Raw genomic sequence first — 71,928 nt, 5'->3', positions numbered from 1 at the left:
AGAAGGGTCGGAAAGCACTAAAATCATTCCTAAAGAAAGGAGAAAGATAAAAAATTGCTTGCCATAAGCAAAGGATGTAATTTTGTTCATTTTTTGCACAAATTCATCACTTACAAAGTGATTTCATTACAAAAACAAACAATATACTTATAAATTCAGAGGACTATTTACTCGGGGGCTTCCCCACAAAGTTATTTCATTACAGTCTCTGCTTAGCTCTACTACAAGTACTACTGCAGTCGCCGTGCCACGCTCTCCATCGGTGACGCCCGAGACATGTACACGGGCCAGCTTGTCTACTGCGGTCGCCATGCCACGCTCTCCATCGGTGACACCCGGGGCGTGTACATGGGCCAGCTCATCTACTGCGGTCGCCGTGCCACGCTCTCCATCGGCGACATCCCGATATCCCGCCGCTTCGTAGGATCCTTGAAGGCGCCGCCATCTGCGATGCCTCCGCCAGGGCGTCTAGGGACTACGCCATCATCCCCAGCCATAACCCTAACAACGGCGTATGGGCAGGAAACGCCTCCCGCCAAAGGAGGAGCACAGCGGATGACGGCGTAGTCGACGACGTAGGACGCCTCCCAGCGTCCCTTCTCCTTTGGCAGCAGCGACTCCTCAGCAAGGGCGGCATACACCATCTCATCTACGTTGGATGATCTCCGGCTCGACATCACGCTCCAGATTCATGAGTGGATTTGTGAGTTTTCTCTCTCTCTAGCATTACTATTCCTCACTCAGGAACCGCCGCGACGCACGGATGCATTCGGCGGAAAGGAAGAAGAAGGAGAGAGAGCGGCTCAGAGGCAGAAGATGAGGTGGGATGAGAACTCCCCTCCCCCTCCCTATTTAAAGAAGAGCCACTGCAGCTAAGGAAAGGTGAAAGGTTGGACGAAAAACCCTCTCCCTTCTCCTCTTTAAATCCAAAATCAATGTTGATTGATACCTGAGGGGATGCGCCGAAACTGACGGGACGCGCCCCGGTCAACGAGGCATCCTCCCCAGTCAAACTGAACACTGCCTGGGTATGGCCCACCACTGACCTGCTCCGGCCGTGGCAATTAAGGCGCCCACATAGGCAGACAACCCTTCGCCTCCCCATGTAGGACCATGGGACGATCCGACGGCACGACCTTTTTGGATCTCCTGGGCTGACCATTCGGCCCAGAAGAGACGACAAACGAACGTCCAAAGAAAGATAAGCATCTCAGCTTTCTTACTTTATGCATTAAAATTCATTCTCGATCTTCCGACCCCGTCAAACGGTGGGGACACGAACATCACTCGGGGGCTGCCGAGGATGACTACCAGTCTAGACATCCTCTTCACCCGACCCCTCCGTACGCTTGAAACCAAGAGTGCGGAATACGGGCATAGAACTTTGAGTAAAACTGGACAAACTAGCAGACCCTACGCCTCGGTAGCTATGGTGTTTCTGTTCACCAGAAAAATCATACTCAACGCCCCTCGCATCTCCAGCTTCGACGTCTGCCTTCTCAAGAAGGGTTCGGAGGGGTCCGCCTACAAAATCTCCCCCAAAGGAGAAGCTGTCAGGTTGCCCAAGTTAATTAAACGACTCGGATCACCACCAAGATACGAAAAACAAAGAATAGCAATTCTTATGCAGGTTACTCCAACCTCATCGTGAACATCAAGGTCCGAACCTAGCACGAACACATTTGGTAGGAGCTTTTCGTCACTCATACCGCCACAGTAACGTTACCGACCCCGCCTTCATTTTGATTATATTATACATATGCAAAACATCCCAACGCTTCGTGTTGCATCACGAAACGGCCGTCGCCTCATTCGATATAGGCGACCACAGGCCGAGGTTCGAAGGTCGGTCCGCGAAGGGCTCGAGGCCGCCTCATGCCAAACAGAGACAGGGAGAAATAACCAAGACAAGCCCCAGCGGCCCTGCCCGACTCCGCTTAGAAGCGGACAGGGATGTCTCGACCTTTTCTCGTTCGATTCTAACCCCGAGCCAAACCCACAGAATCTCCATCGAGGAGAGGCCGTCGGGCCGCCAGAGCCTATCGAATGGCTCGGGCATCTGCCGGGAGGCGGGTTAAGAAGTTGTGGAGTGCCACCAGAGGGCTCTGCTGACCCCATCAGCAAATGATGGACCCGGATTCCACATGAACGTACCCGTTAGTGAGCTCGTTGAGCGCGATACTCAAGCCATCGAGGCAAGTGTCGTTCACTCAGCCCCTCCGATTGCGAAAACCGAGGACGGGGTAACATGCAAATAACGGCCAACCCCTATCAGACCCTAACAAGGCTCGGGGGCTCGAGCCAATCAATACAGGGACACAGGTTCGAAGGCCCCACCTTGCCGAGCCCATAGAATCCCCAGTTGGGGATTTCTATTGGAAGACTGGGCGGGGAATATTGCGATGTCATCCATGGGCTTCGTCGACCCTGTCACCAAAGCCACAGTTCCGATCTCCAGTAACCCCTGACCCCAGCAAATGTAGGGGGTTGGACCTTACTCGGGGGCTGGTTAAGGTACGGCTACCTCCTTTCTTTCTTTTGAAACAATCTCCTCGCATCATGACCAGCAGCATAATTCAGGGGAACAGATTGGTCCAGACTCGAAAAATACCAACACTTGTCCACATATTACATATAAGTTGTTCTCAAAATTGTTCGACTAATTACTCCCGCAGAGGGAGAACCATCTCTTTCAGATTGTCTGCCAGGTTTTTCGCAAGGGGAGCAACCATCTCCTCCATTTCCTCTAGCTCTTCATCCTCATAGGTGGGCAGGAAGCCTTTGCTCATCACCTTCAGGTTGATTTCCTTCTCATAATGAGCATGGGCGACAGTGAAGGCCTGGGTGATCTCGGCGTGAAAGGCACTCTCCTCAAGCTGGCCCACCAGAGCCGTGATACCTACGACACGAGCCACGAGCGGGCTGGTCTCCACCAGCTCCATCACGTTCAGGGCATTAAGGACAACCCCGACCGCAGCTTGCAGAAGATCGTGCTCATCGCTCTCAACCTGAAGGGCCCTTCGTGCATGGGCAGCCTCTTTTTCCAGCTTGATGGAGACATTTTCAGCGCTCAACCTTCGGTTCACCGCGTCACCGAGCTCCACCCGGAGAGAGCGGACCACCTCGACGTCCTCGTCCACCTTCTGCTGGAGAGCCATGGCCCTACTCTCGGCCTTCTGCCGGAGGTCCCGCTCCATCTCCAGCTCCTTTAGGACTTCGCCAGCCTTCTCATTAGCCGCGGCATTCCTCTGCAGCAGCTCGTCTCGCTCCTTTTGGAGCTTGGCGATCTCCTCCCCATCCAGCTTGGACCTCGCCGACAAATCCTCGAACATCTCGTGGGCCTCCTCCGCGTCTTGACATGCCTAGGCCTCTCACTCCTAGGCGGTAGCAAGCTGTGCGGCCATGTCTGCTCGTAGCCGGGCCTCCTCGGAGAGGCGATCCCGCTCCGCCTTCTGCTCACGGAGGAAGCGGGATTTCTTCCAGCTACAAGCAACAAGAACCTGAAGAGGAAGAAGACTGGAATCAGAAATGTGAAAACACAAAAACATATGGAGAAAGAAGAAAATCAGGCAAGTACCTGGGTAGTAGGAACGACAATTTCACGTAGGCCTCCTCTGGCCTGGTCCAGGGCCTCCAGCATGGTCGAAATTCCAATGTCAAGACCCTCCCGCTCCATGCTCTCAGAATGATCATCGAGTGAGAACAGAGCTGACGTCGGGTCATGGGCGGCCATCCACTGAAGCGGCGGCTCCCCTCGCGCGGGGAAGCGGCTTCCACCCGACAAAGGGGCCAGGGGCGGCTCCCTCCTAACCCTGTGCGGCACCACCGCTGCACTCAAGGACCCTCCAGCTGGACCCTCCTCCCTCTGGGTCGCTTCGAGCTCCATGGGCGGATCCACCTGGGCCCCTGGTGGCGTGGATTGCACTACGCCCTCGAGCGCCACCACGACTGCGCTCGGCTGATCCTAACTTGGCGCGGTCACGACCACCTCCACCGGAGGTATGTGGCCCTCGGCCGGCTGTTCCACATCCGCCATAGAGGAGGCCGCCCACTCAGTAACCTCTACGGGCAAAGGAGCCACCACGGACGTCGTCGGGTCGGCCAACGTGGCCCCGACATCGGCATCACTCCCACTCGAAACAGGGGTGACACCAGGCGACACCGTCTGTCCCACTTGAATGGCGAGACTCTTCTTCAGCGCCAGCCCCAGGGGGTGACCCATCCGCAAGAACCTGCACAAAGGTATTAATCATTAGACCAAAATACAAATGAAAAAAGGATGAAAACAGGGGAATCAGCAGCTCACGTTGACGTCCTCGGCTGGTAGAAGCGTTTTGAGGACAGATCCCCAGATCCCTGCCCTGACTCATCTGGGCGGGACCATTTCGAGCCTACTCCCTGCTCTGGGGCAGGGAGGCTTACCTCGGAGGGCACGGCTCCAGACCCTCTTCCCTCCATCGTCTCATGGGGCATGGCACCAGAGCCGCTCCCCTCCATCGTCTCATGGGGCACGGCACCAGAGCCACTCCCCTCCATCGTCTCATGGAGCGCGGCACCAGAGCCGCTCCCCTCCATCGTCTCACGGGGCGTGGCGCCAGAGCCACTCCCCTCCCCCGTCGCTTCGGGGTCAGCAGCGGCAGGCCCGCTTTCCTCCACCCACCAGTCCTCGACTAGCACGCCGTGCGAAGCGGCGGACTCACCGGCCTCCACCGACCTCATCGATTCACTTCCCTCTGCATGGAAGGGGAAGGGTCCCTGCACGGATGGGTGGCCACTCGTCAGCGTGTCCTCATCCTCCAGGATGTCCCAATCCACGCCAACGGCTACCTCATCGTCATCATCATCATCGTCGTCTTCATCCTCACTGCTCACGTCCTCCCCCCGATCCCATGCCTCCTGCTTCAATCGTTTCGCCTTCTTCATCTCCTCCCTTGCTTTCCTGTCCCGCTCGGCCGCGAGTCGATTCACCACCTCCATGGCCTTGTCCTTCGGCAGCGGAACCGGACTATCCTTGAAGACTAGCCCCCTCGGCTGATCCCATTGTCACAAAAGCAAGTATTAAAAAAGGGAGATTCAGGAGAAAGAAAAGAGCACGGGAGAAGAGGGCTTACGAATTCAAAGAACCTAGGCTCCGGCCGCATTGGGGGATGTCCGGGCACTGGATACACGATGTCGAGGACCCGGCCGGTGGAATCCTTTGTCGGCTCCGTCGCCTCCTTGATGCGCTGCGCCACTTCCGAGTAAGGGAGCGCCTCGTCAACGAGCACCGTCCCTTCAAACGACATCCCGGGCATCATCCGATGCAGGGGAAGCACGTGCGCCATCAGTGGCGCCACCCTCCTCACATGGTAGGCACCGATAATCCCCGTCCCCTTTACACCCTGATCCTTCAGGGCTTGGAAGGCAGAAAGAAGGTCGGAGATGTGTTTCTTGTCTTTGGACTGGACGCCCTAGCTCCATGACTCTAGAGCATCCACAATAAGGCGTCCAGTGTACCTCGGTAGGGTGGCACTCACATCATCCCTAACATAAAACCACTACAAATGCCATCCCTTGTTGGATGTCGCCAGACGCATGTATGGGTAACCCCTCGATCGGGTATGGCGTAGATGGATGCTGGCACATCCCATCGGCACGATCATATCTTTTCCCCCAATCTTCCTCTTTGATAAACTAATGTTAAAGAAATATCGCCATAGATCAAAATGGGGATCGATCCCCAGGAAACCCTCACACAGGGCAACAAACGCTGCCATGTGTTGAATCCCATTGGGAGTTAGATGCTGCAGCTCCACCTCGTAATAATCCAGCAACCCCTGAAGAAATCTATGCGTAGGTACCGCGAATCCCCGCTCATGAAAGATGGCGAAAGAGACAACATACCCTTCGGGTAGCACTGGCTCACCCTCGTCGCCAGGTAGCAGCCACTCCTAGACGGCGGACAGTGGGCGGAGAAGGCCACGGCGGACGAGGCCCTCTAGACGCCGTGAGGTGATGTTAGATCTGCCCCACAACTCCATTAAAGCAATAGGGGAGGAGGGCAGGCGCGAGCTTGATGGCGGCTGCAACACGAACGCAAGCTGGTCGGTGGTGGCGATACAGGTGCAGGAGGCTAGGGCGATTGGCGGCGGATGTTTTCAGAACACAAAGGTAGGGGAGTGAAATACAGAACCTTAGGGGCGAACCCCGTGGTTTTATAGGGGGCGACGGACGCGAGAAGGGCAACCATCCACCTCGATCTCCGGGCCTGCCACGCGTGCCACCACGTCACATCGCGGGACACGTGCCCACAGTCCCTATCCTCTCACCCCAAAAATCTTGGTGGACGGTTCGCCTTCCCCAGGCAAATTCGGACTCTCTACCCACCTAGGAAACACAAGCCACGAAGGCCTTTTCTTTTCTCTTTGGCCCCCCCTAGGGCCCAGAAGCTCGGTGGCCGGCCCAACTAAGGAAGGATCCGCGAATGATCTGAAATCAAGGGCAGAAGCACCAGTTAGGTCAGCCCTGAATCAGTTCCCAGCGAACGGGATGCCACGACCCACTCGGAAAAACATCCAATTGATGAAAAACTAAGTCCTTCAGCCTTACCCGCGAAGGGACCGATACAACCCCCTGGGCGACTCTACTCGAATCACCCGGGGGCTCGAGGGCTACACCCATCGGGTGCGCTCGCGCGCACCCTCTGGCAAAGTAACTTCGACGAAGTCAAAAAACACCCTCCAGGCGGTTCTACTCGAATCACCTAGAGGCTCGGGGGCTACTGTTGGGGACCTAATACCGGGGTACCCCAGAAGGTGGAACCAATAACCACCGAACGTAAAAAAAACTTCTGGACGCATAAGGACATTGTTTCATCCCTTGTTCGAGTGACAGGAGTTTGGTTCTGCCTCGCCCGATGCCTTTGTGAGATAACTCTGCCTTGCCCGAGGGCTCAAGGTTAATCTCCATCTCGCCCGATGCCATTGGGATAGGCTCGGTCTCGCCCGAGGGCCAAGGGATAAACTCCGTCTCACCCGACGCCTTGAGGGCGGGCTCGATCTCGCCCGAGGGCTGAGGGATAGATTCCGCCTCGCCCGACCCCGGAGGGGCGAGGTCGATCTCGCCCGAGAGATAGGAATTGGTCTCCGTTTCGCCCGACGGCAGGGAACGAGTCTCACCCTGCTCCATATCTAAAGATTGGATTCATCTTACCTAACAAACTTCTCCCCATTCCCTCAAGATGATAAGTACAGGGCAAGACAAGACGTGCGGGTCAACCATGGCTCCAAGGACCATACCCTACGCCCTGGTAGGAAAAGTACTGCTAGGGGATGACAGGACAGGTGCTTTAGACCCTTCCGGGCGCCACAGAGCCCGAAAGGTTGTACAGGTGCGTGCTCCTCGCCCTGTAGAGTTGTAGGCACCGCCTTCAGCCCTGGGACATGGAACCCGACAAAGATATACGACAACCGCTACACTCCAGAAAAGGATTTGCTATCTCCACGAACAATGGATTTTTCGTCACCACGCTATGGACCCAAGGGAGCGGCGCTCGCTTCCCGACCCCTCAGGTCCGCCAAGTCAGAAGGCCTTGACCACGGCATTACGCCGTATTCTGGCCCCTCATCTCTCCGACGAAGACTCACAAGAACCAGAAGGCGTGCGGAGCAAGGCTAGGAGAGGCTAATAAGTCAAAACCACTATACTACAGCCCATACCCTGCGTAAAGGCAACGTTCTGTGATCAACCTGACATTCTACAGAGACATCGATAGTATTGTAGGCACTTATCTTCCTTCGCACTCATCAGAATGAAGGAGGAGGATTGGGTAGACGTGAGCCACAAGACTAAGTAGAGTATACATCCAAAAACCTCGCCCTTGTAAAAGCCACCCCCTTCCTCTATAAAAGGGGATGCGCTTCCTCCATCAGAGGGACGGACGCTGAAGACCGAACATTACGATACACAGATACACATAGTCAAGTGGCTTCGAACCTCTTGACCTCCCTTCAGCCCTTCCATCAGAGACTGGGGACCAGTCCCTCTCTCGATCGTTTGTACCCCTTACTACAAACCGTTCACGGTGCTAATAACACGAGCAGCAACAAACTGGACGTAGAGACTTTAGGCCCGAACTAGTATAAATCTTGTGTCCTTTAGCACACCATCCGAGCCTAACGCGCATTACTATAAATTTACTTATCGGTGCTTGTACGAAACACCGACAGATAGTGACAACGAGAAGGTGGCCGTAATTGTTATCAACTCTTCATCATCTTCATCGCCACCATCGCCATCATCCTCTACACACCTATGCCTTATGGCCAAGGGTGATCGCAAGGTATCAAACAATGATGATAGTAGTGATGATGAGCATGCTAGTAATGATGATAGCGATAGTGATGATGATGAATATGAGTCACCTACTTATGATGATCTTGCTAGATTGCTTAAACAATACACTAAGATCATTATAAAGACTAGAGCTAAGAATGAAAAGCTAGAGGCTAAAAATGATGCACTTTTAGCAAAATGTGATATAGCCGAAAAGGCTAGTGTTGAGCTTAGAGAAGCTAATGATGCTATATCATCCAAACTCAAGGAGCTCAAATCTTCTAAGAAAGAGCTTAAAGATAAACATGATAAACTTGAGAGGACACATAATGAGCTCATCACTAGCCACAACAAGCTAAGAGAAGAATACACCACTCTTAAGGTTAATCATGATACTCTTGTTATTACTCAAGAATTCTTATCCAATGAGCCACATGATGCTACTAACGATGTTGTTAAGATTGATATAGCTACATCATGTGATGACTTGATTATTGAGAGCATTGGGCAAAGTTCTAGTAGCAAGGGCAAGCAAGTGGTTGAGGTCGATGATTATGATGAGTTTGTCAAGCTCAAGAGTGACAATGAAAAGCTCAAAAAAGATCTTGAAGAACTCAAAACCACCAAGTCTATTGTGCTAGAAACTATTGTTCTTGATGATGGTTTGATCCTTGAGAATGAGAAGCTCAAAGATGAGAGTTCGTGCTTGTTACTCTTGGTGATCGCCATCACCTAGATGGCTTGGTGGTGATTGGAAGCTTGGTGATCACCCGGCGGAGCTTGTGGGTGACCCAACTCAAGTTATGAGCAGTTGTGGGTGATTCACCGCGATGGAGTGTCGAAGAATCAATCCATAGAGAGCACTTGATCCTTATGTGGATCAAGGGGGAGCTACACCCTTGCGCGGGTGCTCCAACGAGGACTAGTGGGGAGTAGCGACTCTCTGATACCTCGGCAAAACATCACCGCGTTCCTTCTTCTCTATTTACTTTGAGCATTTACCTTGAGCAATTCAATTCATGTCTTTACATTCTTAGAATTGCCATGCTAGAGTAGGATTGGAACTTAGGTTGCAAGTCTTTTATGTGGTAGAACAATTAGAAACACTTTCTAGGCACAAGGGGTTAATTGGGCTAACTATAGGATTTAATTATTGCAAAGAAATTTAGAATTAGCCCAATTCACCCTCCCTCTTGGGCATCTTGATCCTTTCAAGGAGGTTCATAGGTTCAGGAGATATACAGTAAACACTGACCTAACAGAAGGCGAACAAGAATTTACCTACATATGTGTAAAATTTAGCAAAGATAGGATACTCTGCTCTCATATCCTAAAAATAGTCATTGAAAAGGAAATCAGCACAATTCCAAACAAATACTTCTTAGACAGGTGGAGAAAAAAGGATATGAAGGTACATGTTCAAAGACAAGAAGAACAAACAGTTGCAACAAGCTCATTATTGAGATTCAACATATTATCCAGGAGATCAACAATACTCAATTCAAAAGGATCAAAAAATGAGAAAGCCATGGAATACCTTATGGCAAAATTCGATAAGATGGAAATCAATTTAGATAGAATGTTATCTTCTCAACAAATAGGTGAAACACAAAATGACCAGCAACAAAATGAAGAAGGAGAAATTATAGCAGCATAAGCTGGAGATCCACAGACTAAAATAGATGATCCAGAAATAATTCAGAGAAAGGGAAGGCCACCTAAACCTATCAGAATGAAGACACATATAGAAGAAATAAAGAAGAAACTAGTGGCAGCAGAAAGAAGAAAAGAAGAAAACAAATGACACAGACAATGCAGGTATAAAATTTCAGGACATACAAATAGAATTTAAGTACATACAAATAGAATTTGAATCCAAATGCAAAAATTCTTATTTATGTGAACTAATAATATTTTGTAGGCTCTCTAGTGAAGCCAAAAAGAAAGAAGAGGAAGGAAACATTAAATGGTAGCATTGATCCTAAAGCCACAACACACTAAGGATACGGTGATCAAAGACATGCAGCAATTCATGATGATCAGTAGATAGAAGCAAAATTTAAGTAGCCAATATATTTATGTAATTTAAGTAATGAGTAGGATGTTACAAACATTAAATTAAATTATGCCTAGATCTAAAATTACATATGCTAAGAACTACAATTGCAGTGCCCAATATCTGCAATTTACATTATCGGTGATTGCAATTGTGTAACCGAATTTTATATTTGTCTTGTTTTCATTAGCAGCAGGTAATAATAGTAATAGAGCACTTTCAACTTCTGTAGATAGCTAATACTACCAGTTTCCTCCCACTTACCTACCACACCATATAGACTTACAGAATATAAAAACATGCCTGCAATCTAGGACCAGGACAGTAGTAGCCTAACCAACACACGAGAGAATATTTCAAGGTGAATTTCTATAAAGAAACCAATAAGCATGGATTTCAAGTGCCATTTTTTGGACTCACAGGACAGCAAGAGCCTGCATGAGGCCAATCACTTTTGGAATTTTGCCAATCAATTTATTTCCTTACAGTGACCTGTAAAACAACAATGCAAAGATCAAATGGAAGGACTGCATGGTACATATATATGAGGACATAAGTCTGCTGAAGTATAGAAGATTTGAAGACATCAGGAAAACTTACAGTGTAGCTACTTGAAGGTAACCTATGTTGTAAGGTATTTCTCCAGAGATTTGGTTGTATGAAATATCCCTACAAGCCAAATACAAAGGAAAATTCGCATCATAGCATCCTAAACTAAGGAGATCCAAAACATACAGAATCTCAAAGCTAGTGCAGTTTCTTATACCATCCGAAATTGTTCCTGTGAGATTGTTCCCCCTTACATCACTGCATATATGGAAGGCAAATCCCTATTACCAAGACAACATAATAAGTGGCAAATGTGAGCAAGCGAATTAGTTGCACAGTGCTAAACTCAAATGAACCATCAAATGATCAACAACTAAAAATCAATGAAACCCCAAATGATCTTAATTACAGCATGGCTCACATGGACATGGAAGAGAACTGAAAAAAACACACCCAAACTAAATAAACAATCACACCTTAAAATCACACTCACACTAACAGAGAGAGAGAACAAATACTCCTACTCCTACAGTCACAGATAGGCAACGACAAGCGGAATGTCAACATCTCCCATAGCATACATGAAAGGAATGTAGACAAATATGTGTAGAGTTTGACAGGAATCAACCAAACATGCTCCCCTAGATATTGCACAAAATAGAACTTGTTCCTTACACTCAAGAATATATGCAATTCTGAGAAAAATTAAGGAATTCAAAAGCAGAGGCACCTAGTATTTCTAGCAGTCTCTACAGCAGAACATGGTCTAGCTACTGATTGTCCTTTACTGGTGGCACTCCACAAAAGGAACCTCAAAACAGAGCTCTTCAAGGTTACACTTCCTAGTAAGGAACCCATGCTACATAGGTGATCAGGGAGTCCATAAGCATCTTAGACAAAATCAGCAACATGATTTTATAAACCTTTGCTACATAGGTGATCCAACAAGAGATGTCATGGCACAAACCACATGAACAAAAGCAAAGATGCCACACTGCCATAGACAGAAGCAACATGTGAACTCACCGACATGCCCTCATCTCCAATTCCTGCTAGAGTTAGCACCAGGCCTACAATATACCATAATACAAAAGGCTATGTCATGAACTCATGATGGTGTAATATCATTACATCAAGCAAACCTAACTAATTGTGTTAGATGGTAAAGAAGAAGGTTTTAGAAACAATACCTAGAAGGCCCCCTGTAGTTTCTTGAGTGCAATACCTCACAAAAGAGACAACAACAACAATTTGACACAAATCACAATAATTTGATTTCAAGAAGAGTTAGCACAAATCACAACAAAACACAATTTTTTTGCTAGATGTGTTAGCACAAATAAGAGGTGTGGGCAGGCACAAATCAGAATAAATAGATTTTAAGATGTGTTAGCACAAATCACAAGAGACAATTTTTTTCTATGAAAGGACAAGGACAAATAAGAGACATGTGTTAACACAAATCACAAATAACATATTTCAAGATGTGTTAGCACAAATCATATGAGACAATTTTTTCTATGAAAGGACAAGGATAAATAAGAGGTTTGTGTTGACACAAATCACAATTAACAAAGTTCAAGATATGTTAGCACAAATCACAAAACATAATTTTTTTCAATGAAAGGACAAGGACAAATAAGAGGTGTATGTTGGCACAAATCATAACTAACAAAGCTCAAGATGTGTTAGCAGAAAACATAAGAAATATTTTTTTCTATGAAAGAACAAGGAAAAAAGCTTGGTGTGGGCCGGCACAAATAAAAATAAACAGAGATCATTGCTCTTAGAGATGGAAATAGAAGCTACTACAGCATGGCATCTCCACTTTAGAGAGAACTAGAGAGGCATCAGATTAGAACAATCAAAAGGCAAACAAATAGTGCTACATAGGCTTCCACTTTGTGAACTTAGATTTAACAAGGAAATGATGTAACACTAAATAACTCTTATTGAACCAGCAACGGTTAAAAAGATTGGTTTAACAACATCCCTTACATGTTCCAAGGGTTCCTAAGGCAGGCAGGCACCAAGTGCTGCAACAAAGCCACCCAACATAGTTGTGGCATGTTGGCATTACAACCACCCAAGCATAACTACAGTAGCGATGCTTAAAACACTAAGATTTAACATCCTACTACCAGGTTAAGACTTCCTGATGCGAGGTAGGCACCAAGTGCCACAACAAGTTCATGGAGCGTTTACCACCACCAACACAACTACCAAGGTTCAGACCTAACCATCCACCAGAAAATAAAACCACGGCACATTCCATTGCTCAACAGAAGAACATCGAGCTACTCACTTTCTCATGCAGATGGAACAGCTCCTGGACGGGGACGCTGCCCGCCAAAGTGTGCCCACTATGGCTAGAGGATGTCTCCGACATCTCATCAAACTTTACAAAACTAGCCAACCTGAGTAGCAGCGAGATGTGCATAGTAGATGCAAGCAACTGCAGGCCAAAAACGAGGGCATGATGCCTTTTCATGTCTAGGAATCTCCATAGCCACACAAGTAAATAAAAGAGTTGAGACACCAATGAACGAAAAAATCAAAGAAAGAAGTAAGTGAAGTAGCAAAGGTGTTGAGAAACATCAATTTGGATTGCATGACAACTTACTAATCCCAAATTGTCATTACTCACTATATAGCATGAGTGCAGAGACAAACAAATAAAGTTGTAAAAAAATCATAATGCTAGTAGTTCGATTGTCTTGTAGTACCCTCTAAACTTGAAACTAGCACAGACAACATCATTACATCAGGTCCTCCCATTCCTACCAACTCCTACAAGCCACAAAAGATTATATAATTGCTTGTGAAAAGTTAAGATGTATTCCCACAAGCCACAAAAGATTATAGTAAGCTTATTACTAAATGAAAGAAACATCTTAGCAGCAGGTGGAAACAACTAAGATGTATTCTAGAAATCCTATATGTGTACGCCATCAGAGTGGCTTTCATCTAGAAAAAGATTCCAGAGGAGGGAGTAGAGTTATAATGGCTTATATGATATGTCCCTTTGACTACAACCATAATTCACAGCTGTTCTCAGTTCTCTCTAACAGATATCCAAATTATAAGATGTTGTGGCATTTCTAGATTAAAATCAGGCTATGACAGGTGACGCATGCACTACTCTATACAACATGCTCATAAAAAGCAATCAGGTTGGTGCAATGTCATACTACCTTCATTGCTTTTAGTCAACTTTCTTCCATGGTCTTGAACCTTTTAAATGGTACAGTAAGAATGTCATCTTTCTACAAAAGAAAAACACACAACAACTACCCATAAGCTACAAATCGTATGCGCTTATAGATTTTAATCAATGACTGTCGTTGCTCTGGATAGCAATGGCATCCTTGAGCTGTAGGATCTTGGACTCTAGTGTTGTGACTCGCTCAAGGACCTCCAGAGTACTCACAAAATGCACAAATCTGCATAGAGTTGACACAAGAATGACCCAAAAGGCATTAGGCAATGCCTAAAGTAACTGTACTACAACAGTATAGATATGTAAAACGCTAACCTCTCCAAACTGCCTCTCGTAAACCATGGCACATTGAACCCTCCCTTGGTAATTTGATCCTGGGTGACCTTCAAGTGAGCCAGGAACAGTTTCAACAAACCAGATGCAAACTTCTCCTTCCGGCCATTCGCTATCAGAAGCAAATCAAACCTAAAAAGCAAAAAGAGTACCAGTACAATTTGAGAAAGCACCATGAGAGTATGCAAGACCCTCAAGACTGATCGGGAATTTGACATCAAAAGACCCAACAATGTTATGAACCTTAAAGTCCTAAAGCGCAGAAATAACAAAAGTTCAATGACATTTATCCCAGAATTGAAGCACACAAGTGTTAAGAATGGAATACATACATACCTTGAATTTTGCAATAAACCAAGATTCTAGATGATGCAAGCATACTGCAAACACCAAAATAGTTATTATGCAGACACCCCTCAGCAGATTTAAGAATATTTAAATGAAGAGAAAAGAACACAAAATTACCTACCTAGCTGCAAGTTTACATTGTTGTTCACTTTTTGCTCCAGTACAGACCTGATAATTCATAGCAGGTGTTTCTTTATATCAGTGCACAATTAGGTAAATGATGACTTCTCAGGCAGAAGCTCATTAGGAATACAGTCAAGCAAAAGGATAACTGAAAAGTAACCTTTAAGTACCTATGAGGTGTTCACACTAAATTCAACAGCTATAACAACTAAAACATAAATAGCTACCAATAATCTCATCGTCTTGTGGTACAGAGTCAGAGACATAATATAACTACTTAAAAAGAACATGCACAACATCATAGAGGTAATGCAGGTAAGATCACTCACCGGATCAGACCGTCATCTTTACAAGAACAAGAGGGACCTCCACAACCCTCAAGCTTGTCATTGTCTTTGCTATCAAAGGTTACTGCACTGACACATAGAGGACAAAAAAGACACACTAATAGAGAAACCAAGTTTGGAATGCATGGAAAAGAATTGTGTAATTTCAAGCCAGTAAAAGACATAAACTTAGTCTAATGGTAAACAAACAGCTAACATCAAGCATCCAAACAAACCATGCATCTTGTTGCAGATACAAATAGTACCAAATATTATCATTCACTTTAGTTTAGCCTCTTGACTGTAGATTAATATTTACAACCACTTTAGCACCAACTGTTCGTATCAATGTAGCTGCTTCTTTACAAAGTATCATGCACTCATAGCATGAACCTACACCCTACATGACAGGAACCTAAACACAAGATCTAAACACAACACATAGGTCATGCTCTCTTGTAGTACTTTTTGTAGACCTGAGAAAAAAATATTAGAAACAACTATCAATTGAGTACATGATGGAACAATACACAAAGTGACATTGCAACTAGTACTACCTCAGCATCATATTTCATCACTTTAGATCGACCATCATCAGAACTATTGTGTTCATTGAAAATCATGTCATTGACGTACTTGATATGAAGATGCCCAATATCAGCTTCAGAAAACTTGTCCATCAAATAGACATTTAGCTCCCAAAGCTCTAGATTCTTCATCGCAAAGATACCACTATCATTGCTAAAGCTAAAACAAGATATGAGAAAGACAAGACAAAATATTATAAGCACCACACAAAATGATATGATCTAAAAAAACTGTACACTGCCTACTTCTCAGTCTGTTGAGGTACATCTGCATAGATAACTTCATATCCATGGAACCCAAAGTCAATTTGAACAACTTCACTCCAGACTGTGGTCAAGTTTGGTATCTAAAAGCAGGTAGAGGAAATAATTAGAGTGCAGATATATATTTTTTTCTTATTTGAACAAAATTTCACATTACATTCAAACAAAATGATGTGAATCCATGTGCTGCTGCTACTTACAAATTCATCATGGACAGCTTTATGGAAATGTGAGTCTACTCCAAAATGTAGAGTACAGGAATCCAAGATTACGATCAATCTTTGAGTGATATACACAACAACCACATACCACCGATCATGGAAGAGAATTGGAAAATAAAGCTGATAAAATAACACAAAATGAAAAAATAGGTATTATTAGCACAACTGTGATGCACACAACATATGTGCTAAAGCTTAGAAAATTAAAAGGATGTGTTACTCACATATTGGCTATATGCTAATGACCTTGCACGACCAGCACCCTTAAAGCATTTCACTGCATTATCATATAGCTCCTTCTCCTTGCTATCATTAGGGTCACGATTTCTAATAAAATAGTCCTACAAAAATAGATTGGTCAATATTATTTTATTTCATATAGTTACCACATGTAATTGAGAAAAAAAGAGAAACAAATGACACTTACACCAACTTTAGAGAAGAAATAATGCTTGTAAGAATTCTTAGGGTGTTTCCTATGGAATAACAATCTGCACAAAGCATTCACTACAAAGTAATGGACCTTTCCTTGAGGCTTAAGAGAACTTACAAGTGCACTTAATTTCACAACCACTTGCCCATAATCGATTACTACAAGACTGAAACAAATGAAAACATTTCATAATTACTTGATTCAAGTGTACTCAAGAGTGGTGAAAACGCTAAGGACGTTGTAAACATTGAAAACTTACTTGGAATGTTTAGTTTCTGCCATCTTCAAAACAACCTCATATATGTTAGTTTCAAGTCTGGAGACTGTTATCTTCGAATGAGGCATCATATAAGGGCTCAACTGTATTTGCTTGGGATCACTGTCCTCCTAGGACGATGAACAACCAACTTTGCACTAGAAGAGTACCAAGGACCTTGGTTTGAAATGGAGTCAGAGTCGTCTGATAAACCATTGCTTCCCATACTTTTTGTAGAAACATAAGTCCCACCTCGATGGGATCGAAGAGGTGTAGGTGCCTACAAAATCAAGAAAAAAACATAAAGTTGTTTGAAAATCAAAAACTAAAAATTAACATAATAGGGTTCAAACTATTTCATTCTATTCTCCAAATACATAACAAACAAGCACACAAACAAACATGGTTGAGAGGTATAAAGAAGGGGACAACAGAAATGCTTCTATTGCCTTTATTGTCAATATATACAGCACTAGTACCGCTAAGGTACACTAGAGTATGTATACTACTACAACAACTTGTACTAGCTATTACATGACCGAGAGCAGCCCCAACTACTAACAATTGTCCTTCCACTACAATGGCTGCACCAAAAGCAAAATCAGTAGGTTATCTCACAAGACAATTGTTCCAAATTGATAAAACTAGAAATGCCATTTTACAATGTCAATGTGTACTCTAGAAGGGCTGATTGTAGCTAGAGGAATAGGAGCAATTGATTCTTCAGGAGTCTCAGTAAAAGGTAAAGACTCCATTCGCACAAGGTCCTAATCAAGAAATACTACGATATTAGTTACATAAAAGAGATCACAAGATATGTCACAATACAAAATTGATCCAATCTAATAAACAAGCTTACAATTTCAACATTGTCATTTCTCTCGGTCTCAATAGTTTCATGATTGCTCACGCTACCACTTGGACCAAATGGATTAGAACTCATCCGATCAATAAAAGTCCAATTTTCTGGTCCAGGGCTAAATCAGAAGTAGAAGCTGCTCTCAGATTGAACCTATCAAAAAGTGAAAATAAATCAGGTGCTATAGTACAGTGAATAAGACAAACATATTACAATCACAATTTTACAAAAAGTACAAGTTACAATCATATTACCACAGAATTTACTTTTTTATGCATGTCATTGGATACAACACGTTAAATCCTAGATATCACTCGATCAATAGGACAAGCTGTACTAGCACCTGATAATGGACCAACAGGACACCACAGTTTAGGGTCTTCAACATAATTTCCCAAATCATCCTCATATTCAAACATTCTAAAAGATGGAATGCTAGGACTATTAAAGTAAGGAGCCTTATTCTTTATATAAGGTTTATCAACAGCTGCTTTCCCTGGTTGATAAAAAAGAAAATGGTAAAGAAGATTGAAAATTATAGGTGACAACAACAGATATTGCACATGTCAAATACCATAATTACTTTATTTCAATTATGCAATTTACTGCAAATAAAAGTGCAATTTACTGCTAACCGTTAAGATCCGGAGCAGGAGCTGTATTTTCATCCAATTCAATTTCTTTTGAACTGTAGGGGATACTTTTTTATCTAAAACATGAGGAATGGCACTTGAAGCAGCTTGGGCATTATTCACTCCACAAAGACCATGACCACTAAGATAACCAATAGGATTCTTTGGACTAGGCACTTCTCCTATTTGTCCTACACAGAGACCATGCTCAAACATGTGCCTAGTTCATATATCATAGATTTGTTAAGCATTTTTTCATCAGCAGAACAAACCTAGGGCCTTCTCAACCGTACTCATTGAGGGGATAGCAGCAGCTGCACTAGTTGCTTCGCCATCCTGAACCATAGGAATCGAGGGGGAGCAGCACCTCCACTAGTTGTTTTGCCTTCCTGAACAATGGAAAACAGATGTAACAAGTCTAGCCAGTAGGATATTTCCTTTACTTGATCACTACCTTAGTACTGTCTAGCAAGATAAGACACAAGAGAAGACCAGAGCACACTATCACATGGATAAGCATTCAGCTTCTAGTGTCATCCATCAAAAATAAAAACAACATTGACAAACACATACTCACTTTTAGATGAAGCTTCTGACGTTTACTTGCACCTTTAGAAGTTTACACTAGGACTTCCTCAACAATTACAGGATTGTCCGCCGTACCTCCAATTCCAGCATTATCAACATTTGTGCGACTGAGGGGGATTTGCAAAGCCTTGTAGAGAGTCTTCGTTGAGTCATAGAGCCTACACTGTCGAGACTTGAAGATTGGGATGCTTTGTTTTTCCTCTTGCTATTCCTTGTACCTGAAGCTACACCTAAAAATATACAAATATATATATATATGAGCAAGAGATACAAAAGTTAACTGAATGCTGAAACAATGTTACAAAACACTTCATCTACCTAGAGCTGGTGAGTCATTGGAAGGAAGAATTTCAGTTGACTGGGATGATGCATTTTTTCCTCTTTCGATTTGTTGCACCTGATTCTACACAAGAAAAATATGCATAAAGAGTATGAACAAGATATACAAAAGTTAATTCAATACTAAAACAAATGAAACAGAACACTTTATCTACCATGAGCAGATGAGTTAGTCGAAGAAGAATCTCAGTTGGCTGAGAAGAAGCACAATACTCAGTACTAGAAGCATTGTATAAGCCATCTGATTCCATTTTCTTAGTCATAGAAGCTTCTTCCTTGGGATGGACATCTTCCACAATGCCATCTATACCAGTAGCAGCATCAACTTCTTTCACAGCTGGAGAAGGCAGTGGGGCTTCATCTTTAGCAGGCACAGCATCAACACCTCCATCATCAGCATTATCATGTGATGGAGAAGCCTCTCTGGCATTAGAATTCTGAGCCTCAGCAGGTGGGTCGGTCGCATGACAATAACGCTCATGCATGTACTTGAACATTTTGGCAACAAGTGTGTCGGGACTCCTATAGCTAAGGCTTGTCAAGTGGTTTTTGAAAAGCTCACACATAGCATCTTTGTCCTGTAATGTCAAGTTAATAGTACCATATGAATCATATATTTTTCAATATAGAAGAATACTCATAAACATACTGGACAAGGCACCTACCTCTATATGGATGAAATCACAATGTTTATCCAGAGTATTCCTAAAGGAATCACGAGCATCTGCCGGTAGGTATGCTTCTGCATAGCAAGTGTCCTCAATGGATTTCACCTACACAAAATGCATTCAAGTCAGCTAGTGACCTCAAAAACAACAAGACATGTATGTGTCATGTAATACAACAAGAGATCTGAAAAACACTGAAATCATCACATAGTTTGGCGGTGATATAACAGACAACACTTACCGGGCGCTTTCCGTACTTCTCACCAGACACACGATCATAAGAAGCATATTTGTTAATCATCGAGCCCTTCCAACAGAGGATCCTTGGCAGATTTGGGGGGAGCTCATTACATTTTCCAAAGTTGACAAAATCAAGATAATAAGCCTAAAAAAATTACAAAAGACATCACTAAAATTGGGTACATATCCAAGACAAACAACAGAATACAGAGAAGAAAGGAGCAACACATAAACACTTACAGCAACAAAGTATTTGCAGCCACCAGTAGTGCTTCTATTCTTCTTTCTGTAGTTTGAAATCGAAGCAAACAGCCAATCAAACACAAACTTGGACCAATCCCATTCTTTCACCTTAGATACATCAATCAAAGCACCAAGGTACTACGGGCTAGGAAGAGTACTAGAGTTTGCACACAGAAAAGTGGACAAAGCAACAACCATAAAGTACCGAAACACATCATCATCTGACAAAGTGTCACCTAACAACTTCTCGCCAAAGGTCTTGATAAGGGGCAGAGAAGCCTCATCGATTTCAGAAAGAAACTTGGTCTTTGCAGAGTCATTATGATTTTCCCTAATGTCTTCACCACCTATTGGAAGGCCTAAGAAAAGATGAACTGCCTCTGCAGAAAATGGGATCACTTTCCCTCCAACAACTATGTCACAGCAATTCAAATTAACTTGATCTGCTATCCACTACACAAAGCCTCTAGGTGCAGAACAAACATCATACTCCAGCAAGATACCTAAACCCTGATCCCGAATAATCTTCTTCTTACGCTCATCCAATTTGACAATTATCTCTCCAAAATACTTACTATTGAACCTAGAGGATGCTCTCTCTGATGTACTTGCAGCAGCATTTGATTTCCCTTTACCCCTGCCTCTGACAGTTCTGTTAATCTGAAAACTGATGCAAAAAAATAATATAAAAATTCTAGTTAAGCTACTGAATTCAGTAAACATTGTGACAAACAAAAAAAACAAGATTAGTTAGGTACTGAATTTACCTTTCCAAAACATGTCCGGACACCAGACAGTCTTGATTTCCCTTTGTTGTCAACAAACTTAGCAAACTAAAAGAAAAAAACAAATAAATGGCTTGCATCACACTACAAAAAATAGGGTGTAAATATATTATAATTCTTTCAACTGTTATGGCTTAAAGAGAACATACTCCAGATAAGGCTTCCTGCACATGCTTGAAAGTCTTTCGCATCTTAGCAGTATCAATATCATCATCTGTGGGATTTCGATCCTAAAAAAGGCAACAACATATATCATATTATTATAATACACAAGTGCACAAACAAAACAAAATCAAGTGAACTTTGTACCTCGCCAATATTCATAGAATCAGAGTTGTTGTTTTCTTCAAAGTTCATAGCAAAGTCATCCTCACTCTCACCATTTCCAGACTCAGCATCAGAAAGAAACTCATCATCATCCATGGCTACATAACATAATAAAAAAATTTGGTTAATGTCCTCATTGCTAGCTGCAGCCAATATAAGAAGAAGCAAAATAATTAGCTCGAAAAGTAATTGGACGCTTACAGAACAAATAAAAAATAACTGAGAGCCTTCCTAAAAAATAACCTGAAACTCCAAACAACTCAATGACATGAATTTTAGGACAAAAAATGAACTAAGATCACTGGAATAACTGGAGCCAAATATATTATATATCATAGTTCAATATAATAATTACAAGCCAGCAATAGCTAGTATTCATAAAAAACCAATACTTATAATATCAACTAACCAAACTACAACTCAACACCATCACCATCGTTTATACTAGGATGCCTATATCGACACAGAGGGCATGACTTATCGCTACCAAGCCACTCAAAAATGCATATCTTGTGGAGACATGCATACAAGGCAGCACCCTCAGTGTCTCCATGGTAGCCTCTAAAGCATCTTCATCATCGTCCTCTTTTCTGATATCTAAGACACCCAAGCAGATAGCACAGACATCGTCGTCTTTCAAAGGCAACTCTACTAAAATAGGTTCCCTTTCAACGCGAGGAGCTGATGATTGAATAACAGGGGGACATGAAGAGCTCCGCATGCGCCTGTCCATCTAAACTCAAACGATCAAAGATGAAAATATTAAAGCAATGTGTTTCACTGGGAACTACAAGCAATGTACAATTTGCTAAAATAAAATAGCAGATCACAAATTTCTCATTTTTCATTGGCATGTCACTAATGATAAAAGAGTAAATAACTACTTGTAGAAATTCATTGAAGAATTATATTTCTAAGAATTACTGGTCGATATCCAAATAATGATAGTTCAGTTGAGATATCCCTCAAGCAGAGAATACTGGAATGTATAAAACTACCACACAGAATCATGTGTGCAAGGCAGGCACCAGACGGGGAGCGAGTACAGACAAAACAGAAACATCTCCATCTCTTTTTCTTGCACCAACAACACACTAGAACCAATTCGTTCTAGTTAAAATGTTTTCAGCATGCAATATAGAAAAAAATGGAAAAGTTCAAGTGGACTATGAAATACACTTAGCAATATCAAACTCAGGGCGGATCGATCAATGCATTTTAGACTCCACAAATCATATCTTATATCAATGCAACAACTCAAGGAACTAAACCACCATATATAATTAAACACACAAGTCCGCATCCTAGCCCTGTCAAAACCAGATAACAGAGGAACTAGAGCACTAGCCTCCACAAGCAATAATCTGTTTTGAATTATATGATTTGAGCAAACTGAATTGTCTGTTGTGGTTCCTTTAAAATCACAAACAAAAAAACACTGAATCTATGAGAAAACTGAAATTGAACATTAACAATACATCACCATTGCTTGAAAATGGCATATCATACAATTATGAAGTACTGAAATAACAAGCGCTGAAAAAATAGGGACTCTTCAATAAATGTATCAAGGATACTTATCCATACACATAGAAATTCTAAAAAAAACTAAATAAAGAAGAACAAGACTGAAATGAAATACATGCACAAAGGGCCATGCGTGCAATGCAGGCACCCGACGGAAAGCAAGTAGAGAACATAGTTATGGCCAATGCATGAGCAACAATTTACTTTTGATTGCACAAGTCTTAATGTCTTATAATATGTTGTCCTATTCTTTCCTTTGATGAATTGTCACACTAACAAACTTTTGTAGGTTAGGGAAACCTAAGAAATGCCAAAGAATCTCCCCTCTGCAAGCGCTTACTACATCCAGTAATTGTTCTTTGCCTGGGTTAAGTTGATATGATGCTAATAGGTCATCTCACAGCTGGCACAAAGAACATAATTCAAAAGGTGCCAGATAAAACAGATCGACGACTAGCTAGCTCAGCCCTACCAAAGTAGATTGTCGTGTCCAGTCCATCAAAAAACGTCGTCCTGTCTTCACTCTTCAGAGAGAGACCAGAGAGTCCATACAGTACAGCAACCAAACACCAACCATGGCTAATCATCACTAACTCAGCCCATGACACACAAGACAAGTTACAGCCAGCATGAGCAGACAAATTAAGAGGAATAATCATTTTTCTACAGTTGTACTGTAATTCAATAGGTGGCTAGTCCTACCCTAAGACTTGACCCCGGCCCTCACAGAGAACATCTTGCTGTCTCCTCCCCTATAACCTTTCGTTTTTCGACAAATCCCCACTACCTGTCCTCAATCAACCACAAATACCCCATCAAATACTAGAACAATCCATCAAACCAAACCCTAATTAACAAGGACTAACAGAACACCACCCCATTTACAAAAAAAAATTCACCAAAAATCTAAACCACCATTCAGAACAAAAATTCAAAAACTAAAGATGAACCACAGTTGTAAAAGACTAACACAATAGATCAGCAAATCTAAACCACCATTGAGACTAATAAAGGGAAGCCAAGTATATAGGAGGAAAAGTTGTTTATAAATATATAGAGACTAAATTAACATTTTAGGAAAAAAAACAACACAATAATTTTTCATTCTTCACTTTCCTACTTGCTAATTAATATATACTAGCTCTCGAGAGGCTATGCGTCATCTTGGAATCTTGTTTTATAAGTAGAAAATCATACAGAGAGATAGACATGGCTATTGCAAGTTTCTAATTTACTGTCAACAAGTAATTGATCGGATGCTCTTGAAAGCCAAGAGAGTTTATCAGAATGGCAGTGCAAACCCACTCGCTTCACATATATCACCTTATATCAATGCCACTCCTAGTCCTAGACTTGTGTAATCTCTTCACAACTGCGATATGAAATGTGTTCTAAGAACAGTAATGTGACAACCTGACACCCCAACCATATAAAGAACAAATTTGACAATCCAACACATCTCCATTTCAACATGAACAAAACAAATACCCCATCAAATACTAGAACAATCCATCAAACCAAACCCTAATTAACAAGACTAACAGAACGCCACCCCATTTGCAAAAAAAAATCACTAAAAATCGCTCCAGTAAAATACAACACAAACCCTAGACACATTCGAACCTCACCCACACAAATCTCCATCCATGTGCGTGCCCTCACCATATGGATCCACGAAATCTACGCCTCATTAAGAAATCGGATCGAGTACACACATGAGCAAAAGAGCAGCAAACAAGAAGGAGTTGTAGCGGGCAGACCTTGCGCGGATGGACCCGGACCCGTGCGGCGCCGACGAGCCAGACGACCACCGGCGCGGCGTCCCTAGCTGCCCCTCAGCGGCGACACGGGCAGCTGCCGCGGCTCAACGCCGGTGCTTTGCGCGAGGAGGTGGAGGAGGAGGCCCCTGGATCTTGACGACAAAATCTACCCCGCACACGCTGCTCCCCTGCCGCTGCAGCGCCAACGCCACCGCAGCCGGTGCTCCACGCGTGGTGGGAGGCTGCCAGGGAGCCGGAGGAGACAGAGGAGCTGCAAATTTGGGAGAGTGGGAGGTAAAGAAATCGCCGGTCAGAGCGGAGCGTCGCCTGGAAGAATCCGAACCGAAATGGAAGAGGGGACGGACGCCACAAAATCAGCCCAAAAAATCAAACTGTAGCTCCGACATACAGGATCCACATGTTAGAGAAACAAAACAACCATGTGCTACACATGTGTTATATAGCATTCCTGATAGCTGACGCGTGAGTGACGGGTACGTGTACCCCGATTCTATTTTTACTCTGCACAGCTGTATAAGAATGCCAAACTTAATACTTGGCAGCTATCGTATTGAGAAACCCGAACGCAGCGAAACAACAAACAGCTACTCTTCCGGTAGTCCAACGTCCCAACAAGGATACACCAAGATTCTTTCTGTCCAATGGGTAACGCATAAAAATCACCACGGCCAGTCGGCACCGACCATACCGTGACTTGAAACAGCCAAGCAACGATAAAATGCACCAATTCCATTGGATGCGACAAAGCAAATCAGGGTTAAAAACTAGACGGCCGTAGGCATAGGGCTCAAGAAAATAAAAGACCATCAAAGCCTGTACGGCTGTACCCGTGAGTGAAGACAGCAACATTGAAATACGATAATGTCATAAGTTCGGTATCAAGAACCAGAACATCCATACAAGACCAGGGTCTTAGCTACTTAATCCTCGATAGTAGTTGCACAAAATATTGGTTGGTAGGGAAAATTGCAAAGGCGCCCAAGCACTCAAGTCTCCAGGAAATTCTAAGCCTAATTGGAAAGTTTAGAACACCCGGTACACCTTTCCCATAGTGCTCTTCAGGTACAGGCATCTCACCTGCAAACACACACAACATCATTAATGAGGTGGTTAATCATATATTAGTGCATAAGCATGAATTTTATACAGCTGTGAGGAACATTCAGAAGCATACATTCTGCCAATTCTTTTTCAAGAGTGACACGAGGAAGTTGACGCTCATTTGCACATTCTGGAAGATTTGCTTCTCCTCCATACCGCAGTTGCCAACAGCAACACCCATGCAAAGCACCTTCTTTAGCTGGAACTTAACTGTAGCCTTGGTCTCGTTAACCTTGGACTCAAGGGATTCCTGATGTGTCACCAAGGTAGGGAATTTTCCTGCAGTAAAACACAGTTTGAAAGATGAGTACAGATCCTTAATGCAGAAGTTTAAGGAAATCAACTTATAGTATCATTTTATGCTATACACAGCCAACATTGCAGCTCACAAGTTATTATAAAAACAATGGCCTTCAAGATGAGATTATTAAATCAAGAACAAAAAACTAACTCATCAGAACTGTTGGTTGCTCCCATGAACAAGATAAATGACTAGGTCTACAAACAACGTATAGACATGGAATTGTGATGATCACCATGCTTTATACAACCCAAGACCACTGTGGCCTATTCCAAACTAGCATACCCTGTAATTGACAACTATCCTCACAAGATTACGCTCCACAAGAATAATAATAGTGTGCACCCTCCTCACAAGATACACTAATATATGAGCACAGTTTGATTAACAAAGGTGAAAAAATATATTATTAAGAAATCTTGGGGAAATAGGGATCATGACTCTAGAAACATTTTTGCCGCCAATTTAACACAAATAAATGCACAGAGGTTAAACTCAATCAAAAAACTAGTAACATAACAAAAGACTATATAGACCCAACAGACAGAAAAGGAAGAGGTCCTTGCCTGCCTTGTTAAGACCAGGACCAAGAAGACGAGGAATTTGCTTAATGATAGCCTCAGACGCAAGGAAAGCATGGTACTTCTTTGCCAGCTTCTTGACTAGCTTCTTGTTTTTGTTCATCTTCTTGAGGGCTTCCACATCCATACTGTCTAGACCTATTCTCTCTGCCTACATACAGCATAGTACCAACATTAGAACAGATATATCAGAACAAAGCCAAACAAGGCGTTACGAATGAACTTGTCTGAAAGGACACTTGTCTGGTTCTATTCAGCAGTTCAAAACTTGTTGATGTCATGGAGTGTTATACTATAAGCCTTACATAGCAAATTGTGCTATGCTGAATATCAAGCGTTTTAACAGCACAGGATAACATTGCAAATAAGCAGAAAGGCAAGGAACTAATGTCGATTCATTTGCTAAATAGTTTGATCATATACAACAGCCCCTCACTCAAGAACTTTGTTAAGCCAATATTTCGCTAGATGATGGAAGCATAACATACCTCCTCAACGTGCTGAGCATCACCAAGCATGCAAACCTTCATCTTAGGGCGAGGGATGTGAGGCAGCTTAACAGAACCACTGAAACGCTTGTCCTTTTGAGGGTCATAGTTCTTGAGACCAATCTGCAGCTCAATGGTTTCAACAAACTTGCGCTGCTTCTCACGGGAATCATTGGTAATCGAGGCAATCGCCTCCCTCAGAGCATCACTCTGCAGCTTACTGAAACAAGGAAAGATGAAACAATTAATTGCATGATGCATTAAGGCCCTTGGGTATTTTTACGAACAATACTGTCTAACATGTGCATAGCAAAGTGTCTTAGATTTACATATATCTTTTGACATGACATTTGTTAAGAAACCAATTCCAGGGAACACAGATGATTGGACAAGGTTAAACCAAACGGAACAGGAAAGAACTAGCTACCTAACAGAAGTATATTACAAAACTGTACCTGCAGAATATAATAGTCTAATCTAATGCAGCAAGCAATGGGCTAATAAGACAGAAAAATCCCTGAAAACTCCAACTACTATGATAAACAAGTTAGATATTCCCCCAATCCCCACATTTACATAAGTACAGCTAAAGGAACCAACCAGCACTAAGAGAATTGCTGGCATGCTAATTTCCAGACATCATATTAAGTTACACAAAAGACCCAGCAGACTAATTTCAATCTGCCAAATTCTACAACATAGTAAAATGTACAGAATCTGATCCGCTGCCTATGGTGACATTCAAATCTTGGGGCAGGTCAATGAAACAAACTAATAATGAAAATGGGAATGGAAAATATACCATCAAACATCTATATATATCTACACATAGCTGGTAAACAACATAATACATTAGAGGCTCACATAGTCAATCAAGAAACGGTAACTACTATGAAGAGCTAGCCATATCGGCAACTATAAAATACAACGAGTGCATCACGTTACAGAGATATTCAAATGTTCAACAGATAAAGCAACACACATCCACAGTGAAACAGAAGAGAAGTGTAGTGGTACCTCATGTCACCGCGGCCGGAAGTGCGAGCAACGTTCCTGCAAAGAGACGAGCAAGAGTACAGGGTGAGAATAAAGGAACAACTGCAATGGTGTGGTCACTTGGCATGGGTGTGTACACATGTACATCCGATATATTTTTTTTTTCAAAACAATCGAAGTTAATACGCATAATATTGTATTCACTTGAATTTAGATCAGATCGGAATACAAGGTTTTGCCCAAATTGGATTGTTCATAAATGACAAAAATGGTACAATATATTGCGGATACAAGATACGAACTAGATATACAGTTTGATTACGCATCAACTCTGCTTAAACACCTTGTCATCAGTTCAAAAGAACATGCCAATACAATACCAGATATGCATCTAGACCATTGCTGACCATGCGCATGAAACAAATTCGCATCTAGAACATGTTGCCATTTGCACCAAACAGACCTTGAGATCTCCTGGTTCCACTACTACAGAATTCAAATCCTGATTCCAATACTACAGAATTGAAATCTTGTGAATTACGGCGGGAAGTTGGGGCTCACCTTCGGTCTGTGGTCGGGAGAGGATAGCGGGCGACAGAGCGAGCGGCGGCGGCGTCCGGCTGGGAGCGTGGCCGACTGCCGCTGGGAGTTAAATACCTTGGGGCTAGGGTTATACCGTGGGCTGGGCCGGCTGTGGATCTTTCGTGGTAACGAAGAGCTTCTGAGCTTGTGAGCCCGTCATAGACACGCGTTCGGTTAAGCTCTGAACCATGAAATTGCTAGGCCCAATCCGCTCCTCCCAGCGGCCCACGGCTCGTCAGCCGTTTTTTTTTCTTTTACTAGAAAATATGCCCATGCGCTGCAACATAGAAAAAAAAATCATTCGACTGGTTGCTTGTTGCACAGCTACAGTGGACGCAACAGCTCAATTTGTATAGGTGAGTTGATGCTGTGAGTGGTTGCTGCAACAATTACAAATGAACCGGTCGGTTAATGGAAACAATGTTAAATATTTATTTATGTATTATTCTTTTTATAAAATTTAAAAGCTATACTTTATTGTATGATGATCATTGTATCCATATAATATAAGTTAATATTGGCAATAATATGACAATGTTGTATTAATTCTGTATTGAATTAAATTACAACCTAGATAGGATTTTTTTTCTCCCGTGGTGGGGCACTAAACTATTTACTCGAAAATGTATCCAAACTTTAGTACTATCCATGTGTTGGTAGAGTTTGATATCAAAGTTCAATGATTTATTTTGAGAATCCATAAAATATATAATTTTAATATCATATTAAAGTCGGCATTGATTTGTCGTCATCGTGTCTCGGTTTTCACGTGTTAGCACTTGTCGAGAGTTACACTGATATACGCGGATAACCTAAAGATTTGCACTGGTACGCAGATAGCTTGGAGAAACATTTATTTTGATTAGATTGAATGAAAATTTGCTTAAGATTTCAGTTTACGATTTAATTGGTTGGACCATTGACTGATTCATATTATAGTAATAATTTATATCTAATTAAAACCAACAATTTAGTAATAGAAAATATTTATTTATTAAGAGTCAGAGTTTCAAACGTAATACTGTATTTATTTTTTTACCTTTATTTTTATATAAGAAAAACATAGTTCTTTATTAGAAAAAAAACAAAATAAAATCACAGAAAGAGGCAATCACGGACACCACCGTGCACGAGCGGGGCAGCACACCCAGGATGAGACACCCGGACGGATTATACGGAACATGCACGAGCCGGAGAAGGGGAAAAAAAAGGAGAGATTGAAACGGAGAAAAAAAAGGACACGGATAGAGCACTGGTAATGTGGACAGAACACGGATTATGTTGGATGAAAATTAAAGTTGGCAGAAATTTTATATCTTTAGTATTATTAGGTATTAGGTATTGGGTATTAGGTATAGATACCCGTGGGTGTGCGTCGGGCGCAGCGCCTCCTCTCCTCGCCGCGACACTGCCGTGGTCGCGATTCAGCGCCGTGCCCGAGGCTCCTCCCTCCCCTCAGGAATCAGGAGTCAGCGCCGCATCTCCGGTTGCGGAGACTTGCGCTGCCACCTCTCCGCCCTCTTCCCGGCCTTCAGCTGGTGCCTCCACGCCGGCGCGTCGGCGACGCGGGTCCTTCGAAGAAGACGGTTTGTTCTCGGATCGGGCATCAGCCGTAGTCGAGGGACACAGATCATTCGGACGCGGGTTCTTGTGTGAAGTTGATCTCGGGTGCCGCCACGACGAACCGGCTTGTGGATCCGGCGAAAGCGCGCAGCCAACCCCCGGTCCTGCCGGTGTCACTGGCCTCATCGTCTTCGTATTGCCATTGCGACGAAGGTTGGCTCCTTCTTTCTCGCCCCCACCTCTCTTATCTATCGCGTTTGAAATTGCACGCCATCTTCGAATTGAAGAACTATATGTTGAATTATCTAGATTCAATCTTCCTGTGATCCCTTTCTGGGGTCCAACCGAAGAACTGCGTAATATAGTTTTCAGTGCTACGTCTAAGCGAGCTGACCTTGATCTAGATTTGGTCGAGAGGGATTTTCTTGCTGGGAAATCGCTCAATGATGGCCAACTATGCTTTTGCTCGTGTCGGTTAGTTAAAAATTGCTTGGGTGGATCATATGGCTACTGAACAGTTCGGTATCCTCGTAGCTGGGCCTGAACATTGACATAGTCTCTAGAGACTAGAGACTGATGTTACTCAATAGGAGTAATTGACGGTACTTGCTAATTATCATTGCCATTTTGCAGGGAACGAAGGCGATGAGGTCTTGAACTTTTATTGATATATACGGATATGAAAATGCATGCAACTCCATGCTAGAAGTCTCTTGGTTGTGTTGGAGAAAAATTCTTCGTTAGCTTTTAGTTGATAGTGTTGAGTGCCAAAATGGAGCTTCTCCCTGTTGAAGTCGTTGGCAACATTCTTTCCCGTCTTGGTGTTGCACGTGATGTCATGGTTGCCTCTGCGGTATGCTGCAAGTGGCGAGATGCATGCAGGAGGCACCTCTGTTCGCTGTCCTTCAACTCCGATGACTTTCCACGGGACATGACTACACGTCAGTTGGAGATTGTCATCACACAAACTATATTTCAGACTATGGGACTGCAATGCCTTTCGATTCATATTGATAACACTCATGAGTTCTCTGCAGCACCAGTGATTGCATGGCTCATGTATACCAGGGAGACACTCCGGAGCTTGTCTTACAATGTCAGGACAATACCCAATGTAAACATTCTTGAAAAGTGTGGTAGGCAGAAGCTCGAGGTGCTAGATTTGGATCATAACACCATCACAGGTGTTGAACCAAGCTATCAGAGGTTCACTTGTCTGAAATCCCTTTCCCTGAGGCATGTCAGCATTTCGGCCTTGGATTTGAGCCTTTTAGTTGCTGCTTGCCCAAGAATAGAGTCATTAGCACTTGATGTCCTTGAGGTTGTCACTTCAGACTCACAATCTACGATGGAGCTCACAAGCCATACATTGAAAAATCTCTTTGCAAAATCGGTAGGTGTAGATAAGATCATACTTGATGCAGATAATTTGGAAGTTCTGCACCTGGATGCTTTAAATCTTGATCTGTTTGAGCTTAACGGGAAAGGAACACTAAAGCATCTTAAGATCGATGATGTCAGTGTTACTCATTTGGATATTGGGGACAATACTGATCATTTGGAGGCAGTAGACGTGAGCAACTTCACAATAGTGTGGCCAAAATTCTATAGCATGATATCCAGAGCATCTAATTTGCGTATGCTACGATTTTGGGGTGTTGTGTTTGATGACGAGGATGAGATTGTGGATTCAGAAACTATAGCTGTTTCATTTCCTCTTCTTAGGCATCTTTCATTGAGTTATGAATTACGAGATGGGTTACTTCACTACAGCCTTCAGGGATCATCACCACTGGAGAATGTCTCAGTTCTGGAACTTGGTTGGACAGTAATAAGTGAGCACTTTGGACCCTGGGTGTTTGGTATGATTGGAAGGTGTCCAAATCTCAAGAAACTTGTTATTCATGGTGTTCTTTCTGAGGCAAAAACGCGAGAGGAGCGCCAGATGTTAGCAAGCTTTACCTCATTCATAGTCTGCCTCATGAGGAAGTATGTGCATGTCGATGTACAATTTGAGTATGAGTGACATCTAATAGGTTTTCTGGGCATCTTGCCATTGTTCAGTTGAAGCCGTGCCACCAGGTAACCTTTTGCTTCTTGTGGCTTCAAAATATTTTATTCAGCATGGTCTTATTACAGTTTTCTGTTCTCTGTGTCACTGGCTTTTTATAAATGGTTTGTTTTGGGTCTAATGTCTGTCCTGTGAAAGTGTTACTTTGTTTGCAAAATCCTTAGCACCAAAGCAAAATTTACAAAACAACCTATTCAGTTCCAGGTGTTTAGGATTTTGGTGCAACTTAATAATGGAACAATAGTAGCCAGCAAGCGATTAAGCAATTTTAGGAAAGGATCCCAATACTGTAATTGACTGTTTTTTTCTTCATGATTTTGCTTAACAGCTTAGCTGTACCATTTATATTGGAATAGGCAGGAGTTCCTGCCGACAACAATGGCGGCAGTGGGCTGGGGTCAAGCCCCGACTGCTCTGCGCTTAGGGTGAACAAGAGTTGGGAGAAATAGATTGATCTATTACTTGCATTTTCCATATTACATCAAGGGCTTTATATATAGGCCGGACTACAATTGCCCCTTGCACAAGTTATCAAACTTACTAAACTTAACTAATCCAATCTATTGAAAATATTTGCTATCCAATCGAATATTTGAACTAAATCTAAACCTTCCTATTCTGTCGCCTAAATGTGCGCTTGGAAGGACAAGGCATGATGACCTTGATCATACATCTTCTTGGTCTTGACCTGAGCTTGTTCCAATTAAAAGCTGACATCTTCCAGGAACTCTGCACACTCTGCCAAGGTTTGTGGTGCCACGGCGGCTTCATGAATATTCGCCGCCTTGTTGGAAGGGCAGGCCTGGTGCAGTGGTGAGAGTTGTCTCACTGAGTCACCAGGTCGCGGGTTCGAAGCAGCCTCTCCGCAGATTTTGCGGGGGGGGGAGGCTTGCCTCGGTTTTTCCCTTCTCCAGACCCCACTCATGTGGGAGCCTCCGGCACTGGGTCTGCCCTTTTTTTTGTAGGAGTGGAGCGAGGCAAGAGGGGTGTCGTGGCCATATAACAGCTTGGGCAGGGTTTCCTTGAGCGCTACGTGGAAGGACATGTTGTAGATGTACTCGGTCTCGAGGCTGATCGCCGGTCATGCACCAGCGGTACATCACGATCTTGTTGACCACCTCCGTCTAGCCGTCAGACTAGGGATGTAAAGCCGGTCTCATGCATAGCTTGGAGCCCGACGCCTGGAACCGGGCTTGCCAAAATGCAAAAGTGAAAACCGGACTGCGATCGTAGATGGAGGTCGGAACGCTGTGAAGGCGGAAGATCTCGGCGAAGAATATGCGCACCACTGATTCAGTGGAGTAGGGGTGACTCATAGGATGAAGTGGGGGTACATGGATAGGTGATCAACCACCGTCAAACTTGAGGGCTTGAGGCTGATGTCGCTCTATATGGTAGTGAGCAATGGTGAGGAATGGATCAATCTAGCCGGGGCCAAGGTCTCTGTCTTGTTAGTCTTGGACGATGCGACGCTCTTGTGGAACATTGAAATTGCGGTGGAGGCGTTGTATTGTACCCCGTCATGGGCGTCGTCATGCGCTGCCGCCAAGATCACCGGAAGGTGAGTGCAGCCAACCAAACATAACGAGGCCATCCACCAGGGCCCAAGGTGCGCCACGAGTTCTAGCCATGATGTATTCGTGCAAGGCCTACAATTCTGGGTCTGTTGTGGTCACCTGCTTGTATGCTACGAGGAGGTTGAATGACTGTGTCGAGACGGCAAGGCAGGTAGCAGCAGTGTCGTCGGCTCATCGCTCCTGGATAGTGTGTCTGCCACCGTGTTCAAGCATCCTTTCTTATATTCATTATTCAACAACATAGTCAGCCCAGGAGCTTACATTGACTCCATGTATCTTTTGTGATGACATGATGACATGTTCCCGATCTTGCAAATTTATAGTGGCTGAAAGACTGCTCCCCCCCCCCACACACACACACAAGCTCTTGCAGTCGTTATTACAGTCTGCTTGTCAATTTTGCATGACATATCGCAGCACCTAGAATAAAAAGTCCATGACAGTTTTGGGCTTCTGTCATTACCTTTACTAGTTTCACAATATGTCAATTATTTGGCTGCTTATATGTTGTCATTTTATATGAAATGTGGTAGTATACATTGAGTCAGTGATAGAGCTATAATACAAGTTTTGTTGTATTCACAGGTCTAAGGTCTATTAATACAGTTGAGTCTTGTTAGCGTCTATCGGCACAGCCTTAAGAGCAATAATACTATGCTTCACTGCCCTTCGTATAACTTTCCTTTTCATTTTATGCATTTGGCAGATTTGCTTCTGTTTCTACATCATGAGGACTGGTGTTGTAAATGTCAGCTCCGGTGCATGTCAGATCTGCATTGTTAAAGAAAGTTCGTGCTGACCTCTTCACAAATGTCTGCATGGCATATGCATTACAGTAGAGGCTGCAGAACGGAATGCTCTCCTTTTCTGGAACAAAATCCTCCCCTTTCTACATTATATCAACTGGAATGGATTGCTTATGTTGAGATTTATTGCCCCATGCCACATGATGTCAAAACCTTTTAATCTATTCGTGAGACTAATTTTGAATCAAAATTCTTTCAAATACTGTAAAGTATTTTATTTAGAAAAAAGTGTAAATTGACAACTTCATGCTCGCAGTAAAGTGTATGGTTGATTCCCATGGGAAATTCGGCATTCACCATTGCCACTTTTTACCTTGACATTCCACTCCAAGGGATTCCATGCTAAATTGACAGCATCACTGCCTAATCCTAGTTATCCAAGATAGGGTTTGTTATGAAATCTAGGATCAGTGTTTGTGCAGTTATTCTATTTGAACTTTCGTTTTACAGTTGTTTATAACAGAACATGTTCCATGGCGGGTCATATCGAATTTATGGGTCCGCTCTGGCCTGCCAATAGATGCTCCTTACTATTGATGCAGGTTCACTTGCTATTCACGAATTTTCATTTAACAAGTTACAACATTAGATGAATGCTGGATTTGTTTGGGTTGGGTTGGGTTGACAAAATCTCTGTTGCACCATTATGTTTCTGATTTGTTTGGGTAGAATCAGTTCTACTATCATTCTGCATGGACTGCTTAAGTTCTGTTCCACCCTGATGTGTTCTCCATTGCTAAACTAATCCGTTGGCTGCTATTATGAGAATCTCATGTTAATCGTCCTATTGAAATATGATCCCCCCTCCCCTGTTGACCTGTCACCTGTTCAATAAAATATGATGGGACAACTCACAGTGTTGATCTGAAAGTTCAAACTGTTGACTTTCTCTGTGGCAGTTGCTTTGCTATACAAGTTTAGAGGTTGAGAATTTCGTAGTGGCATTGGCATCAGCCAGTAACACACTAGCACAAAATCTTTCTTTTCACTCTCAAAGTCTAGTGGGTGAAAAAAAGAGAGGATGCAAGCCGTGGAAGCATTTGGATTAATCCATATTCCGGCCACTGAGCGTGAAATTCCAACTGGCAAGTCATGTCAAAACAAAAAAGGTTCCAGGGAAATTTAGGAGACAAAGAACGAGATGTAAGTGGTGCAATCCAAGACTATGATGTCGCTGCGAACTGCGATGCCATATATATAATAACTGAAAATTACCATGTCTCGTTTTCGCTCTTGTAATTTGCCATTGTTGGACGGCACGCACGCGGCAGAGAACGATTCGCCAGAACTTCATGTCCATCTCCCCTCTGCTTGCGTGTAGCTCACTTGCTGATTCCCCAATGTTCTCTGCCCAATAAAAAACTGGAGACGAGACTGTACAGAGCAGGCCTATTCTTGCCAAAAGAATTGCAAAATCTACCGAATCTCTGAACAACGAATTAGACTGGCGACCTTCTACTGGCACTGGCTGGGGTAATACTGTACAGTATAGTATTGTTCAATGATTCACTGAAGAGTCTGGCATTCGGCACATGAACAGGTAAGCCTTTTCTAGCTTTAGCCTTGACCGAACCCGGTTGAACAAAGACTTGCTAGGGAGAGAAACAGGTGATAAAGAGACTACTGCTAGTAGTGAGAGAAACCAAAAAGAATTTTCCAGAGAAAAATGAGCTTGCTTTGGCTTTTGCGGCTCATGGATTATTAAGCAATTTGGTGAAGTGACCTGAGGAGTTGGCCAGCGATTATAAATGCAACTTCTTTTGGAGTAGTTTATGATGCGCTTTTTTTTAGCATTAGTTTATGATGCGCTTGAGGCCCTACTTAGGCAAAGGATTAGGTACTAATGACCAGTCAGCAGCTTGGCCACAACTCACACAAATGTGTTTAGTGTGATCCCTATCTGCATTTTATCCACGATAACCTCAGGATTCAGGAGTGGGGGAAAGGGGGAATGGCAGCCAAGAGACCAGAGTGAGGGCTTCTCCAAGAATTAATTTCTCTGATGAGGAAATACCGTTTTTAATATTTGGTGCATGACAATGCACTGATGTTGACCCATGCAGACAGGGATAATCCCAAACAAACCCATTTCCAAGCACCTACTAGAATTATGTATGTTCCATACCCCCCTAGGATTTTATATTTTCACACTGTAGGTTGTATCCATATCATATTTTTCTGGTGCTTTGGTTAGGGTTGCTTCAGACTAAACAAAGCTATAGTTGCTTGTGGCAATTATAGATGCATGCATGTATTATGGAGTGAGGGCATAGAGTTTGACGAATCTAATCAACTCCCCTGTCTCTCCTAGTCCTAGCTACGCTTCCTCCCTCTCTGATCCGCTCTTCTTTAACATGCATGATAGGAGAAGAGGACATGGATGGAAGTGTAGAACAACTTCTCAAGCTCAGCCCCATTCTTTTTAAGGCCCTGTTTAGTTCCACCAAATTCTCAACTTTGATACTATGCAAAAAGAAAATTTACCGTCACATTAAACTTGCGGTACATGCATGGAATACTAAATATTGACGAAATCAAAAACTAATTGCACAGTTTGATTGTACTTTGCGAGACGAACGTTTTGAGCCTAATTAGTCAACGATTGGATAATTATTACCAAATAAAAATAAAACGACACTGTAGGTACAGTGTAGCTGCAGTGTTTCGGGCTACGCCAACTCGGTGCAACTAAACGTGGCCTAAGCTTGTGTTCCTTTCTCCCTCTATTCTCTTTTCTTTTCCCCTCTTTCTTCCCTGCCTATCTTCTCTCTATTCAATGCTCCTTTTGTTGAGTACTTGCCGTCTCAGAGGCGAGGGGCCAGAGGGCGGCCAATGAGAGGTGAAAGGTGGTTACAAGGAGTGGAGTAGGAGACAGAAATGCTGACAGAAAAGCCCTACCACACCCCTCTCTCTGTGCATCTCTCTCCCTCCCTCCCTCTGCATCGCGCCCCCCCCCCCCCCCCCCCCCCCCCCCCCCCCCCCCCAGCTAGCTGTTTACAAGCCTGAAAAAAGAGACGGCAGGACGTGTTCAAAAGGACAAGATCTTCTTTGCAGTACAGTGGATGAAACTCCAAGGCTGATTCAATTCGCCAGTGCTTCAAACAAGGGAAAGCAGTGTGTGAGAGGAGAGCTGAGAAGAGAAACAAACAAAGAGGAGGGCTCTCCTCTCTTCTGTGCTTGCATGCTTTTGCTAGAAGGATGGTATGCACGCAGCATCTATCTCCTTTCTCTTGCTCTCTGACAGTCTGCCTCCCTTCTTTTCTTTTATATTTGTCCATCGCCACCGCTCACAACTCTTCCTGCTGGTTTCTTGTTGGTCGTAGAGCTAGCAGTGGCCATGGTGCAAGGCGAGGAGAGTTCTTGGAGGATGGAGAGGGCAGCTCTGCCACTCAACCAGGCGCTCGCGTATGGAGTTCAAGCCCACGTCGCCGCCACCGCACCGCCTTCCTGCTTCCTGTACGGCTGTACTGCCTCTCAGCATCTCTCTCTCTTCCCTCAACTTGTTACTTCGCGGTTTGTTTTTGATGCCTCTGTCAGTCGTCTTCTACTTCGCCTCACCCAACCCAATTCCAAGAGGCCGCCGGCCGCATGCAAGACCACCAGAGCTCTGCCGCTGCCTGCAACTGCAACCTTTTCCGCGTCGCAAGACTCGCAACTAGCTCGCTCCGCTCCCAGCACTTGCCGCGTTTTCAAATGCTTGAGTGCGCAACATCTTTAAAGTTTTTTTCGCCCTCCTTTTATCCGTCTTTATAACAGACCGATTCCACAAGCTTATGCCGTGCCACTTTGGTTGGATTACACCTCTGCCCACGCACCAAAATTTTTCTTAATGCTCGAGGCCTGAATTCCTGCGAGTGCGAGTGATTTGTTTGGGCACCGAGATCGATCGGCACCATCTTTTGGCCTTGTCATCCTTATCTGCTGTGCTGCCTGCCCCAGCCACATCCACAGCTACAACTACAAGCCTCGCTCGTACTTTAGGCAGTCTCGGCCTTTCCATTCTTGAAAAGTTTTTATCTGCTACTAGCTTCGCCTTCGCCTCGCCTGTAGCGGGCTAGAGCTTAGGGGGCCGGGCGGGCGATGACTGATGGGTTCTGTGTGCGCTAACTGCTTGGGCAGGGACTTCCAGCCTGCGGCGGCAGCCGCTGCCTACTTCGGGTTCGGGGAGTTGGAGGAGGCCCTCATCCATGGCGGAGCCGGCGCGGCCAACGCCGGCGGCGTCGATCCCGGCGTGATCATCAAGAACGACGTCGCGCAGGCAAAGTGTAAGCTTTTTTTTTTTCTTCATCTTCGTTCTGTCTCCGGAGTCCGGACCTGGGCTCTACTTGCCAAAAAGGCGCGTTCGCTTCTTGCTCGGCTGCGCACGGGCACAGCGCCGCACAGGGCAAGACATGCCTCGCCTTTTGTGTTCCTGCCGGTTTGCATTCCTATGCAAACAGTGTGCATATGCAGCAGCTGCACCTGCATATAGTGGTGCGATGCCCCGATGCCGATGCCACAATCATGGAAATGTCTCGTTTACTTCTCCTCGCCTACTGTTTGCATTCCTCTAGCCTTAGCTCCTCTCCTCTCTCTCTCTCTTTCTTTCTCTCTGTGCAAGCTCATGGAGGAGGATGGAGAGAGGGAGAGGAGAGAGAGATGCATGAACAGGGAAGGAATCGACACTCGGGCCATGTTTAGATTGCAAAAAATTGCAACCTGATGAATAGTAGCGCTTTCGTCTTATTTGGTAAATATTGTCTAATCGTGGACCAACTAAGCTTAAAAGATTCATCTCGTGATTTCCAACTAAACTGTGCAATTAGTTTTTTTTTTATCTACATTTAATGCTTCATGCAAGCGGCTAAAAATTGATGTGATGGAGAGAGAGTGAAAAAACTTGGAATTTGGAGATGATCTAAACAAGGCCTCGGTAAGGCCCTCGTGTTAATTCTCTTTGTATGCATGCATGCAGCAGCGGCAGCGGCAGGATATCTCGCGGGCGCTGGCAGGCCCCCCACGCTGGAGATCTTCCCTTCGTGGCCAACGAGGCATCAACAGCAGCTACACAGTGTAAAGGCCCCGCCTCCTCCTCCCGATCTCACATGATCACTGTGATTCATGCATGCTGCATGCATGCACGCATTGATTCACTCATCGCCTCGCTTGTCTCTCGTCGTCTCCTCTGGGCTCTGGCTCGTCATCGTCGCTGAACCCAAGAAAAGATGTGGCTGTTTCTTTGGCGATTCGCTCTCTGTATGTGGTCTGCACCTGCAGGCTGCAGCCAGCAGCCACGAGGAGGCGAGGCGAGGCGAGCCGAGCCAGGGGTGGTAAAAGAGGATGAAGACGAGAGGCAGAGAGCGAGCGATGCCCGTTAAGGGCGCGTTTAGTTCCGAAATTTTTTGGTTTTTGGCTACGGTAGCACTTTCGTTTGTATTTAGCAAAAATTATCCAATTATGGACTATTTATGCTTAAAAGATTCGTCTCGTCAATTACAGGCAAATTATGCAATTAGTTATTCTTTTTACCTACATTTAATGCTCCATGCATGTGCCGCAAGATTTGATGTGACGGGAAATCTTGAAAATTTTTGGTTTTTAGGTGGATCTAAACAGGGCCTAATTGTTGGCTGCCGATCGGTTTTTTTATATTACCGCAGCAGCACTAGCTAGCAGCAGACATGGCATAATAATAAATCCTTTTACCCGACGCTCACTGTTGCTGTGTAATTGCTGAACAGGGGAATTCGCAGTCAGTAGGGAGCACCACTGACTCGAGCTCAGCTCAGAACACTACAATGTCTCAGATGGAGCTGGTGTCCCCAGCCTCCTCTGCGCCGCGGCAGGAGGTCATGATGGTGACCACTGATGATTACAGCTACAAGCCAGGCCTCGCCGCTGCGCCCGCTGCTGCCGCCCCGCCGAGCTTTCAGCAGCACCACCCGCTCCCGCTGCAGCTGCACGGAGACGGAGGGGGAGACCATGACAAGGTACGTAGTACTACTGCGTCCTCTGCCAGACTTGCCCTGGACGGCTGGCCCTGGCCTGCCGCACCAGTGTGTCCAGTGCACCGCACCACAGCGCAGCGCCACACCTTCATCTTTTCCTGGCACAGCATGCACCCGTCCGTAGTACTAGCATCCCCTCCTACAGTCCTACTAGGTAGAGTAGACGGCTAGTTCCAGTGCACCAGCTCCATCCAACAAACAGCCGCCGAGAGAGAAGAGCTCCATCCAAAACGACTCACCAGTCTCTTCAGAATATTGCTGTCGAATCGTTGAAAAACTCGCGGTACGCACTGTGGTACGAAACATGCTGTTCTTTCATGTCACACACACCAACGCCGGCCGAGGCGATGCACGTACGGCAAAGCCAGCACTGTGGTGTACGGTACCCCCCACCCCAGCAACCACTCTGCTGCAGCTTACCTCATGGCCATAGTATTTTACAGTATAGTTGAGGGTCACTGGGCCAGGCCTGCCTCTAAACACAACGGCATTCCACTCCATGCATGCGTGTTCCTTGCGCGGGAGATGTCATGTGGCCTCTGAATAGAAAGCCAGCCATGTCCATGATTGCTTGATGCTTGGGGGAAATTAACCAGGCAGTCCTGGATGATTGGACTAGTGACAGCTGGTCAATCCTACGGAGAGGACGCTAAACGATGGACAGGGTCATCCCTAACCTCCCTTTTGTCTCTCCCTGCTGGGTGGATGGATAGCAAAACCCCATCCATCTTATCCCCCTGCACTGCACCTTGCCGCAACAGAGCCGTGGCTGCCAACAGCGGCTGTCCGGCTCACTGAGCTTTCGGGGACAGCTACAGCGAACAGGCCGAGTATTTGTGTTTGGATTTTGGAGGAAGATGGACAGTGGCAGTGCTGCTGCATCAATCGACGATATAGATGATGGACGACAGGAGCTTTGGCTCCAACGTGCACCGGCTTGTTTCTTTCTGTGCCGGCCCTGTAGTTGCCTTTACTTGGATGGCGAGATGGTGTGCACTGTGTTGACGTGTAGGAGAAGAGAACGGATAGGGGTACTACTATACCAGTACACGCATGCTCTAACTCCGCTGGCTTTTTCGTGGTGTCCTTTGCGTAGAGGAAGCATGGATCCACAAGAAAAGATGGCAGGTTGGTAGATGCCAAGGTAGGATATATAGCTCTCTGCCCTTTGCATGCATGGCCACTCCATCACTTTGCATGGACCTGCATCTATCTGTTTCGTTTTGCTGCCACTCACCATTGATGAGAGTATTTGAGTTGAATCGCTGTGAATCCTTGCTTGCAGACGGAACGGCGGCTGGCGCAGAACAGAGAGGCTGCGAGGAAGAGCAGACTGAGGAAGAAGGTGCATGACTAGAATCACTGCCAGTGCCACCCATGAACTCATCAGTGATTTTGTTTTGTTTCAATCAATCAGCAAAAAAGAACGCATGCATTCATGGTCCTGGGATTGCTGAGAGTAATCTACTCGTCCTTTCACTGCAGGCTTACGTGCAGCAGCTCGAGACTAGCAGGATCAGGCTTCAGCAGGTCGAGCATGAGCTCCAGAGAGCACGGTCACAGGTTCGTTCCAGTCCGAACTCCCAAACACGTCTGATGACCTACCTGAATGCATCGGATCCAAGTTCGTATCATTCAGAACTTTGATATGACATGGGTTTACCGTGGTCCAGGGCCTGTTCGTTGGAGGGTGCAGCGCCGCCGGGGACATGAACTCTGGTAATGCAGCACCGGCCGTCCGCTTTCTCCATTCATAGTACCACTGCTCCAAAGCTTCGAGCTTTTTAACCGTGCCATGCAGCAGCTGTGGCCTGTAGCTGCCGCCGCAGGCGCAGTTACCGAGATGATGCATGGCCGGCCGGCCTCGAGTGGCGTGAAAAACGTGTCCTGCCAGCCAGTAACTCCGTTTTTACCGTACGACGTACCATGCATGCAGGCGCCGCCATGTTCGACATGGAGTACGCGCGGTGGCTGGACGACGACAGCAAGCGGCTGGCGGAGCTCCGAGCCGGGCTGCAGGCGCAGCTGCTGGACGGCAACCTGGGACTCATCGTGGAGGAGTGCATGCAGCACTACGACGAGCTGTTCCAGCTCAAGGCGGCGCTCGCGCGCTCCGACGTCTTCCACCTCCTCACCGGCGCCTGGGCCACCCCTGCCGAGCGCTGCTTCTTCTGGATGGGCGGCTTCCGCCCGTCTGAGCTGCTCAAGGTATGTACGGTACCACTGCGGCACTGCGTGCCATTGCCATGGCGTCCGTCAGTGCAACCCCGCCCACCCAGTCAGAGGCGGCGCGCCGTACTGAGCCTCTTTCTCTTCTTCTTTGGCATACAGATCCTGATGCCGCAGCTGGACCCGCTGACGGAGCAGCAGCTGCTCGGGATCTGCAACCTGCAGCAGTCGTCGGAGCAGGCCGAGGAGGCGCTCGCCCAGGGCCTGCATCAGCTGCACCAGTCCCTGGCCGACACAGTTGCCGCCGGCACGCTCAACGACGGCGCCGCCGCCCCCAACTACATGAACATCATGGCCGTCGCACTTGACAAGCTTGCCAGCCTCGAAAACTTCTATCAACAGGTCACCGTCTTTTTACTCTCCCCCATTTCCTGCATTATTCACCGCCACCCTTAAGATCGTATTCTTACTGTAGATCATGATCATGGTCAGTAAATCTTTTTTTACCAAAAAAAGAATTACACGGCGAGGAAAAGCTAGCTTAAACTTTCAAGTACACTAGTCCTTCCTTGTCAGAACTGCACAGCAACGTAACAGTAGCAATGCAGCTGGTCCTCGTCCTACAAGCTACAGGGTCCTGTCCTGCTTTGTCCATGGCAGGGGCAGGCCAACCTTTTGTCAGAAAGCTAGCTTAAACCTGCAGATAAACGGATAAGCATCATTACCACTTTCCACCACGCATAATTAGCTTGTAATTAAACAACAAATAAGAGGCTAGCTAATGCTGCTGGCGACAATTATTGTATGTTTTCTAGTGTGTTGGTAGGAACCAAAGAGGGCAAGGCTTTGATCCCTTTCTTCGCTGAAAAAAAAAGTAGAAATACTGTTCCGGCTGATTTATTACGAGAGAAAAACACCGTTCCAGCTGAAAAAACAAGCTAAAAAAGACAGATCATAAGAGAAGTGAACAGTGCCTTTAAGTGAAGATTTGGCGAGGCATTGTTCCTGGCCAAACATGTGTACTGGCAGTACATACACGTACACACCTGTATCTTTCTACAGGAAGTCAATGGCCGGATACTTACAGTTGGCACTGTGCATAAATAATGCCCCTTGTGTGTCTTCTCTGGGCCGGCCATCTCCTTTTTATTCCATTTTTTTAGAAAAAAAGTCCTTTTTATTCTCTCCCTTCTCTGTTTGCTGGTGCCTCTGCAGAACAGAGGGCCCACGGCCAAAATACTAGACTACTAGAGGCCTCATTCATGGTGTTCCATTCCATGCCTCGCAAAAGTTGCAAGGTTCAATCCATGCATAGTGGTCAGGAAAAGGACACAGACGCCTAAAATTCAGCCCCATGGACAAGAAGAAGCTAAAAATAAAAAGATGGGGCTTGCTGTTCCATCAGAAGTTGTTAAAGAAATGATCATGCCTTTCTAAGGATTATCTTCTCTCTCAGGGGGTAAAAGCTGATTGCGACCTCCATTTTGTTAGCCTGTTTTCAACTTTCCTGAGCTTTGATTCCTTGTGGACAGAACTTTGCCAGAAGGCAGATGTAAGAGTATACTTTTAGCATTAAAAATCTGTTCCAAAATAGTTGCACTTCTAGATCATAGACCAACTAGTTTTAGGGGTTGCTTGGTTTTTAGTCGCTCCTAAAATTTATGTCACATCGAATGCTTAGATACTAATAAGGAGCATTAAATATAGATTAATTACAAAACCAATTATATAGATGGAGGCTAATTTGCGAGACGATTTTTTAAACCTAATTAATCTGTCATTAGCACATGTTTACTGTAGCACAACTTTGTCAAATCATAGACTAATTAGGCTTAAAAGATTCGTCTCGCAAATTAGTCGCAAGTTGTGCAATTAGTTTCGTAATTAGTCTATATTTAATACTCTATGCATGTGTCAAAAAAATTCAATGTGACAGTAATTTTAGGAGCGCCTAAAGAACCAAACAGACCCTTAGCAGGGTTTGCTACTCTCTACATTAAAGTGCAATTATTATGTTTTGATACAGGTGTATATATGTAATTTCATAGTAGCATTGATGTCTCCAAAACATTCTAGAAATGCACTTATTTGAGGATGGGGGAGCATATTTCCTAGATTCATGATTGGAGCAATCATTTGACACAAAGCCTTGCAATGAACAAAGTTGCTAGGAGCGCTGTATATTTGGATGATAAAGGTGCATTTGAAAAATACTTGCAATAAACACGATCACAGATGATATACCACCCTCCCTTTTTTCTCTATTCAGGATAGAGGCTGCTTATTGCTAATACTTACATTAGATTTCTTTTCATGCTATAGAAGTATACAAAACTATAAGGAAATGATAAGGACAATACACCATCAGTATGAAAAAAAAATTGCTACACTATCTAAACTTTGCTGAAAGCAACATTTCATTAGATTAAGCTTAAGCAGCAGCTGGGAACTTTCAGCAATTGTCCAGGCTAGAATATATCTGGGACAAGACAGCAAGACAGGAGTAGAATAGATGCATCTGCATGATCCGAGAATGCCCTGTCATTCAAGATATTGGAAGCGCCAATGTGCAGCATAGCCAAGATATGAAACAACACTAATGTGACATCTCACCTTTCTTTTTCATGTGTTTGTGCTGTTCCAACCGCAGGCCGACAATCTAAGGCAGCAGACGTTGCATCAGATGCGCCGGATCCTGACCACTCGGCAGGCTGCGCGGTGCTTCCTCTCCATTGGGGAGTACTACAGCCGCCTCAGAGCTCTCAGCAACCTCTGGGCTTCCCGTCCCCGCGAGTAAGATTCAGACTTGATAAAAAAAAACTGGACTCTCTTGTTGTGCACTGTGGCTGTTCCCAACCATGTCTGAATGATTGAATCACATGTATTCCTTCGTTTTCCAAAGATAGAATCACTTGCCTTCTGATTTCATTATTATATGAAAAGTCGGAAATTGACATGGCTGACAATGGCATGCATTTCTCCTGTAACAGCAACTTCGTCGGGACAGAGAGCCTCAGCCCCACAGCAACGGAACTGCAAGCCCTGCACCACCACCAGCAGAACCAGTTCACCGGATTTTGAGGCCTCACCTGGTGCTGGAGGGTGTAAACTTTGGCGGCGAGGGTGATGTTACAAAGATTAGAGGTTTTTGGAGGGAGATGCATTGTAATGTTCTATCATTAAAGTACTGAGAAAGCAACGTCACTAGGCGAAAAGGGTAGGGAGAAGGAATTGCTGTGGTGCGACGTTGGGTGTCTCACCTGTTCATATGGCTCTTGAACTGATTGAAGGGTTAGCACCGCAGAATTTTTGTGCGTAGCAGGAGAAAACAAAACAGTGGCAGAAGATTCTGGCTGCTCACTTGCCAGAGAGGACTAATTGCAATTAGAGTGACAGAGTAACCATTAAATACCTTTCCAAATCAAGCATTTTGGCAAACACATTTTCGGTAGTAGATTATTTCCAAGGATAATACCGCATTCGTGGAAAGACAATAATCTATCATCTGTAGTTCAATAAAAGACAATGCAACAGCTACCGGTGGGAGCCGGTTTCCCGTCCCACATTCTGCTGAGCACTGATGGAAAAGAAAGAAACTGTGACATGGTAATCTTTCTGAAGCCAATAATATACAATAAAAAAGATGACATTAAAGAAACGTGGGTAGTGAAACAAGAAGAAAAAATGTTGTACTCCCACTGAAGATGACCGCGACGTCTAAGAGGGGGTGAATTAGACAACTTAAAATTCTACTTCTAAACTATGGCCTCCTTTTCAAACTTTAGCAAAGCCTATGCAAAACATAAACTATCTAAATGTGCAACTATGGTTTTGCTAGTGTGTTGCTATCTCTACCGCAAAAGGAGTAATGTAAACAATGTAAATGCGGAAGCTAAAGAGTAAGGTAGAGATATGCAAACTTCCGTCGACGACTCCGGTATTTTTACCGAGGTATCGAGAAGCGCGCAAGCTTCTCCCTAGTCCTCGTTGGAGCCCCTCGCAAGGAATCCCTCGCAAGGGCCAAACTCCTAGTCGGATAACTCCGTGGATAGCCTCGGGCCTTCCCCATGCACAAGTGGGTCTCCGACGTGTCTTCCGGCAAACCTCTTCCGGACTGCTTCCCGCCCTCTTCACTATCAAGTTTCCAGCCAAAACATCACAGACCTTGTTTCCTCTGGCACACGGTGGCGGCCACACCAAAAACATGGTTGGTGTGATCTCGCAAGACTACAAGCCCCTCCGATGTACAACAATGGTGCGCGCAAGCACCGGGTGGTAAGATATATGTAAACCTTACTCAACACTAGGCCTAAACCTAGAGCAAGCGTATAGGCGGTGGTCTAATCAACCTAAGCACTTCGCAAAGCACCTACGCTAATCACCTAATGAATCACTAAGCACTGTGCAAGTAGAGATCACTAAAATCATGTATCAACACCCTAGATATGTTTCCTCAGCTCCACTCCAGTCAAATGACTGGTTGTGGGGTCTATTTATAAGCCCCACGGAGAAAGTAGCCGTTGGGGTTGAAATCCCGCTTTTCTGCTACTGACCAGACGCACAGGTCATCCTGATCGGACGCGTCCGATCGTCCCAACCGTTAGAGCCACGATCAACTGATCGAACGCTGCCAGCGCCTAGTCACATGCCACCAGATGCGTCCGGTCGCAATTTCGCCGCTCTGTAACCTTTCTGTACTCGATCGGACGCTGTAGTCCTGCGTCCGTTCGATTTGCCGCCAGCGTCCGATCAGTACTGAATGTGTTGCCGGTGATGATGAATAGTACCATCGGTGCGTCCAGTCGATTTCAGTACTCAGCGTCCGGTCGCTGCTGCTGACGCCTGCTATTGCCGAGCCTCTTGATCGGAGCGTCCGATCACTTTCCGCCAGCGTCCGGTCCAGTGTCCGGTCACCTCTGTGAGCTCGTTTCTTCATGATCTTGCGTCCGGCTTGATTTCTATCTTCGTGCTTAGACTTTGCTTGATATCTTGGGTCTTCTCTTATGCTTCTAAGGTCTTGCTTATGGTGTTGATCATCGGATCATCACGTTGTCTTTGTCCAAGTTACATCTTGCACCATATTGGACTACAAAACAATCACTTGCAAATTTATTAGTCTAATTTAGTTGTGTTGGTCCTCAAACATCAAAATCCAAAGTAAATGGGTCTAGAGTCCATTTTCCTTACAATCTCTCTCTTTTTGGTAATTGATGACAACACGACCAAAGCAAGCAAATAATAAAAAAATATTTATAATTTAAAAACTATCTACTTGCTAGGATGTAATGTATAAGGGCAAGGCTATATGATGCTAAAAGATACCACTTATAAGACTAAAAGATACCACTTGAAAACTTATCTTGCCCTTACAAATATCCCCATGTGGTATTATGGATTTAAGCCTTGCTTTTGATCCTACAAATTCTCCCCATTACATAGATTAATCCATAATTTACTATCCTCCCTTTCTTGGACCATTACGGCTTGTAGACCATTATGATCTTGCTTTTGGTCCTATAAATTAATGCTTTCTTTTGGTCCTCTAAATTCTCTTCCTTTGGAATCAAACACCGAAAATAAAGACATTAGTAGCACAAGGGAGGATCAAACTTTGTGATCCTTTGTATGTGGAGTGGAATAGGTCATAAAATTTGACTCTCGTATTATATGGACTAAGCTCCCCTTAAATATATACATACATAAGGTAGAAGGCAAAGCATATGCATAATTGGCATATTATTGCTCAAGGGAATTTAATCTATATAATGCATGGAGAAAGCATATAAATATCAAAATAAAATCAATATGATGATATCAGTTTAGAAATACCACATGTGGAAACCAATTTGATTTCTACCACTTGCAATATGTGGTGTATACTTAAAGTATGATGCTTAACTCTGGGGACTCCATTTTCCTTGCAATAAGACTACTATACACATGGTAAGCTTGAAAAGGTGTTAGTCTCAAAGCATCCACATTGTAGAGTAACCTCCCCCTAAATTTGTGCACACAAGTATAGAATACTTGTAGGAGACATGCACATTGATTTTAGAATAAAAAATACTACTTGAAAGATGACATCACATGAATGTGAGAATCATTTTTGAATGTGATATTTGGGAGAAATTATCCATAATTTAGACTTTGGCACATATTAGATGAACAATTATAAAACAAGCTATGTACCGTGCTCCTAAACAATTTAAACCATGTAGGTTTGCTCCAAGGGTCAACAGTGAAACTGAGCAAGCCTACCATATGATTTACCTAGTGTATGCATGACAAGAGATTAAACATACAAATGCAAACCTAGGCATGAAAAGTAACTAGATGCTAAAAGATACCACTTGAAGGAAATTAAATCTCACTTGTAGGAAATTAAATCTAGTTACCTAACATGGGAAGGGGAATTTGGGTCCATAGTATTCACTAACCCACTTGGCAATGACTTTGTCCATAATGATGCACCCCATGAAATGCACCCATACTTTTCTAAGTCTCCAAATTCCCCGATGTCCATTGGATTTCTCACTTTTCTTTCGAGATCCAAACCTTCTTGGTGCTCTTCATGTTGAAAATGATCTCCTTTGGCATCCAAAAGCGTTTGACCCTATTGTTGGCTTGCTTGTTCACCTTGATGGCCACCACCTTGTCATTTTTCTTCTTCTTTAACAAGTATGGTGTGGAAGCCTTCTTGTCCACCTTGTTGGTGTAGGTGTTGGAGAGCTTGCTTGTTTGCTTTTTCTCTTTCTTCTTGGCTCCTCCCCCATTCTTCACCTTGCACTCATAAGACTTGTGACCTTCCTTGTGGCATACATAGCAAACCACGGTTTGTCCTTTATCAAGCTTCTTCACTCCCTTGACGGTGTTATCTTGATGAAGTTGGGTTTGCTTTGTCTTGCCTTTCACTTGAGTCAAGTCCTTGGTGAGGTGAGTCACTTCTTGCTTGAGTTGCTCATTCTCCATTGCAACCTCTTGTGTGCATGTATCTATAATAACTTTCTCAACAAAAACTTAGTTGCACAAAGGTGAGTCTAAACATAAATCATTGCAAGAAGTTGAAGCATCCTTTTTAGGCATGTTAAAGATATAACTTTTCTTTTTAGATGCCTTGGTGGGATTGTACCGACGGCTTCAAGCTTAGCAACTTTATTAGTTAGCTCATCATAATGTTTACACATGGTTTCCATTTTAGCAAGCAAACTTTTATAAGCTTCTTGTTAGCTAGCTAACTTTTCTTTTAATTTTTCATTTTTCTTTACAAGTTGCTCATCATTGATTGTGCATGCATTTGTTGTTACACTAGCCTCAAGTTGCTCAATTTTAGTAGATAGTTCAATATTGAGATTAGCAAATGTCTCATATTGTTCAAGCAAAGTTTTATATGCTTCTTGTGAACTATCTAACTTTTCTTACAATATTTTTAGCTTCTTTTGTTGACTAGTTCAAACTTTAGCATAATTAAGATTTTATTGCACAAGTTTATTAAGAGAAGGCATTTTATCATCACTATCACTCTCACTAGAGGATGAGTTTTTGTTACCTCATGCCATAAGGCACATACGAGAAGAGCTTGATGATGAGTGCTTGTGGCCTCAGCTCTTGTGATGGTATTCTTCTTCACTTGAAGAATCATCCCATGACCTTATTGATGTGAGGGCTTTGACCTTGCACGCCTTCTTCTTTATCTTGGGTGTGGGCTTATTTGGACAAACTTCCATAAAGTGCCCCCTCTCGCCGCATCCATAGCACTCTTTCTTTCTTTGCTTATTTCTTTGATTGGTAAAAATGAGATCTTGAATTTGGATGGACACACCCTTGACATTGAGCCTTTGGATCATCTTCTCCACCTTGTTGATAAATTTGATTGATTCTTCATCAAGGTCGGAGGTGGAGGAGGAAGATTGATCATCATCACTTGAATCTTTATCATCATCAACATCATCATCTTCACATGAGGAGCTTGAGCTTGAGCATGTTTCAACTCGCTTGCCCTTCATCTTCCTTTTCTCACTACATGTGAGAGCTTTGCCTTTGCTTGATGAAAAGGCTCCTTCTTGCCCCATCTTGCATGATATTTCAAATACCACTATCTTGCTAGTGACAATGACCGGGGTCATGGTGCTTAAGTCCCCCATGTTGTGAAGGATGGTGATGATGCTTGCATATTTCTTTTATGGTAGCATGGAGATGATCTTCCTCACGATGTCCGCATCATCTAGCTTTGTTAATCCTATTGAATGGAGCTCATTGATAATTAGATTCAAACGAGAATACATATCACGAACAAACTCATTATCATTTATTTCAAAGGAATCATAATTTTGTTTAGCTAGACAATGTTTTTGCTCACGGACATTAGTTATGCCTTCATGGAGCTCTTGGAGTTTTAACCAAATTTTATGTGCCATATTTAAAGTGAATACTTGGTTAAAAACATCCATGCTAAAAGATTTAAACAAGCAATTTTTAGCTCTAGCATTGAAATGAATTTCCTTCTCTTCACTCTTTGTGGGTTTATCAGGATTCTTAATGGGTTTTATCCCATCACGAGTGATTCTTCAAACACCCAAATCTATCGCCTCAAGATTGTTGTGAAATGATGCCAGTACACCAACATACGTCCTTCTACAGATGATCTTGTTCGTGGCTTGCTCTTCGCCCTTCGCCGTGTCGGTGGAGTTCGTCGTGGCCCGATACGCCACCACGGCCACCATGGACAACACCGCAGCGTCTTCGAGTGCCTTGGGACTCGTGTTTGCCACAACATTGCCCATGGTCATGGCCATGGTCCTTTCGGTCGCCTCTTTGACTCTGCTATTCGTGGCCACCATGCCAATGCAGTTCCTCACCGCCGATGGACTCCTATTCGTGGCCGCCATGCTTCTCCTCTGTGCGATCTTTGTCTGTAGAGCCAGCCACCATCTCCTCGCCTTGGCTTGGATGGTGTCGGCCCTAGCAATGTCGAACCTCGCGCTGTTGAAGCCCCAGCGCCACCAGTCGTCGAAGCCCTAGCGCTACCATTGAAGCAGTGGTGGCCACGCCCGCCTATGTCCCCTTGTAGCCAATGTCACCGGCACCAGCACCACCTCGCTCCTGGTGTGACTTCTGCAAGGAGTTATGTCAGTGCAGAAAGTGACCAACACGTAAATATTTGTAGTTTTGTCGTACGTTGTGATTGGATGTGGCCTAGCACTCAATGACATAGGGTTTATACTGGTTCAGACAATGTGCCCTATGTCCAGTTTGAGTCAGACGGTGACTTTATTCCTGAGCCTAGGTGCTCGAAGTTTGATGTGGGGTTACAAATGGAAGGGAAAAAGATAAGGGTGCAAGAGGTCCGGTCGGACTCTGGTCTGAAGGGCCTAGAGTGATGGGAGCTTCGCTGTGCGCTAAGTGTTCAAACGGTTGTTGTTCGTTGGGATCCTTGGTCGCTCGGATCATGTGTGTTGTTCGAGTTGTTGTGAACCGATGTGTGTGTGAGTGAACTGATTCTCCCCATCGGGAGAGAGCGCGTCCCCTTTTATAGATGAAGGGGATGGTCTTACAAGTGAGAAAGAGAGAGTACGTATGTTACTAAGTCTTGTTGCCCACGCCGTTGGGTACAAGATGATTGTAGGCGCCCATAACACTATTGATGTCAGACGCATGTAGGAGGTTTTTATCGTGTTCTCCATATAGGGCAAATGATGGCGCCTACAATACTGTTGATGCCTAGAGGCATGTGGGGGGAGCCTTATCATGTTTGTCATGGTATGGGAGTTGATGATGCCCATAACACTGTAGGGAAAATGTCGGCGCCCACAACACTGCTTGGGTTCTGACATGTCTGGAAGGTTACAGGGCATCATTCTGACATGTCCTGTCGGTACTGTCCTGTAGGTGTATAGGTTACGGTCCTTGGTTTTGTGGTTTGACTTCAACGTCCTACTTTACTTTGCTCCACCCATTTCTTGGTCCTTACTAAGCAGGCATCCTTGGCCGATTGGTCCTAGTCGGCTTCGACTACGCCAGTCGGAGAAGAGCTGTAAGCAGAGGTTTGGTGTATCCCCGGTCAGAGTCAGAATTGTTGTTGGCTAGGCCTTCCGGTCGGAGAGGCAGGCTAGAGTCAGAAGTGAGGCCTTCCAGTCAGAGAGGCGGGCTAGAGTCAGAAGTGGGTGTCATTCCTCCTTGGCTAGGCCTTCCGGTCGGAGATTGGATCGCCCTTTTAGCCTACTGTTAGGTTTTTGGGCCGACCCAGGAGTTGAGCGTCGTTCACAACATCGTCTGCTGGGCTGAGCTTTTATTTGGGAAGCAGGCCCATGAGGGACCCTGGGTTTATGAACTCGACAGGAGCCCCCGAGCCCTCGGGCAATTCGGATAGAATCGTTAGGGGGATTTGCCTTGACAGTGGGTGCGCGCGAGCGCACCCGTGGGTGTAGCCCCCGAGCCCCCGAGCGATTCGGGTAGAATTGTCTAGGGGTTTTTTCCATGTTGCCAGTGGGGGAATTTTTTTGTTTTGATTGCGGGTGAGCACGAGCGCACCCGCGGGTGTAGCCCCCGAGTCCCCGAGTGATTTAGATAGAATTGCCTGGGGTTTTTTGTCAGCGGGCGTGTGTGCGTGCATCTTGGTGGGTATAGCCTCCTCTTCCTAGTTTCTAACCCATTGTTTCTAGTAGCGTGGTCCTAGGGCATCGGGTGCGCAACAAGGGATCGGGCGAGTCAGAGTCGCGGATCCAAGCGACGGGCGCAACGAGGGATCAGGTGAGTCAGAGTCATGGATCCATGTGCTAGGTGCAATGAGGGATCGAATGAGTCGGAGTCATGGATCTAGGTGTCGGGCGCAACGAGGGATTGGGCGAGTCAGAGTCATGGATCCAGGCGATGGGCGCAACGAGGGATCGGGTGAGTCAGAGTCATGGATCCAGACGTTGCGCGCAATGAGGGATTGAGTGAGTCAGAGTCGTGGATCTAGGCGCTGGGCGCAACGAGAGATCGGGTGAGTCGGAGTCATGGATTCAGACATTGGGCACACCGAGGGATCGGGTGAGTTAGAGTCATGGATCTAGGCGCAGCCGAGGTTGTGTTGAGGTGTTGGGCATAGCCGATGGATAGTCGAGGGATCAGGCAAGATGGACTCATAGTCCTAGGCATGCATTTGAGGGATTGGGTGAGTCAGAGTCATGGATCTAGGCGTCGGGTGCGCCGAGGGAATGTGTGATTTAGAGTCATGGATCTAGGCGTCGGGCGCACCGAGGGATCAGGCAAGTTGGAGTTGTGGATCTAGACATCGGGTGCGCTAAGGGATCGTGTGACTCAGAGTCGTGGATCCAAGCACAACCAAGGTCGTGTTGAGGTGTTGGACGTAGCTGATGGACAGTCGAGGGATCGGGCGAGACGGACTCATGGTCCTAGGCGTGCAGCCGAGGGATCAGGTGAATCGGAGTCATGGATCTAGGTGTCAGGTGCGCTGAGGGATCAGGCGAGTCGAAGTCACGGATCCAGGTGTCGGGCACGCCGTGGGATCGGGCGAGTCAGAGTCATGGATCTAGGCGCAGCCGAGGCGTTGGGCATCTTGAGCCCCTGAGTCCCGTTGGGCTCGGTAGGGGTCAGTTGAGTTTCGTGCGTTACCCCGTCCGTGGTTTCCACAACTAGAGGGGCTGAGCTAACGTCGCTTGCCTCGATGGCTCGAGTGACGCACTTGGTGAGCTCGCTAATGGGCACGGTCGAGTCAAATCTAGGTCCGTCGTTCATGACGGGGTCGGCATAGCCCTCATGTGGCATTCCACAGCTCCTTAACCCGCGTCTCGACAGATGCCTAGGTCATTTTGGAGACTGACCTGGGTGGCCTGCTAGGCTCCCCTCGATGGAGATTCTTTGGGCATGGCTCGAGGTTAGGATCAAACGAGAAGGTTGAGATGACCCTGTCTGCTTTGGAGTGGACTGGGCGAGGGACGCTCGGGGCTCATCTACGTTTTCTCTCCTGGCTCTATTTGACATGAGGTGGCCTCGTGCCCTTCATGGGCTGGCCTTCGAACCCTAGTGGGTCATTGCTCATGTTGAATGAGGCAACTGCTGCTTTGTGACACAACACTGTGCGTTGTGATGCATTTAACTGCATATGCGATGCTTCGGATGTATGGGATGAATGAATGCATGTATGGATGAATGTGTGAATGGGTGCATGAATGTATGAATGACAATAGATGAATGAATGATTATATAAAGAAATAGTGGGGGTTGATAATGTTACCTTGATGACTTGAGTGACGGGGTTTGAGGAGCTCCTATCGAATATGTCCGATCAGGATCCACGCTCGCCGTTTGGGATGGAGTTGGTATGACCCACATGGGGCGTCCCTTTGCTCCTTACCTGTCTCTCGGCGTTCACCTAAGCCATCCGATCGACTTAGGAAACCTGTCGGTCTCTCCTAGGCAGAGATCCCATAGTTGGGCCTTTCCAAGTCTCGCCTAGGAAGGTGGAGGGCTGCCTATGCATAGTGATGCCTTATTTCTCATGCTCGATGTGTGGTAGTGGTGGGCCATACCCAGGCCATGTCCCATCTAACCAGGCGCTGTTCCATCGGACAGGGTGCGTCCCATCGGTTTGGGCACGTCCCATCGTATTCCATCCGCATTGAATGGGGGAAGGGAGATGGTTTCTCACCCCAATCCTTTTGCCTTTCCTCAACTGCTACGTGTCCTCTTTAAATAGGGGAAGGGAGAGGGCTTCTTGTTGCAATCCTTTGCCTATTCTCCAATCTGCTACCTCTTCTCCTTCTTCCTTCTCGCCAAGAGTGCTTGTGTGCCGTGGCGGTTCCTAAGCGAGAGAGAGGGTAAGCGAGGGGGAGAACTCACAGATTTGTTCATGAATCCAGAGTGCAATGTTGAGCTAGAGGCCACCCAAGGTGGTGCTAGACACCTTCATCAAGAAGGGGCTACTTCCACCGAAGGAAGTGGCGCACTAGATCCTGCGCGGGCTCCTTGATGAGTGGGGCCTAGAGCTGTAGTGCCTCAATCCGACTAGGGTGTTGCGTGTCATTGGCTTCGTCACCGTTTGCGAGGCCTTCTTTAGGATGGAGCTGTACATGGACTCTTTTCAACGGATATTCCCTAGGCGAGCCATGTCGGAGGGGAATCCGCCTAGGACCATGCCAGTGGGGGGTTTTGCCCCTGCAGCTGCTCAGGTGGGCTAGTTCATAAAGCTTGATGAGATGTTAGAGACATCCTGTAGCCATGGCGGCCATACTACGGTAGGTAGCATCCCTATCCAGGGGCAGCCCTATCTGTATGGGAAAGTATGGAGCTCCATGTTCTTCTATTGAGCATCTATGGGTGCGACGCCCTTGAGGTACCAGTTGCGCTCACCGAAGTTGAGGGAGTGGAATAGGGTGGGGCCCTTGCAAGCATGACTGAAGGTGTGTGTCAAGAAGATGTCACCTAGCCTATAGATGGAGTGGAGGTCGGGTCAAAAGCTCTGTTTGAGCCGAGCGTTGCCCCATCAGAGGGCGAGCAGCCTTTATCTTTGCTGGTCATGTCATCAGCTGATGCCACGGCAACCATAGTAGGAGTAACCAACAGATGTAATAGTTTAAGTTCATGGGGGAGCCCTCGTGTGAATAGTCCTTATTGATGAATACATCAATTTTCGTTTTGTGATGAATTTACTTTGTTCGGGGAAGCTTGTCCTGTCCATTCCTTATTTTTACCTTAGCATAGCTTCGTTTTTGTTCTTTCTTCTTCGCACCTACCCGTTCGTCCCATAGGCTGCAACCTTAAGAGCCCAAGCATGGCCCACGAGGCTCAGCTACTCATAACCGTAGGTAGAGGCGGGGTGCGATTGGTCAGAATGTTTGAAGCAAAGTTACGTAAGATAATTAAAGGAATGGACTACCCTTTCATTTGGGTAAAAAAATGTATTTACCATATGATAGTAAACAAGAAGAGAGGTGGTACCGCACCTCCGTGGAGCCCTCGAGAGACCCAGGCTAAAAGTGTTTGGGTCGGGTGCTCTATAGGAGCAAACGTTGAATGAAAAATGATAAGACCAAATTTTGAAGGGAAGAAATGATGTAACTGTTCGATGTTCCAAGTGTTCATGAGAACGTCGCCGTTGTCGTCCTTCAGTCGGTAGGTGCCTGATCGGATCGCTTCGATCACCATATAGGGTCCTTCCCATGGCGGAGAGAGTTTATGCTTCTCCTTGGTCGATTCGGTCCTTCGAAGCATGAGGTCTCCGACCTCGAGGATCCTTTCTCTGATTTTCCTCTCGTGGTACCTACGGAGAGTCTGCTGGTAGCGAGCGGAGCGGATGATAGTCATCGTGCGGGCCTCCTCGAGTAGGTCGACTACGTCTTATTGAGCCTTCGTGGCTCGGTCATGGTCGAAGGCCTTCACTCTTGGGGCGTTATGGTCGATGTCAGAGGGCAGCACTGTTTTAGCTCTGTAGGCTAGGAAGAAGGGTGTGAACCCTATGGATCAGTTTGGGGTCATTCTTAGGTTCTAGAGGATCACTAGGACCTCTACAGCCCATCGCCCGATGTACTTGTTGAGTCGGTCGAAGATGCATGGCTTATGTCCTTGGAGGACCATGCCATTGGCACGCTTGACCTGGACATTAGTACGTGGATGTCCGACCAAGGCCTAGTCGATCCTAATGTTGTATCCATCACTAAAGTCCAAGAACTTCTTCTCAGTAAAGTTAGTTCTATTGTTAGTGATGATAAAGTTAGGAACGCCGAACCGGTAGATGATGTCGAGGAAGAACTTGATTGCCTCCTCCAAGCGGATGTTGGTGATGGGCTTGGCCTCTATCCACTTGGTGAACTTGTCGATCGCTATGAGTAGGTGAGTGAAGCCGCCTAGGCCCTTTTTGAGGGGTCCTACCATGTTGAGGCCCCAGACCGCGAACGATGAGGTGATGAGAATGGTTTGGAGCTCCTACGCCGGCAAATGAGTTTATCGAGCGTAAAATTGGCATCCCACGCACCTGCGGACGACCTCCTCTACATCTCGTAGTGCGGTGAGCCAGTAAAAACCTTGGTGAAAGGCTTTTCCGACTAGTGACCTTGGGGCTGCATGATGTCCACAGATTCCAGCATGGACCTCAAGGAGGAGCTATTTCCCTTGGTCAGTAGGGATGCACTTCATGAGTACCCCCGATGGACTTCATTTGTAAAGTTTGTCACCGAACGCAATGAACATCTTGGCGCATCAAGCAATCCACCGTGCTTTAGTCCTTTTGGGTGGGAGAACTTCCTCAAGGAGGTAGGTGAGTAGCGGCGCTCGCTAGTCGATTTGATTGGGTGCCAACACAGCGATGTCAGCGGGCGATGTTGTCATGGAGGCACTAGGGTCGAAGCCCTTGAGCGCCAAGTTGGCATCGAGGTGTGTTTGGATCAGACCTTCTAGGATGTGAGTGGATGGCTCATGGAGGTCATTGATGAAGACCCCACTCGAAGATAGGTCCCGCCTGGCGGCCAATTTTGTAAGAAAATCGGTAGCATCTTTGTCCTTTCGGGGAATGTGATGCAGCTCGATCCCCTAGAATTTGTCCTCGAGCTTGCGCACCTCTTGGCAGTATGCTTCCATGAGGGGGCATTTGCAGGAGAACTCCTTCATGACCTGGTCGATGACCAGCTCTGAGTTGCCATGAACATAGAGTCACGTAGCGCTAAGCTCGATGGCGATGCGTAGTCCGTTGATGAGGGACTTGTACTCTGCGGTGTTGTTTGAGACTAAAAAGTGGAGGCGAATGGTGTAGAGGAGCCTACTCCCATCTGGGGAGATCAGAACCACTCTAGCCCCCAAGCTAGGCGCCATGATGGACCCGTCGAAATACATCATCTAATACTCATGGGTGACATCTAGGGTCGGTAGCTGGACCTCCATCCATTCAGCGATAAAATCCGCAAGAGCCTAAGACTTAATAGCAGTGCGGGGGATACACCTGATGTCATGGCCCATGAGTTTGAGTTCCCACTTGGAGATCCGTCCCGCGGCATCGTGGTTGCGGACGATGTCCCCGAGCGGGTACGAAGTAACGACCGTGACTTCGTGGTCGGTGAAGTAGTGCAGGAGCTTCTGGGTCGCTATCAGCATGATGTATAGGAGTTTTTGCACCTAGGGGTACTGGACCTTAGGGTCAGTGAGTACCTCCCCAATGAAGTATATGGGTCGCTAGACCTTAAGGTGGTGTCTCGGCTCATCCCTTTCGACGACTAGGGCAGCGCTCACCACGTGGTTGCCCACCGCGATGTAGAGGAGGAGGGGTTCTCCCTGTTCGGGAGCGACAAGGATTGGGGCAGATGTCAGTGACATTTTGAGGCTCTCCAAAGCCTGTTGCACTTCCTTAGTCCAGACGAAGATGTTCGTCCTTTTGAGGAGCTTGTAGAGACGCATTCCCCGCTCGCCGAGCCAAGAGATGAACCGGCTCAGCGTGGCCAAGCAATCGGTGAGCCTCTGTATGCCCTTGATGTTGCGTATAGGGCCCATGTTGGAGATGCCCATGATCTTTTCGGGGTTGGCTTCGATACGTCGTTCGGACACAATGTATCCAAGCAACTTCCCCTTCGGAACCCCAAAAACACATTTCTTGAGATTCAATTTGATGTTGAACCTTTAGAGGTTCGTGAACATTGTGGCTAAGTTTGCGATCAGGTCGCAAGCTTGAGCCATTTTGACCACTATGTCATCAACATAGACAACGATTGTTGGTTTCAGCCGCTCGGTTTGATCTGGTTGATCGAGCGAGTTGATTTGGTCGGTGAAGCATTGCTGGATGCACCTTTGGTAGGTGGCACCAGCGTTCTTTAGACCAAAAAACATGGTTACGTAATAGTACGAACCATACGGGGTGATGAACGAGGTTGCGAGTTGATCGGACTCTATCATCGCAATCTGGTGATAGCCTAAGTTGGCATCCAGAAATAAGAGGATCTCGCATCCTGAGGTGGAGTCGACTATCTGGTCTATGCGCGGTAAAGGAAAGTGATTCTTTGGGCACGCTTTGTTGAGGCCAGTATAATCAACACACATTCTCCATTTCTTGGTTTTCTTTTTAACAAGAATATGATTAGCAAGCCAGTCAGAGTAGAATACCTTTATGATGAATCCAACTACCAAGAGTTTGGCGACCTCCTCACCTATGGTGTAACACCCTGGGTGTTTAAATATTAAAAACATGACATGTCATCATATGTATTGCAAGGCATTTGGTCATATTGCAAACTTTGATATGCATTCACTAAAACAAGTTTACATTTGTGTTATGAGTGTTGAATTGAATTGTTTGAATCAAGTCAAAAATTTGGTTTGGATTTGAATTTTCTAGAAAACCCTGATTTTTAGTATTTAAATCTTACCCTGAAAACTCATTTCAAAATCTAAGCATATTTTGGGGTTGAGCTCAAAAGCAAAAGTGTAGAGCTTGTCAAGTTATACAAAGTTTGTTTTTGGAGTTTTCAAAGTTATTATGAAAAATTTGAAGTAATTCGAAAAGGCGTAATTCGTTAAATGTCGCCTATTTGAATTCAAAAGTTCATTTCAAAATGCAGACCGAATTAGGGGTTGGTTATAAAAGAAAAGTTGTAGACTTTGAATTTGGAACAACTTTTATTTTTGGAGATTTTTGAGTTGTTCTACAAATTTGGGAGTAATTTGGGATTTAAAGCGAATGACAATCTTGTAAATACTATGAACAGTGTTCACCGCCTAAGCTACATTGTCGGCGGGCCTTCTTCGGCGTTCCAGGCGTGTCGTGGCTGTCTTTGGCGTCGCGCTGGCGCAGGAACGGCTCCTGCGTGGCTTCTCTTTGCTTCCTAGTCGGTCTTTATAGCCAGAGCATCGCCGTCGTTCTTCTCTTCTCTTCCTCTGTTTTCTTCCGTCGCCACCGTCCATCTCCGGTGAGCTTGTGCCGTCGTCTCAGCGCGTTACAGTCGCCGTAAAAGCTTGCTATAGCTCCGCCTTATCCTTACACGCCTAGCCAACCCACCAATTTAGCTTGATTTCATCGGGAAACTGCTGTGCGCGCTCTTCTTCCTCGCGCCCGGGAGCGTCTCCATCGAGCACGATTCGCCGTGGCTGGAGCTTCACATTGCGTCTTTGTCATTGCTGAGCGTACCGTCAGCTTCACCTTGTGCCCGTGATACTTTATCACCGGTTGATTGGTCCTTTTGTCCACTGCAGTCGTCGGAGCATCATCATCACTGTCGTTTGCGCCGCCGTGGTTGCTGTACACGTCGACCCACCTCTCTATTGCTCCTTCGATCACGGTCTTTGCTCCAACGTATTTGGGGTGAGCTACTGATACTTCTCGTGCACTTTATTCAATCGCTACCAGGCTCCTGTCGCTGCCGTAGCACAGCCGTGCCACCACGTCCGCCATGGCCGGCATTGAGTTAGTGTAGAGCCGTAATCAGTGCGACTAAGGACGTCTGTAGGTGCGCATAGTCGTGGGGAGCACGTTGGTGCGTTTGCCTTCGCCGGTAACCTCATCGTCGACGAGTTATCACCGGTCAAAGCCATCACCGCCGTGGTCAACGTCGAAGGTTGAAGATGACAAGTGGGGTCCGTTTGTCAGTGACTCAGCGTTCAAATGGAATTTTTCTATTTTCAGATTTGAATGAATAGTGATGTAATTTGTTATTTTTGTGTAGATTTATTTAGAGCTCCAAAAATTATGAAAATTTTTGTGTGACCTCTCTGTAATGTATATTATTTAAGAAAAATATGAAATGTTATTTTTCAGCACTTTTTGAATGTGATAAAAATTGCTCAATTTATTAATAAATGGATTTCCATGATTTTTCTAGGCTTATTTAATTGTCCAAAAATTATGAAAATTGTTTTGCCACTTAGTTATCATATGATGAACATTTACAAAAATTTTGAGGTCAATAGGAACAAGTTGATTTATTTCATAATTCTTAATTAATTAATTAATTCATAAAAGCAAATAGTAACCTTTAGTGATTTAGGTTTTGTTTGAATTCTTGATTGAGTGATGTCCTTGGGTCATTAGTTGGTAATGATCTTTGGCAATTGATGTTAGTATTCTAGAAATGTTTAGTTAGTTTGACTTGTAACTGTACTGCGAAGGAAAGTTGTATTCCAGTTGTTAACTTTTGCATCCATCATCAAGCATCATGTTTCGTATTCCGCGTCATGTTAAACATGGCATTGTTACTACATGTAGTGAACAAAGGTGAACACGTGATAGTTAATCCAGTTGCTGAGGAGGTTAGTCCGTCTGTTAAGGTCGGATCAAATACTTGTGGAACGTCATAGGAATCGGACTTTTCCATCAATGAAGGCAAGCCTTGGATGCATACAGTCCTATCTTGTGTTTTATAAATTAATTCGCTTTTGCTTTCCTGTACTACATTAAGTGATTAGAAGTCAAGTGGAAACCTAATTGGTGCATTACCAGCCTTGCTTTTCCATATCTACCTTGATTACCTGTTTTATTCGTAAATGACTAGTTATGCTTAGTCATGCTTAGTCGGGTGATTACCTGTCACCTACGAGTTTTAAATAGATCTTTGGTTACTTATGTCATCATGAAATATGAGCATGTGAAGTAATAAATCTAGACCGGGCGGACTCGGTGTGTATGAGCCATAAGACATGGAGGTCCTGTGAGCGGGTTCTTTCCGTCTGTGTCGGTTAAGGTCTGTACCGTTGTTGAACTGTGTGCGGTAAGACTTTGTAGTACTAACCACATACTCCGGTAAGCCTTAACTTGGCGATTTTATAACAAGAATGGCTACTCATGCACTGGGAGTGGAGAGATGGCGAGAATAGCATGTACCCATATGGCAATGGGCTAGATTGGTGGAGTACTGTATTCTCAGGTGGTGTGGACCTGTTCTTGTTTTAGAGGATCTGAGAATAGGTTGGTATATGTAGGTTGGGGACTTGCATATGTCGTGTGGTCTGGAATCCCCAGCTGGGTTATAATCGGTTCGAATCGTCGTTGCTCCTCGGTTATGAAGACTCGCTTCTCTGTTCACCATCGTAGTTTAATAACTAGAACTTGAATAAGGTTGTGAAGGTGTTGGATATGAAGTTTCATGATCTCATTATGGATCATGTCAGCTTTGTATATGATCTTATGAAGTTTTCAAATGTTAATATAAATAATTCTGTTAAAGAGCTTTTACGCAAAAGAACTTTGATTATTGCTAAAGCTATACCTTGAATCCCTGAGCCTGCATTCCTGAGTTTATCAATTCATATTTCGGTTAAGTCTTGTTGAGTACTTTTGTACTCAGGGTTCGTTGACCCTTGTTGCAGGTGAGCCTCATGAGCAGATCTGTTTTGGATCGTGCTGCATGACTATTGTTCATTCTGGCGATGAGAAGTAAATGTGTGGTCCTTGGGCAGGGCAGTTCTATTGTGTGTTTTGTATTATGTTATAATGCCACTCCACTACTACTATGGTTTGTAACAATTATCAAACTTAGTTTGTAAGGTTTGTAACAACCGGTTTGTAAACTATGTTATCATAAGACTTCCACTATTTTTACTCTGATGTATATATTTGAATAAATGTTGTAATACTGCAATGACTCTATAATGTGATCCTGTTCAGAAATCGTGGATGATTCGGGGTTCCCCAAGGACACTCGATAGACTTCTTAAGTTACCAGGAACATATGCATGGATGTCAAAGGTCGTTGGACTATGACAAGTGCATGTGGGCCCTATAATTTAGGAGGTTCTGCCACAGAATGGTATCAGAGCGATCGTTACAAAGTCTTTGTCGTATTGGTTTACAAAAACTTCAAAACGATTTGGGATGACTAAACTTAACTTGTTAATTTGGTTCAAATTGCTTCTGACTTATCTTATTTCTTTCTCACCATTCCTTATTTGATTAAAAAGTTTTGTGTGGTGGAGTAGTAATCTTACTATGCCCTATATAAAACAAATGTTGTTTATGTGTATTATAAGCTTTGATGATTTTGTTCGTAAGAACGATTCATGCATCATGATTAATTCACTAGTTACTTCCTTCACCTCTGAGTCTGGAGTTGAGTAGTGAGTCTAGTTTGAATAATGTAATCCATCCTAGCTGCTCTTTAGACTTTGATCAAATGGTCTTACTTGGATTAAATTGGCTTCCTATAGTATGGCTCGTACCAAGATGACGCCCCATAAGTCCACTGGACCCAAAGAAGTTCCTCGTCACCAACTTGCCCCTAGGAATGATGGTGCTAGCAGTAGCAGCTCTAGGCCTGATCCCTAGGCAGAGATACAGAGGATTTCTACAGAGTTAGCACAATCTACTAGAGATAGGGCTTTGGATGCTATACAGGTAGGAGAATTACAGGATCAATTGAGGCATCTCACCACCGCGCATAGGAACTGTGAAAGTATGTTAGTTCGTATGGTGGATGGGAGAAATGAAGCTTGGCATAGGGAAAATATAGCTAGAACTAGAACTCATGAGCTAGAATTCTATGTAGAAGATTTAGAAGAACATAATATTTATCTGCATGAGGAAGTTCATAGGCTTAGCAATCTCTTGAATCCTAATCATGAACCCCAAGCTAATGTAATGGACCCAGGTGTTATCCTTGCTGATGGTAGTGAATCGGAGGAAGAAGAAGAAGAAGATCCTGAAGAATTAGTAATGATCGATGAAAGTGATAATGAAGGCGGTAATATTTCCAGAATGGATACCAAGCCTGAAGTTTGAAGTAATCAAGGAAAGAGTAGAGTTGTATAATAGTTAGTTCTAGTTAAGTTAAGTAGTCTTGTTTTGGTACTTGTAGGTTTGTGTTTATATTAGTAAACCCTATGTAATGTGTTTGGAGTAAGCTTTTGTGCAATTCAATAAAGACTTGTGAAGAAAGTTTGGTTTATTATGAGCAGATGTGTCATACGTGGGGTTCGTATATTCCTGGTACTTCACAAGATGAGAAGCGGTTTATCCAACCTAGTTCATCACCTTGGGGATGTCCGGCAATTTTTGTGAAAAAGAAAGATGAGACCCTGAGGTTATGTGTCGACTATCGTCCGTTGAATGAAGTGACCATCAAGAATAAGTAGCCCTTACCTCGGATAGATTTGCTTTTTGATCAATTGGCCGAAGCCAAAGTTTTCTCCAAGATAGATTTGAGGTTAGGATATCACCAAATCAAGATAAAGCCTGAAGATATTCCCAAAATGGCATTTACCACAAGATATGAATTATATGAATACTTGGTAATGTCTTTTGGTTTGACAAATGCTCTAGCTCATTTCATGTATCTGATAAATTCAGTATTCATGCCTGAGCCAGATAAGTTTGTAGTAGTGTTTATTGATGACATTCTAGTATATTCCAAGAATAAGAAAGAACATGCGGAACATCTCAGAATTGTTCTGACCCGCTTAAGAGAACATCAACTATATGCCAAGTTCAGCAAGTGTGATTTTTGGCTTAAGGAAGTATAATTTCTTGGACATGTCTTGTCAGCTGAAGGCGTTGCAGTTGATCCAAGCAAAGTGAAGGATGTGCTTGATTGGAAACCGCCAACCACAGTTCATCAAGTTCGGAGTTTTCTGGGATTGGCGGGGTATTACCGTCGGTTTATCCCAGATTTCTCTAAAGTATCAAAGTCCATAACTAAATTGTTGAAGAACCAAGTCAAGTTTGTCCGGTCATCTAATTGTGAAGAGACTTTCTAGACTTTAAAGAGACTGTTGACTACTGCACCAGTATTAGCCCAACCTAATATCGAAAAGCCATTTGATGTTTATTGTGATGGTTTAGGTATTGGTATTAGATGTGTGTTGATGCAAGAAGGCTGAGTCATTGCCTATGCATCCAGGCAACTTAAGCAGCATGAAGAACACTATCTGACTCATGATCTTGAGTTAGCAGCTGTGGTCCATGCTCTAAAGATTTGGTGGCATTACCTGCTTGGTAATACGTGCCATATTTATACAGACCACAAGAGCTTCAAGTATATCTTTACTCAGTCAGAGTTGAACATGCGACAAAGAATATGGTTAGAACTGATTAAAGATTATGACTTGGAAGTACATTATCACCCCGGTAAAGCAAATGTGGTTGCAGATGCCCTCAGTCGTAAAAGTTATTGCAATTGTCTGGCAGTGAGAACAATGGGTTTGACGCTATGTCAAGAAATGGAGAAGTTGAATGTAGAAGTAATTCAACAAGGTAGTTTGACCAACATAATTGTTGAAGCCATTATTCGAGATCAAGTTATTGTTGCTCAGAAAGAAAACAAGGGTATAGCCCATATCAAAGAAAGGGTCAGGAATGGAAAAGTGGAATGCTTCAGCATAAATGATGAAGGTGTGTTATGGTTCAAGGATCGCCTGGTGGTACCAAAGGTTCCTGAGTTGCGGCAGTCAATTCTAGAAGAGACACATGCTACTAGGTTATCTATCCATCCGGGAAGTAACAAGATGTACCATGACTTGAAACAAAGATTTTGGTGGACTAAAATAAAAATAGAGGTTGCTAGATATATAGCAAAGTGTGATACTTGTCAAAAGGTGAAAGCTATACATTTGAGGTCTGCTGGTGAATTACAACCATTACCTATTCCATCTTGGAAGTGGGAGGACATAAGTATGGACTTTATTGTTGGTCTACCCAAGACATCAAAGGGATTTGACTCAATATGGGTTATTGTAGATCGACTAACCAAGTTAGCACATTTTCTTCCAGTTCAGAATACATATCCCACTATACGATATGCCAAGATGTATTTGGAGCGAATTGTGAGTCTCCATAGAGTACCCAAGACTATTGTGTCCGATAGGGGTACATAGTTTGTCTCCAACTTTTGGAAACAGTTGCATTCTTCATTGGGAACCAAGCTACTGTATAGTACAGCTTATCATCCGCAGACTGATGGACAAACGGAAAGAGTCAATCAAGTACTTGAGGATATGTTAAGGTGTTGTGTCCTTAACTATTCCAATAAGTGGGACGAATGCTTACCCTTGGCCGAGTTCTCATACAAGAATAGTTATCAGGAAAGCATTAGAATGGCTCCATTTGAAGCACTCTATGGTCGTTGATGCAGAACATCACTAAGTTGGCCTGAGCCTAGAGAAAGAAGGTTCTTTGGGGTTGACCTTGTGAAAGAAACAAAAGACAAGGTTAAGCAAATACAAAGTAATTTGAAGATAGCTCAATCCTGACAAAAGAGTTATGCGGATAGACAACATAGACCATTGATGTTTAATAAAGGAGATTTTGTATATCTGAAAGTATCACCAATGAAGGGAGTTACTCATTTTGGTGTTAAAGGAAAGTTGGCACCTCGATATATTGGACCATTTCAAATTTTGGAGAGGTATGGAAAAGTGGTATATCGCTTGAAATTACCCAAACATCTCGCAGTTGTGCATGATGTGTTCCATGTTTATCAATTGAAGAAGTGTCTCCGAGTGCCTGAGCAGAATGTTGAGGTTGAAGGAGTAGAACTTGAACCAGATCTAACTTATTCCAAATATCCTATCCGAGTTTTGGACCAGAAAGATCATGTTACTTGAAGGACAATCAAGTTCTACAAGATACAATGGAATCAACATTCAGAAGAAGAAGCTACATGGGAATCAAAAGATTACTTATTAGAAAAATTTTCAGAGTTTCTAGCGTCAATATAGAATAGAGTAATGTTAGTTGAGCTCGGTTGTACAAGTTGTGTTTTGTAAAGGGACCTCAGTTGTTTTATGGATAAGTTTTGGATGTTTTTGGACTAACACGTTTCCTTTTTCATTACTTACCCTATGGCTTTGAATCTCGGGGTGAGATTTCTTTTAGGGGGAAGGATTGTAACACCCCGGGTGCTTAAATATTAAAAACAAGACATGTCATCATATGCATTGCAAGGCATTTGGTCATATTGCAAACTTTGATATGCATTCACTAAAACAAGTTTACATTTGTGTTATGAGTGTTGAATTGAATTGTTTGAATCAAGTCAAAATTTTGGTTTGGATTTGAATTTTCCAGAAAACCCTGATTTTCAGTATTTAAATCCTACCCTGAAAACTCATTTCAAAATAAAAGCATATGTTGGGGTTGAGCCCAAAAGCAAAAGTGTAGAGCTTGTCAAGTTATACAAAGTTTGTTTTTGGAGTTTTCAAAGTTGTTATGAAAAATTTGAAGTAATTCGAAAAGGCGTAATTCGTTAAATGTCCGCTATTTGAATTCAAAAGCTCATTTCAAAATGTAGACCGAATTAGGGGTTGGTTATAAAAGCAAAGTTGTAGAACTTTGAATTTTGAACAACTTTTATTTTTGGAGATTTTTGAGCTGTTCTACAAATTTGGGAGTAATTTGGGATTTAAAGCGAATGGCAATCTTGTAAATACTATGAACAGTGTTCACCGCCTAAGCTACATTGCCGGCGGGCCTTCTTCGGCGTTCCAGGCGCGTCGTGGCCGTCTTTGGCGTCGCACTGGTGCGGGAACGGCTCCTGCGTGGCTTCTCTTTGCTTCCTGGTCGGTCTTTATAGCCAGAGCATCGTCGTCGTTCTTCTCTTCTCTTCCTCTGTTTTCTTCTGTCGCCACCGTCCATCTCCGGTGAGCTTGTGCCGTTGTCTCAGCATGTTATAGTCGCCGCAAAAGCTTGCTACAGCTTTGCCTTATACTTACGCGTCCAGCCAACCCACCAATTTAGCTTGATTTCTTCGGGAAACTGCTGTGCGCGCTCTTCTTCCTCGCGGCCGGGAGCGTCTTCGTCGAGCACGATTCACCGTGGCTGGAGCTTCATGGTGCGTCTTTGTCATTGCTGAGCATACTGTCAGCTTCGCCTTGTGCCCGTGATACTTTATCACCGGTTGATTGGTCCTTTTGTCCACTACAGTCGTCGGAGCATCATCATCACCGTCGTTTGCGCCGCCGTGGTTGCTGTACACGTCGACCCACTTCTCTGTTGCTCCTCCGGTCACGGTCTTTGCTCCAACGTATGCAGGGTGAGCTACTGATGCTTCTCATGCACTTTGTTCAATTGCTACCGGGCTCCTATTGCCGGCGTAGCACAGCCGTGCCACCACGTCCGCCATGGCCGACGTTTAGTGTAGAGCCGTAATCGGTGCGACTAAGGACGTCTGTAGGTGCGCATAGTCGTGGGGAGCACATTGGTGCGTTTGCCTTTGCCAGTAACCTCATCATCGTCGAGTTGTCGCCGGTTAGAACCGTCGCCTCCGTGGTCAACGTCGAAGGTTGAAGATGACAAGTGGGGTCTATTTTCAGATTTGAATGAATAGTGATGTAATTTGTTATTTTTGTGTAGATTTATTTAGAGCTCCAAAAATTATGAAAATTTTTGTGTGACCTCTCTGTGATGTAAATTATTTAAGAAAAATATGAAATGTTATTTTTCAGTACTTTTTGAATGTGATAAAAATTGCTCAATTTATTAATAAATGGATTTCCATGATTTTTCTAGGCTTATTTAATTGTCCAAAAATTATGAAAATTGTTTTGCCACTTAGTTATCATATGATGAAATTTACAAAAAATTTTAGGTCAATTGGAACATGTTGATTTATTTCATAATTCTTAATTAATTAATTAATTTATAAAAGCAAATAGTAACCTTTAGTGATTTTGGTTTTGTTTGAATTCTTGATTGAGTGATGTCCTTGGGTCATTAGTTGGTAAAGATCTTTGGCAATTGATGTTAGTATTCTGGAAAGGTTGAGTTAGTTTGACTTGTAACTATACTGCGAAGGAAAGTTGTATTCCAGTTGTTAACTTTTGCATCCATCATCAAGCATCATGTTTCGTATTCCGCATCATGTTAAACATGGCATTGTTACTACGTGTAGTGAACGAAGGTGAACACATAATAGTTAATCAAGTTGCTGAGGAGGTTAGTCCATCTGTTGAGATCGGATCGAATACTTGTGGAACGTCGCAGGAATCGGACTTTTCCGTCAACGAAGGCAAGCCCCAGATGCATACAATCCTATCTTGTGTTTTACAAATTAATTTTGCTTTTGCTTTCCTGTACTACATTAAGTGATTAGAAGTCAAGTGGAAACCTAATTGGTGCATTACCAGCCTTGCTTTTCCATATCTACCTTGATTACCTGTTTTATTCATAAATGACTAGTTATGCTTAGTCATGTTTAGTCGGGTGATTAGCTGTCACCTGCGAGTTTTAAATGGATCTTTAGTTACTTATGTTATCATGAAATATGAGCATGTGAAGTAATAAATCTAGACCGGGCGGACTCGGTGTGTGTGAGCCACAAGACATGGAGGTCTTGTGAGCGAGTTCTTTCCATCTATGTCGGTTAAGGTCTGTACCATTGTTGAACTGTGTGCGGTGAGACTTTGTAGTGCTAACCACATACTCCGGTAAGCCTTAACTTGGCAATTCTATGACGAGAATGGCTACTCGCGCACTGGGAGTGTAGAGATGATGAGAATAGCATGTACCCACGTGGCAATGGGCTGGATTGGTGGAGTACTATATTCTCGAGTGGCGCGGACCCGTTCTTGTTTTAGAGGATCCGAGAATAGGTTGGTATATGTAGGTCGGGGACCTGCATATGTCGTGTGGTCTGGAATCCCCAGCTGGGTTATAATCAGTTCGAATCATCGTTGCTCCTCGGTTATGGAGACTCACTTCTCTGTTCATCATCATAGTTTAATAACTAGAACTCGAATAAGGTTGTGAAGGTATTGGATATGAAGTTTCATGATCTCATTATGAATCGTGTTAGCCTTGTATATGATCTTATGAAGTTTTCAAATGTTAATATAAATAATTCTGTTAAAGAGCTTTTACGCAAAAGAACTTTGATTATTGCTAAAGTTATACCTTGAATCCCTAAGCCTGTATTCCTGAGTTTATCAGTTCATATTTCGGTTAAGTCTTGTTGAGTACTTTTGTACTCAGGGTTCGTTGACCCTTGTTGTAGGTGAGCCTCATGAGCAGATCTGTTTTCGATTGTGCTGCATGACTATTGTTCATTCTGGCGATGAGAAGTAAATGTGTGGTCCTTGGGCAGGGCAGTTCTATTGTGTGTTTTGTATTATGTTATAATGCCACTCCACTACTACTATGGTTTGTAATAATTATCGAACTTAGTTTGTAAGGTTTGTAACAACTGGTTTGTAAACTATGTTATCGTAAGACTTCCGTTGTTTTTACTCTGATGTATATATTTGAATAAATGTTGTAATACTACAATGACTCTATAATGTGATCCTGCTCAGAAATCATGGATGATTTGGGGTTCCCCGAGGACACTCAACAGACTTCTTAAGTTACCAGGAACATTTGCATGGATGTCAAAGGTCGTTGGACTATGACAAGTGCATGTGAGCCCTATAATTTAGGAGGTTCTGCCACATATGGCCTTGCGCCTCTTGTCGTTGAAGCAGCGTAGGCATTGCTTGGTAGGCTTCGAGCCTGGGATGAGGCATAGTGCATGCTCGATGACCTCCCATGGTATGCCTATTTGGCCAGGAGCTGGGTCCCAATCCGCACCGTCTTGGTTGGGTCAGTGGGGTCGATCCCTACCACCTTAGTTTCCTTGAGTGGGCAGAAGGTTATCAAGGAGGTTGGTTTGTTGTAGTCCAGGACTACTGGGGTCGATGACTCCCCAAGCCATGGGAGCTCAGATGAGTTGATGACCACAATGGCAAGCTTCAAATGCTCACGGTCGCATGTGAAGGCGTGCGAGAAGGTGCTACCCACAGTGTTGATGCCGTTC

General features: G+C 44.4%; 3 protein-coding genes across 5 annotated transcripts; 2 read left to right on the top strand and 1 right to left on the bottom strand.

The window, feature by feature from the left end:
- Window positions 1–25,848: 25,848 nt before the first annotated feature.
- LOC136459487 (large ribosomal subunit protein uL1-like) lies at window positions 25,849–29,170 on the bottom strand. Its single transcript, XM_066459338.1, has 6 exons — window positions 29,047–29,170; window positions 28,507–28,542; window positions 27,490–27,709; window positions 26,987–27,152; window positions 26,193–26,398; window positions 25,849–26,095 (listed from the first exon to the last, which is right to left on the bottom strand). The coding sequence occupies exons 2-6, from the start codon at window positions 28,509–28,511 to the stop codon at window positions 26,042–26,044; spliced, it is 651 nt and encodes a 216-aa protein (XP_066315435.1). The 5' UTR covers window positions 28,512–28,542; window positions 29,047–29,170; the 3' UTR covers window positions 25,849–26,041.
- A 1,266-nt stretch (window positions 29,171–30,436) lies between these two features.
- LOC136459486 (F-box/LRR-repeat protein At1g67190-like) lies at window positions 30,437–35,363 on the top strand. The gene is made up of 3 exons (XM_066459337.1): window positions 30,437–30,843; window positions 31,264–32,712; window positions 34,985–35,363. The coding sequence occupies exon 2, from the start codon at window positions 31,403–31,405 to the stop codon at window positions 32,654–32,656; it is 1,254 nt and encodes a 417-aa protein (XP_066315434.1). The 5' UTR covers window positions 30,437–30,843; window positions 31,264–31,402; the 3' UTR covers window positions 32,657–32,712; window positions 34,985–35,363.
- Window positions 35,364–38,103: 2,740 nt separating this feature from the next.
- On the top strand, window positions 38,104–46,773 carry LOC136456894 (transcription factor LG2-like). Of its 3 annotated transcripts, XM_066456889.1 has the most exons (13): window positions 38,110–38,285; window positions 38,408–38,540; window positions 39,204–39,349; window positions 40,039–40,136; window positions 40,805–41,053; window positions 42,168–42,215; window positions 42,357–42,416; window positions 42,557–42,634; window positions 42,745–42,790; window positions 43,008–43,279; window positions 43,403–43,642; window positions 45,891–46,033; window positions 46,231–46,773. In XM_066456889.1, exons 2-13 carry the CDS (start codon window positions 38,422–38,424, stop codon window positions 46,319–46,321), a joined length of 1,590 nt encoding a protein of 529 aa, XP_066312986.1. In that variant the 5' UTR covers window positions 38,110–38,285; window positions 38,408–38,421; the 3' UTR covers window positions 46,322–46,773. The 3 variants fall into 3 exon arrangements, with proteins under 3 accessions (XP_066312988.1, XP_066312986.1, XP_066312987.1); XM_066456891.1 differs by lacking the exons at window positions 45,891–46,033; window positions 46,231–46,773 and adding an exon at window positions 43,716–45,047 and having other exon boundaries at window positions 38,104–38,285; XM_066456890.1 differs by lacking the exon at window positions 42,168–42,215 and having other exon boundaries at window positions 38,112–38,285; window positions 46,231–46,772.
- Window positions 46,774–71,928: the final 25,155 nt, after the last annotated feature.

Source organism: Miscanthus floridulus, chromosome 6 (assembly GCF_019320115.1).
Source record: "Miscanthus floridulus cultivar M001 chromosome 6, ASM1932011v1, whole genome shotgun sequence".
NCBI lineage: Eukaryota > Viridiplantae > Streptophyta > Magnoliopsida > Poales > Poaceae > Miscanthus > Miscanthus floridulus.
The sequence above is the reverse complement of the archived record's forward strand: the minus strand, read 5'-3'. Positions and strand labels throughout refer to the sequence as shown.

What these genes read in the sequence shown, in the direction of transcription:
- LOC136459487 (XM_066459338.1), bottom strand. An exon ending in ATGCTCAGCACGTTGAGGAG is followed by an intron (nt 27,153 to 27,489) that starts GTATGTTATGCT and finishes TGCTGTATGTAG; the next exon opens with GCAGAGAGAATAGGTCTAGA. An exon ending in TCCTGGTCTTAACAAGGCAG is followed by an intron (nt 26,399 to 26,986) that starts GCAAGGACCTCT and finishes GTTTTACTGCAG; the next exon opens with GAAAATTCCCTACCTTGGTG.
- LOC136459486 (XM_066459337.1), top strand. Translation starts at nt 31,403, where the DNA reads ATGGAGCTTCTCCCTGTTGAAGTCGTTGGCAACATTCTTTCCCGTCTT.
- LOC136456894 (XM_066456889.1), top strand. Translation starts at nt 38,422, where the DNA reads ATGGTGCAAGGCGAGGAGAGTTCTTGGAGGATGGAGAGGGCAGCTCTG. An exon ending in GCACCGCCTTCCTGCTTCCT is followed by an intron (nt 38,541 to 39,203) that starts GTACGGCTGTAC and finishes CTGCTTGGGCAG; the next exon opens with GGACTTCCAGCCTGCGGCGG. An exon ending in GAGGGGGAGACCATGACAAG is followed by an intron (nt 41,054 to 42,167) that starts GTACGTAGTACT and finishes TCCTTTGCGTAG; the next exon opens with AGGAAGCATGGATCCACAAG.